Genomic DNA, 72,089 nt, shown 5'->3' with positions numbered 1-72,089 from the left:
GTCTTTTCTTTTCTATGACTGCTATGGCTTCATCTACTTGATGATCTTTGTCACTTCTAGTTCTTAGCTCCTCCTCTTTTTGCTTGAGCTTCTCCTCTTTTCTAGATAGATAGATCACATGGCCCAGATAAAATAATGTAGGGGTGCTAACAAACAGAAACTGAAGCACCCAGAATCGTACATGGGAGATTGGAAAGGCTTTGTCGTAGCAGACATTTGGACACCCAGGTTGGTCTGTATTGCAGACAAAATCTGATTGTTCGTCTCCCCAAACCGATTCCCCTGCAAGACCGAGAATCAAGATGCGGAAGATAAACAGTAATATTAGCCAGACTTTTCCAAAGCTAGTGGAGTGTTCTTGCACCTGGTCCAGCAACTTTTCAAGAAATTCCCAGTCTCCCATTGTGCATGAGCCCTTTTCCTGTAGAATAGACGGAATTATTAGTGTTTTCTAATTTATGATTCATACTTGTATGTAAAGTGGCCTAAAGCAATATTTTATCATTGACAAATACTATGATTGAATCCAGTACAGACAAGATTACATATTTCTGATTATCAGGCATTGATAACTTAAACTGAGTTTATACAGCCTGATGATCGGGCTAATTGAATGTGCTGCCCATCTAAGGCTACTTTCACACTTGCGGCAGAGAGATCCGGCAAAACGTATGCCAACTGATGGCATTTGTAAGACTGGTCAGAATCCTGATCAGTCTAAAAAATGCCTGATCAGTCAGAAAAATGCATTGAAATGCCGGATCCGTCTTTCCGTGTGTCATCCAGAAAAATTCCAGACTCACCTTTTTTTCGGTCGGATCCGGCACTAATACATTCCTATGGAAAAAAACGGCATTCAGGCAAGTCTTCAGTTTTTTTGGCCGGAGATAAAACCGTAGCATGCTGCAGTTTTATCTTTTGCCTGATCAGTCAAAAAGACTGAACTGAAGACATCCTGATGCATCCTGAACGGATTGCTCTCCATTCAGAATGCACGGGGATAAAACTGATCAGTTCTTTTCCGGTATAAAGCCCCTAGGACAGAACTCTATGCCGGATAAGGGCTCTTTCACATCTGCGTTCTTTTCTTCCGGCATAGAGTTCCGTCGTCCGGGCTCTATGCCGGAAGAATCCTGATCAGTTTTATCCTAATGCATTCTGAATGGAGTGAAATCCGTTCAGGATGCATCAGGATGTCTTCAGTTCCGGACCGGAACGTTTTTTGGCCGGAGAAAATACCGCAGCATGCTGCGCTTTTTGCTCCGGCCAAAAATCCTGAAGACTTGCCGCAAGGCCGGATCCGGAATGAATGCCCATTGAAAGGCATTGATCCGGATCCGGCTTTAAGCTAAACGTCGTTTTGGCGCATTGCCGGATCCAACGTTTAGCTTTTTTAGAGTGGTTACCATGGCTGCCGGGACGCGAAAGTCCTGGCAGCCATGGTAAAGTGTAGTGGGGAGCGGGGGAGCAGCATACTTACCGTCCGTGCAGCTCCCGGGGCGCTCCAGAGTGATGTCAGGGCGCCCCAGGCGCATGGATGACGTGATCGCATGGCACGTCATCCATGTGCATGGGGCGCTCTGACGTAATTCTGGAGCGCCCCGGGAGCCGCACGGACTGTAAGTATACCGCTCCCCCGCTCCCCGCTCCTACTATGGCAACCAGGACTTTAATAGCGTCCTGGCTGCCATAGTAACACTGAAAGCATTTTGAAGACGGATCCGTCTTCAAATGCTTTCAGTACACTTGCGTTTTTCCGGATCCGGCGTGTAATTCCGGTAAGTGGAGTACACATCGGATCCGGACAACGCAAGTGTGAAAGAGGCCTAAAACACAAGTGTGAAAGTACCCTAAAGGTGCCGCAGATCACCCAAGAAATGAGCGAAATGCTTGTTTATCGGGCGAAATGATTGGAGGTGCAGACACCTCAATTATTGTTCCCAGGCAGAAGATCATACTGTCTAAACAGCACTGTGCTGCCCAGGAACAATGATTTTGTATGGAGACAGCCATCGCTTGTCCTCATACCGTGGAGGAGCTTTCTGCATGTAAATGCGGGGCTTCACCTCCACTTAATGAGCAGCTGATTGTTGGGAAGGAATGCTTCCTTCCCGACAATTGGCTGCTCCTCGCAGCATCCAAATGTGCCTTAGGCTACTTTCACACTTGCGTTTCCAGTTTCCAGTATTGAGATTACTAATGGGGACAAAATGGGGACATTTGGTTGCGTTCCCATACCGGAGAGTAAACTGCAGCAAGCTGCGGTTTTCTTTCCTTCATGGGATGCAGAGCAAAATGGATCCGGCATGACCCACAATGTAAGTGAATGGGGACGGATTCGTTTTCTCTGACACAATCTGACGGATCCGTCCCTCATTGATGTTTAATTGAGTTCATGACGGATCCGTCTTGGGTATGTTAAAGATAATACAACCGGATCCATTCATAATGGATGCAAATGGTTGTATTATCAGTAACAGAAGTGTTTTTGCTGATCCCTGCCAGATCAGGCAAAAACGCTTGTTAAAAAGTGGTTGCACAAGATTATAAAATCATGCCTATCTGTAGGATATGTCATTAACGTTTGATAGATGCAGGTCATACCACTCGGACCTGTTTCTGTAGCCCCAACCACCTGAAGCTCCTACATCCAGCCAACCAGAGTTTGGAGGTGAAACCAGTTCTAGATATAAGCGCTGTTCACAGAAGTGGGAACTCCGTATTTATCAGACATTTATGGCTGATCTCGTGGCTATGCCATAAATGTTTGTGATAACAATACCCCTTTAAAGGGGTTGGTCATTTTCTGGTTACTGTCGGTCAGTGTGTTTGTAAGAATACTATATGGCAGTTACTAACATAAAAGTCTTTGTTGATGCTCTGCTTCCTTTTATGTAATGAAATGAATGGAGGGTGGGTGTGCATTTGCAGTGCGCCCTCCACAACTTTCAGGGATCCCTTCTCGATATACAGTACAGACCAAAAGTTTGGACACACCTTCTTATTCAAAGAGTTTTCCTTATTTTCATGACTATGAAAATTGTAGATTCACACTGAAGGCATCAAAACTATGAATTAACACATGTGGAATTATATACATAACAAAAAAGTGTGAAACAACTGAAAATATGTCATATTCTAGGTTCTTCAAAGTAGCCACCTTTTGCTTTGATTACTGCTTTGCACACTCTTGGTGAGCTTCAAGAGGTAGTCACCTGAAATGGTCTTCCAACAGTCTTGAAGGAGTTCCCAGAGATGCTTAGCACTTGTTGGCCCTTTTGCCTTCACTCTGAGGTCCAGCTCACCCCAAACCATCTCGATTGGGTTCAGGTCCGGTGACTGTGGAGGCCAGGTCATCTGGCGCAGCACCCCATCACTCTCCTTCATGGTCAAATAGCCCTTACACAGCCTGGAGGTGTGTTTGGGGTCATTGTCCTGTTGAAAAATAAATGATGGTCCAACTAAACGCAAATGGAATAGCATGCCGCTGCAAGATGCTGTGGTAGCCATGCTGGTTCAGTATGCCTTCAATTTTGAATAAATCCCCAACAGTGTCGCCAGCTAAGCACCCCCACACAATCACACCTCCTCCTCCATGCTTCACGGTGGGAACCAGGCATGTAGAGTCCAACCATTCACCTTTTCTGCATCGCACAAAGACACGGTGGTTGGAACCAAAGATCTAAAATTTGGACTCATCAGACCAAAGCACAGATTTCCACTGGTCTAATGTCCATTCCTTGTGTTCTTTAGCCCAAACAAGTCTCTTCTGCTTGTTGCCTGTCCTTAGCAGTGATTTCCTAGCAGATATTCTACCATGAAGGCCTGATTCACACAGTTTCCTCTTAACAGTTGTTCTAGAGATGTGTCTGCTGCTAGAACTCTGTGTGGCATTGACCTGGTCTCTAATCTGAGCTGCTGTTAACCTGCGATTTCTGAGGCTGGTGACTCGGATGAACTTATCCTCCGCAGCAGAGGTGACTCTTGGTCTTCCTTTCCTGGGGCGGTCCGCATGTGAGCCAGTTTCTTTGTAGTGCTTGATGGTTTTTGTGACTGCACTTGGGGACACTTTCAAAGTTTGCCCAATTTTTCGGACTGACTGACCTTCATTTATTAAAGTAATGATGGCCACTCGTTTTTCTTTACTTAGCTGCTTTTTTCTTGCCATAATACAAATTCTAACAGTCTATTCAGTAGGACTATCAGCTGTGTGTCCACCTGACTTCTCCACAACGCAACTGATGGTCCCAACCCCATTTATAAGGCAATAAATCACACTTATTAAACCTGACAGGGCACACCTGTGAAGTGAAAACCATTTTAGGTGACTACCTCTTGAAGCTCATCAAGAGAATGCCAAGAGTGTGCAAAGCAGTATTCAAAGCAAAAGGTGGCTACTTTGAAGAACCTAGAATATGACATATTTTCAGTTGTTTCCCACTTTTTTGTTATGTATATAATTCCACATGTGTTAATTCATAGTTTTGATGCCTTCAGTGTGAATCTACAATTTCCATAGTCATGAAAATAAAGAAAACTCTTTGAATGAGAAGGTGTGTCCAAACTTTTGGTCTGTACTGTAGGTGTGGGTTCCAGAGGTGGGAACTGCACCTATCAGACAAGGGGGGCATATCCTAACGATATGCCCCCATTGTCTCAGATGGGAATAAACCTTTAATGGCCGTGTACATGGGTCCTTAACCTGCAATCTCGGTGTTAAGTGCCCAAAAATCTTCCAATGGGAGCTAATTCCTTTAAACTTGTGTTTACATGAATATTTTGCATTTTGTGAAACTCATCACCGCATTCCTGAAAATAATAATTATTTCCACATTTTAGCAATCATCATGTGAAACCTCTGTTCCTGTCCTGCCTTGGGTTTGATTGTACCTAACACTTTCAGAAGGTTAGAGCCCACTATAGATATGCTAACATAGAACAAATATATTTTTGTAAGGAATATAGTAATATTATCCAGGGCAATTTATCTAAGACTTACATATATGGCTAATCTCAGAACAGAAATATTTCGAGATAGGACCATCAAAAGGAAATGTGCAGCAAGCTGATTAATTGAGTCATAGCCTGTGTTCTTTTATTTCCCCATATTTTTCTGCCTCATAGCAGCAGAGTGGTAGATATGCTACTCTTCACTTGGGCAAACGTTCAGGTAACTGCTGTAACCATGTACCTAGATACCCTGCCCAAGTGTAGCATTCTCACTTATACCCAGCACCAGGGGCATATGACCTTCCACCCTACAGGTACACAACTGCATAGCGGACCATTTCCCCAACAATACTATGTGGATATCTGCTGTACATATCACACATGTCTATGTTTATATAAAAATGGAACAACAGATGACATCAAAGGGGGAAGGTATTACGGATGTTTCTTGTTTAGTTTAAAAAATTGGTAAAATTAATAACGCCTCTATACGTCTAATTTTTTTCAGTGAAAACAGAACAGGGACATATAACGGGCATGCAATAAGCAACCTAGTTTCAATGAGTACCTCAGTAGACAGTCCAATTGCAGAAACATCTGGTTGTTGGAATGTGTAGCTATTGTTATCCTAAAAAAAGGGAATCAAATTTTTTACCCCCAGGAACATCCTTATTGAGTTCTCACCTGTTTGAATATGGAGGCATATGGGTTGGTGTTACATATAGCTGTGTATTTGTTGAACAATCACGTGAACATACAGTTCTACATAAAATGTTGCTTTATTTGGAAAATATTATTATTAATGATAATAAAAATAATAATCATGAGTGGAGTGAAAACCTGGCCCTGATAATGCGATGTTCAGAAGATGTTCCACAGATTATACAATAACATTGCATTTTTGTGAGGTAATTTGTAATAAAAGAAAGATACAAAACACAAATTTTAACTTACATGTAGAGTTTTAATACTCAAATGGTCAAATCTGAAACATAAACTCCTTTTTGAACTGTCCTCTTAAGATACTCCACACTAAGCTTCTTCTCTACATAAATGTATATAGATTTCTCTACCATGCTGTGTCTAAAACCAAATTCATCTGTTTCATATACTGTAAGTTAATATACAACCTACCTTATAGTCAGAGTAGGACCTCTACCTATGAGATGCTAAGTAGTTCAGCACATTCTCTTGCCAAGGAAAGTCCCTGTGTCCAGCAGTAGGGCAAGTCTTTCCTGATAGAGCCATATGAGGTTTGCAGTACCAGAGCCGGTGTGATAAGAGAGCTAGACAGACGATGCCCTTAAAAAAATGAAAAGATTCCACAGGGAAAAGAGGAAACCATGGGATGGACTAGAGGAGGTGCAGGATATTAGGGGTGTACTCAGATGAGAGCTTGTTATTTTGTGTGGAAGATTGTTTTTAACATGTTATAGGCAAGAATACAACTCATAGTCTGTAGGCAGAGATGATAGATACATAGACGTTAGATAGATACTGTAGATAGATAGACACTGTAGATAGATATGGGATAGATACTGTAGATAGATACTGTAGATAGATACTGTATCTAGATAGATAGATACTGTATAGATATGAGATATATACTGTAGATAGATACTGTAGCTAGATAGATAGATACTGTAGATAGATAGATATGGAATAGATATATACTGTAGATAGATACTGTAGATAGATATATACTGTAAATAGATAGATATGAGAGATAGATAGATACTGTAGATAGATAGATACTGTAGATAAATAGATATAAGATATATATATATATATATATATACTGTAGATAGATAGATATATACTGTAGATAGATACTGTAGATAGATAGAGATACTGTAAATAGATAGATATGAGATAGATACGATAGATACTGTAGATAGATAGATACTGTAGATAGATATATACTGTAGATAGATACTGTAGATAGATATATACTGTAAATAGATAGATATGAGAGATAGATACCATAGATAGATACTGTAGATAGATAGATACTGTAGATAAATAGATATAAGATATATATACTGTAGATAGATAGATATATACTGTAGATAGATAGAGATACTGTAAATAGATAGATATGAGATAGATACGATAGATACTGTAGATAGATAGATACTGTAGATAGATAGATAGATACTGTAGATAGATAGATATGAGATAGATAGATCATTTGTCAAGCTGTGATAACATGTGCCATACAGGATATATAAATACTAGTGTCAATCACATGTAACATAATTGCATGAATTTCGAAAAAATTTCAAATAAAACATGATTACAGTTCAAATTTCCAAAAGATGCATGATTATACAGCAGTGATGCTCAACCTGCAGCCCTCCAGCTGTTGCAAAACTACAATTCCCAGCATGCTCAGACAGCCTTCAGCTATCAGTCTACAGCAGGGCATAGTGGGAGTTGTAGTTTTACAACAGCTGGAGGGCCGCAGGTTGAGCATCCCTGTTATACAGTGTCTCTTCAATTTGTGGCATGATTGCAAAAAGTCATCATTTGTTTTAAAAACTATCTGGTGCATAAAGTCCATAAAGTGGCATGATCCCCATCAGTGAATTAATTAGGTGTACAAAATAAATAAATTGTGCATAATAAAAAACATTAACAATCTCTTTGTAGTTCATAGGCAAGTCTCACCAGGAGCTGGATAGCCACGGGATCTAGTTTGGTGTCTGGAAACATGGTGCCGCATGCGCCACCCATGCGCACTCGCGCGAGATATGGGATCACAGAAAAAAAGAACTCAGAAACCACAGTAAAGATGGCCTGCCATCTATTAGGTATTCAGAGTGCATGCGTCTGCCCATAGAATTACGCAGCCAGCATGGGCCATATCAACATATTGGTCACCTAGGTGACCATAAACAAACCATGTTCCATGGATACCATATAGCGATCAAATACTACTATTGGGGGAGGTTCATGTTGGTAGCGGGGAGGTGTACACAGAAGGTTAGAGTGGTGATCTTAATTAAAACGTAACTTTTAATTGATACAAATAGAAAAAAGGTCCTTAAATTTAACACATATTATCAATCTAGTGCACAATGACACATTGAATTATTGGTACACGGCGGCACCTGGAATATAACTGGTTGTCCTACCGTAACCCAGGTGTCTTCCGGTCTTTACAGATGTTCAGTAGATGTTGATCTTGCTGAAAAAAATAGCAGGAACCAGACGGGAGTGATGGCAGACTCTAAGTCCCTATATCACCCTAGGATAGGGGTGCTGACGTGACCTTGACGTCCTAACCACAGAGCACCCGTCCTGAGAAGAATGATCCCATCCGGAACCTTGCCCTTACACTACTTGGCCCTGTTGTGCCCTAGTGCAGCTGATCCCTACATGCATGTTTCATGTAACACTCATCAGGGGAGTATTGTGCAATCGAGCGGGGCATAAATCACATAGAGTGTTAATCTAGATGATTCAATAATTAACACTGAGGATATTCAATGTGAAAGCAAAAGACACTTACATCAAATACAAATGGTAGCCCATAGTGTGGGCTCCATTGGGTATCAGGGCTAACGCAAGCCTAAAGATATAAAGCAGTATAGGGTGCAGGGAGGTCTGTTGATATGCGGCTCCCCCAGACCAGCGTGCCGCGATGCGTCCTGAGGCTGTGATGTAGGTGGGAGGTGTTCTGAAAAGGGCATCAGTCACCGGCCTACCTAGAATAAACAGATCACCTTGGCCAGCACTAATAGGGTGTCGTATGCTGACATTACTGTCATTTATCCAACATTGGAAACCACCATAGATAAACCCAAGGGGCTAGGAGACCGCCCGGGTACCTCCCCCAAAGCAGCCCCCTACCCTATTAGGGATAGATGTCCCAATGTCACATTTATGTGACTCAGAGCCTCGTCCCAATTCAAGGGAGTGGTTCTATACACAATCTATGGTTCCATATACTAATCTAAAACAAAAGAGATAAGTAGCTATAAAGGGTCCCACCATCCACCGTCCCAAAAGGGGCAGAGGAAGGAAGAAGCCAGGATAAGAAGGCAGACACCCTCCCCACACTTACTGGTTTCAAGTGACATTCAAAAAATAACACAAAAATATATACAATGCAGCCTTGATGATCTTGGGGTCCAGCATCCGGTGTGACTGTCCTGTTCACAGTCATATATAATGATATTGCCTAGAGTAAAAGAAAATAAAGTATAAGTAAATCTGAAGCACATGTCTTTCCATAAACTACGTAAGGTCAGCGTGGACACTATAGAACTGCGAATGTCTAACGTATAGATTTCCCCTACCTTATATCACCTTAACTTCCACATTCAGTCCCCTCGGTTTGAGGGTCTGAAGTGTATAAATCCAATAGAGCTCCCTTTTCTTTAATACAGCTGTCCTATCTCCACTAAACTCAAAACAGGTATCTGTTCCAAAATCTTGAATCGGAAATCTCTTTCAGAATGTTAGGGCTTCTATGAAGTGCTTGGACACAGGTAAATCCAACCTTTTCTTCCTAATAGAATATCGATGCTGGTTAAATCGGCTTTCTAAGTCCCAGGTTGTTTCTCCCACATATATAGTAGGTGGTAGGGACATTGTAGCAAATACACCACATAGGTGGAATCACAGGTCAAAAACTGCTGGATTTTAATCATCGTTCCAGAGGAGGGGTTCAAAAAAGTATCTCCCCGCAATATTAATGGACAATTTACACAATTATAACAGGGGTAGCATCCCTGGCGGGTAGACCCAAAATATGTACTGCCTTTTACTCTTGTCGATCCAACATCAGACCTAACTAGTCTGTCACCCAAGTTACGATTTCTGCGATATGAGCAGAGAGGTGGAGCACAGAATTCCTTAATCTCCCCAAACTTACTCTTCAGAATGCTCCAATGTTTCCTGAGAATAGATGAAATATGTACACTATCCACACTATAATCTGAAACAAATGGAATCTGCAATGCTTTTTGCTTAATCGCAGTGGATCTCTTAATAATATCCTGTCTGTCAAGGGTCTTAGGTCTATTTAGGCAGTCAGACTAGCTTGCTGGGGTAACCCCTTGAAATGAATTTATTTCCTATCTCTCGTAACCTAGACTCAACCTGTATTGGGTCTTGGACTATCTTTTTTTACTTGAAGCATCTGACTATATGGAAAAGACCGAATCATCGGTTTAGGATAATAACTTTCACATCTTAATAAGGTATTTTTGTCAGTTGCCTTAACATATAAATGAGTGCTGAGGGTCTGGCCTTGTATGCTGACCTTAGTATCCAAAAATTGGACCATCTCTGTCGAATAGGTCAACGTAAACTTAACCCCCGGATCAATCGAATTAAGAAAATAATGGAAACCTATGAGGCCCCTGACAGACAGAATATTATTAAGAGATCCACTGCGATTCGATTAAGCAACAAGCATTGCGGATTCCATTTGTTTCAGATTATAGTGTGGATAGTGTACGCAGTTCATCTATTCTCTGGAAACATTGGAGCATTCTGAAGAGTAGGTTTGGGGAGATTAAGGAATTCTGTGCTCCACCTCTCTGCTCATATCGCAGAAATCGTAACTTGGGTGACAGACTAGTTAGGTCTGATGTTGGATCGGCAAGAGTAAAATGCAGTACATATTTTGGGTCTACCCGCCAGGAATGCTACCCCTGTTATAATTGTCTAAATTGTCCATTAATATTGCGGGGAGATACTTTTTTGAACCCCTCCTCTGGTACGATGATTAAAATCCAGCAGTTTTGACCTGTGATTCCACCTATGTGGTGTATTTGCTACAATGTCCCTGCCACCTACTATATGTGGGTGACGCGACCTGGGACTTAGAAACCCGATTGTATTTATACACTTCAGACCCTCAAACCGAGGGGAATGAATGTGGAAGTTAAGGTGATATAAGGTAGGGGAGATCTATACGTTAGACATTTGCAGTCCTATAGTGTCCACGCTGACCTTACGTAGTTTATGGAAAGACATGTGCTTCTGATTTACTTATACTTACTTTTCTTTTACTCTAGGCAATATCATTACATATGAATGTGAACAGGACAGTCACACCGGATGCTCTACCCCAAGATCATCAAGGCTGTATTTTATATTTTTTTGTGTTATTTTTTGAATGTCATTTGAAACCAGTAAGTGTGGGGAGGGTGTCTGCCTTCATATCCTGGCTTCTTCCTTCCTCTGCCCCTTTTGGGACGGTGGATGGTGGGACCCTTGATAGCTACTTATCTCTTTTGTTTTAGATTAGTATATGGAACCATAGATTGTGTATAGAACCACTCCCTTGAATTGAGATGAAGCCCTGAGTCACATAAATGTGACATTGGGACCTCTATCCCTAATAGGGTAGGGGGCTGCTTTGCGGGAGGTACCCAGGCGGTCTCCTAGCCCCTTGGGTTTATCTATGGTGGTTTCCAATGTTGGATGAATGACAGTAATGTCGGTGTACGACACCCTATTAGTGCTGGCCAAGGTGATCTGTTTATTCTAGGTGGACCGGTGACTGATGCCCTTTTCAGAACACCTCCCCCCTACCAACATGGACCTCCTCCAATAGTGGTATTTGATCACTATATGGTATCCATGGAACATGGTTTGTTTATGGTCACCTAGGTGACCAATATGTTGATACGGCCCATGCTGGCTGCTTAATTCTATGGGCAGATGCATGCGCTCTGAATACCTAATAGACGGCGGTCATCTTTACTGTGGTTTCTAAGTTCTTTTTTCTGTAATCTTGTATCTCACGTGAGTACTAGTGATGAGTGGCAGGGGAAATATTTGAATTTGCAATATTTCACAAATATTTTGTAGAATATTCATCATATATTCGCGAATTCACAATCTTTTTCTTCATTGAGAAAATCGCCAATGTAATATTCGCATAATGTGCGCGTAATACAGTCGTGGGTCACTTTTGCTACATTTTCCAAGCTGCTAGAAGTTTCCTGAGACTGGAGAAAATGGTTGGCACGGCAGAACATTACAATAGCTTTATATGCAGATAGAGTGCTCCAATATATTCGTAATTGCGCTAATTGGCAATTAATGATGTGCATATTTTGGCGCAATACGTGAAAATTCACATTTTATCAGGTCTGACTACATATTACTGATTAGTGCACTAAGTATTGTTGTGACATCACAGCACTATGTCTGTAGCATGTATGTATGGACAGCAGAACCTATCAGCTACACTATATCAGGATATAACCCACACTGACTATCTCCCACTAACTATCTGTATTATATATATTTAAGCTAACTAACTATCTAATGTAATAGGATAAGGAATAGGATCCAGATGAAAGCACAGAGCACAGCAATAACACTGCTCTCTCTCTCTCAGATCTACAAAAATAAAAATACAGAAAATGGCTGCTGGGGATTTTCTTATATAGTAAAGGGGTAGGCAACTTTCCTATTGGTTGCTAGGGATGTTACTAAGCTCTGACAAAGACATTGCAGCCTTCTCATTGGCCCACACTGACTATCTCCCACTAACTATCTGTATCATATATATATATATATATATATATATATATATATACTAGGAAAAATGAGCGGCACTCCAGAAGTAAAAGTGGTGAACCCTTTATTCACACCAGTGGTGCAACGTTTCGGCTCAGATCGCGAGCCTTCCTCAAGCCTATATATATATAATAAAGGTAGAAAGGTGTGGGCAGCACAGCTGTCTGGACAGTACGGTCGGAGTGCCAGCGGCTGAGGAGGCGATCCACCTCCAGGGATATAAAAGAGAAAAATCCACAGCACATCCAAGTTGTAAAAAGTAAAAGACGGCTTTATTCACCAGACACGCGACGTTTCGATCCGCTCAATGGGATCTTTTTCAAGCAGTGACAAAAGTGGGCAGTGCATAGTGCATATTTATGCAGTTTAAACATCATTAGATAATTGATAAATCAAATACATTTAGTACATATAATATAATAAAAAACAGCAATACAAATAATAATTTCACAATCAAAGTCTGTGCCTCATTTGAGTGTATCACAATGGCAATATTCAATCTTATACAATGCAGTATATACATCAAAAATATGACATAATGTATTAATTGTGGTGATAGTGAGAGCAGGTGCAAATCATTTCTAATACCCCAATAATCTAAAGTGCACAGGTGTACCTTTAGTTGAGGATGACATGAATCGTGGGAGCATGGAGTCAAGACACATGGATCTCGGCGTATCCGACAATGCAGTGCGCATGTCCAAGGACCTTTCTAAACAGCTCAGTCACGTGATCGCACGTAAGCCGGTCTCGTAGTGCGCATGTCCAAGGACCTTGAAGCATGTGATCGCACCACGTGATCACGTACCCGATCACGTGACTAGATACATCACGTCACAGGAAAAAAGGAATTCCGAGTACTTCGTACCCTACGTGACTTAGGAACAACTGGTCATAGATCTGATCTTGTGTTCCAATATGTAATCACCCCCTCTTGAAAAACGTACACATATAGATTATTTAGTTAAATAACATGATTTTCATAGTGTCTGCAAATAGGTACATGTACAGAGCCATTGTCCGTATCAGCATATCATGATCGCCGGCCACGTCTCAGTGTTGGCCGCAAATTACCGGCTCTGATGAAAAGAGGCATATGCATATGGGTCCGTGGTTCATCAAGGAGATTCGCAGGCAACTATTGGACGGAAGTACCGTTATTGTAAAGAGAAGTAAAAGAAGGTGTACAGTGTGCGGTAGTACCGCCAGATACCAAATCGAGTTGTTAACTCAAAAATGGTCATTCTAGTGCCTCCCAGTCATATCGAGGAACACAACCACTGTGGTCCGGTTGTCCCCGCATAACCACAGGTTGGGATAATCCCCTGTTCACAGGAATCCCATTTATGGGAATCCAATGTGACCGCCCGGGATCATCCTCTAGGCTGGGGGGCAATCATACATAACACCCATTAGAAAAATCCTGTGTCGCCTATCTCTCTGATACCACTGACTCCAAATGCACCACCGCATGATCGGTCGGAAGATGCAGGCCATCCTCTGGACATCGCCGGTCTATCACGACAGTGCCGCATATGGGACTGTCAATGTGTCAAGTGCAGAACAAATTAATCATATAATATAATATCCAAAGAGATAATACTGTGTACGAAAAAAAGGGGAAAAAAAGGGAGGGGAAAGAGGGGGTGAAGAAAAACTGATCCAGGTCCCATGTTGATCCAATTGGTTGATTTTACACCATTCTCCCCTGGCCTAAACCAGATCAATTGTCACCATCTCCTAAAGATAATAAAAACAATATATAGAATTACCCTGTTATTTCAACAAGGAGCACTACCACAAATAATTCAAGACAGGAGCAGGCGAGCAGAATCCCAACATGATCACTCAAGACAATAACCAGGGTCTATAATCCACATTTAACCCTTGGGGTCTCAAAGTGTTTAGTCTAGCAATCCATCGGATCTCACACTTCTTAAGTAAAGTGTGTCTATTGCCACCTCTACGGGGAGTAGGAATGTGGTCTATTAACATAAATTTGAGGTCCCTTTCTTTGTGGCCCATGTCAGTAAAGTGTTTTGGAACTGGAAGATCCATCCGTTTTTTACGGATAGTGTACCGATGTTGATTAATTCGACTTTTAAAATCCAATGAGGTTTCTCCCACGTATAATAACTGACATGGGCACCAAAGAATGTATACAACGAATGAAGATTCGCATGTTAAATAATATTTGATTTGATATTTTTTCTGTGTCGATGGATGCAGAAAGAAACTACCCTTCTGCATATAGCGACAGTTGATACAATTTAAACAGGGGAAACTACCCAATTTTGGGCAACGTAGAAAGGTCTGACCAGATTCTTTTTGTGGACCTATGTCAGTATGTATTATTTTATCTTTAAGGTTTTTAGCTCTCTTGTATGACATGAGGGGAGGAAGAAAAAATTCTTCAATTTCCCCATGTCCACTCCTCAATATCGACCAGTGTTTTGATATAATTTGTCTAACCTGTGTACTATCTTCAGTGTAGGTAGTGACTAAAGGAATTCTCTTAATTTGTTTATTATTATTCCCATCCTTCTTTTTGAGGAGATCAACACGTGATTTCCCTTGTGTCGTAATGAGATGTTCCTTAAGTAAAGATAGGGGATAATTCCTGTCAACAAAGGCCTGTGTCATACGTTTGAGGGTATCTGGTAATTCATCATTATTGCTCACAATGCGTTTTGCACGGTAGAACTGACTTAGAGGAAGAGACTTCACCATAGCTCTTGGGTGTGCACTGTTGTAACTCAACAAGGTGTTGCGATCAGTCGGTTTGGAGTACAGACTCGTTGACAATACACCCTCCTTGATGGTCACAACAGTGTCCAGAAAGTGGATCTGTTCCCTTGAGTGTTCCAATGTAAATTTAATGTCTATGTCAATAGTATTTAAAAAATGAAAAAACTCAATGAGTGCATCCTCTGGTCCAGTCCAAATCAAGAAAATGTCATCTATGTATCGCCACCACCTCAGGACATGCCGGAAGTGGGGCGATACATAGATGTACATTTCTTCGAGGAAGGAGACCGCCATGTTGGCATAAGTAGGGGCCACATTGGACCCCATGGCGGTCCCCTTCCTCTGGAGATAGAAATAATCTCCAAACAAAAAATAATTGCATGTCAGCACCAGATGTAACAATTGTAAAATAAAATCCTGGCATTCAGCTGAAAAAGTCGACTGGGCCAGGGCCCTGGTGACTACCTCAATCCCAAAGTTGTGTCGGATTGAGGTATATAGACTGGTAATGTCCAACGATGCCAATATTGCATTCGGTGGAAAGATGGTCACTGTCAGTTTATTCAGAAAATCAGAAGTATCCTGAATATAGGACTGAGCCGATATTGCATATTGTCGCAATATTCTATCTAAAAAGATAGAAATATTGGACAAAATGGAACCTCGGCCCGAGACGATGGGTCTCCCTGGTGGAATTTTAAGATTTTTGTGAATCTTAGGCAACAGGTATAGAAACGGTGTCATTGGATGTGAAATTGTTAAAAAATCTCTAAGTTTGTCATCAATAATGCCAGCATTGCTAGCCCCCTGTATCACACTCTGTATCCTACGTTCAATGTCCCACCTCGGGTCAGTATTCAATTTCTGATAAACTTCACAGTCATCCAACTGTCTATTGGCCTCTGCAATGTACTGATGAGTGTCCATGACCACAATCGCACCGCCTTTGTCAGCAGGCTTAATGGTGAGACTGTGGTCATGGACCAACTCATCAATAGCACGCCACTCCAGTACTGTCATATTAGGGTGTACAAATTTTTTTTGAGCATTCAATTTTAGTGTATTTACATCTTTCATCACCGCATCAATGAATAACTCAATTGCTGGAGAGGACACAGGTGGAACAAAATCACTCTTATTGAATAGATTGTAATCACTCAATTTCAATTCAGTGTGGGTACTGGGTTTATCTGTAACTGAATGTGTTGAAAACCAGGTTCTGAGTTTGAGCCTGCGGAAGAATTGATATAGGTCCGCTTCAAGTTGTAACCAATCTGTGTTACTGTTAGGGCAAAAACTCAGACCTCTGGCCAACAAACTCAATTGTGTATCTGACAAAACATGTGATGAAATATTTACCACAATATCGGCATCTTTCAATTGCGTTTTTTGACAAATGGCCTCTTGCTCCTTGTTTTTGTGTTGGTAGCGGTGGTGTTTTCGTCCTCCACGTCGCGTTCGTTTCTTCCTGATGGATTCACTGTGTGCTCTAAAAAAGGCTCAGTAATCAAGTTGTTTTGTTGTATTTGAGTTAAGTCCCTGATAGGAGATTTCTTTCCAGCTTTTTGAGTGCGTTGTTGTGGCTGGTGATTCATTGTCCAGTTATAGACATTCCCTGTGTTGTAATCTGATGTATCGCGCTGCCATTTGCTGCGCTTGGTGTCCTGTATTTCAATCCTCAATTTATCCAGGAATGGTTGAAACTTCGATAAGTATTCCTGATATTCATCTGTGGATAACAGGGAACATAATGTGGCTTGTAAAGCTTCCTGTTTTTCAGTGGTATCAACCAAATCTTTTTGAAGAAACTCCATATTGAGTAAAATAAGGTCCAGTGCAAACTTGTTAGCAATGGATTCATATTTAATGCGAAAATCGTTGTCATGCATGTACATGGTAGGCTGTGAATGTGTCCTCAATCCACGAGGTATTCTGTTGGTTTTAAAATATTCTCCCAAGGTGGTAAGGTGCAAATCAAGACTTACCAATTTTTTTGTAATGCACTCAAAGTCCCGTTTGGTATCCAAGATGTTAGGAGTGGATAAAAACTCGGCATTTCCTTTGTGAGCACCCAGGATTCTGCTCGCCTGCTCCTGAGAATATGAAAAGACGCCTGGTGTAGACTGGTCCCCAGTGGGAAAGGTAGTATCGGAAGTCATCTTGTATAAATCGGCGTGCTCCGCTCCACTTGATGCAATAATAATAAAGGTAGAAAGGTGTGGGCAGCACAGCTGTCTGGACAGTACGGTCGGAGTGCCAGCGGCTGAGGAGGCGATCCACCTCCAGGGATATAAAAGAGAAAAATCCACAGCACATCCAAGTTGTAAAAAGTAAAAGACGGCTTTATTCACCAGACACGCGACGTTTCGATCCGCTCAATGGGATCTTTTTCAAGCAGTGACAAAAGTGGGCAGTGCATAGTGCATATTTATGCAGTTTAAACATCATTAGATAATTGATAAATCAAATACATTTAGTACATATAATATAATAAAAAACAGCAATACAAATAATAATTTCACAATCAAAGTCTGTGCCTCATTTGAGTGTATCACAATGGCAATATTCAATCTTATACAATGCAGTATATACATCAAAAATATGACATAATGTATTAATTGTGGTGATAGTGAGAGCAGGTGCAAATCATTTCTAATACCCTAATAATCTAAAGTGCACAGGTGTACCTTTAGTTGAGGATGACATGAATCGTGGGAGCATGGAGTCAAGACACATGGATCTCGGCGTATCCGACAATGCAGTGCGCATGTCCAAGGACCTTTCTAAACAGCTCAGTCACGTGATCGCACGTAAGCCGGTCTCGTAGTGCGCATGTCCAAGGACCTTGAAGCATGTGATCGCACCACGTGATCACGTACCCGATCACGTGACTAGATACATCACGTCACAGGAAAAAAGGAATTCCGAGTACTTCGTACCCTACGTGACTTAGGAACAACTGGTCATAGATCTGATCTTGTGTTCCAATATGTAATCACCCCCTCTTGAAAAACGTACACATATAGATTATTTAGTTAAATAACACACTTTACTTAAGAAGTGTGAGATCCGATGGATTGCTAGACTAAACACTTTGAGACCCCAAGGGTTAAATGTGGATTATAGACCCTGGTTATTGTCTTGAGTGATCATGTTGGGATTCTGCTCGCCTGCTCCTGTCTTGAATTATCTGTGGTAGTGCTCCTTGTTGAAATAACAGGGTAATTCTATATATTGTTTTTATTATCTTTAGGAGATGGTGACAATTGATCTGGTTTAGGCCAGGGGAGAATGGTGTAAAATCAACCAATTGGATCAACATGGGACCTGGATCAGTTTTTCTTCACCCCCTCTTTCCCCTCCCTTTTTTTCCCCTTTTTTTCGTACACAGTATTATCTCTTTGGATATTATATTATATGATTAATTTGTTCTGCACTTGACACATTGACAGTCCCATATGCGGCACTGTCGTGATAGACCGGCGATGTCCAGAGGATGGCCTGCATCTTCCGACCGATCATGCGGTGGTGCATTTGGAGTCAGTGGTATCAGAGAGATAGGCGACACAGGATTTTTCTAATGGGTGTTATGTATGATTGCCCCCCAGCCTAGAGGATGATCCCGGGCGGTCACATTGGATTCCCATAAATGGGTTCCTGTGAACAGGGGATTATCCCAACCTGTGGTTATGCGGGGACAACCGGACCACAGTGGTTGTGTTCCTCGATATGACTGGGAGGCACTAGAATGACCATTTTTTGAGTTAACAACTCGATTTGGTATCTGGCGGTACTACCGCACACTGTACACCTTCTTTTACTTCTCTTTACAATAACGGTACTTCCGTCCAATAGTTGCCTGCGAATCTCCTTGATGAACCACGGACCCATATGCATATGCCTCTTTTCATCAGAGCCGGTAATTTGCGGCCAACACTGAGACGTGGCCGGCGATCATGATATGCTGATACGGACAATGGCTCTGTACATGTACCTATTTGCAGACACTATGAAAATCATGTTATTTAACTAAATAATCTATATGTGTACGTTTTTCAAGAGGGGGTGATTACATATTGGAACACAAGATCAGATCTATGACCAGTTGTTCCTAAGTCACGTAGGGTACGAAGTACTCGGAATTCCTTTTTTCCTGTGACGTGATGTATCTAGTCACGTGATCGGGTACGTGATCACGTGGTGCGATCACATGCTTCAAGGTCCTTGGACATGCGCACTACGAGACCGGCTTACGTGCGATCACGTGACTGAGCTGTTTAGAAAGGTCCTTGGACATGCGCACTGCATTGTCGGATACGCCGAGATCCATGTGTCTTGACTCCATGCTCCCACGATTCATGTCATCCTCAACTAAAGGTACACCTGTGCACTTTAGATTATTGGGGTATTAGAAATGATTTGCACCTGCTCTCACTATCACCACAATTAATACATTATGTCATATTTTTGATGTATATACTGCATTGTATAAGATTGAATATTGCCATTGTGATACACTCAAATGAGGCACAGACTTTGATTGTGAAATTATTATTTGTATTGCTGTTTTTTATTATATTATATGTACTAAATGTATTTGATTTATCAATTATCTAATGATGTTTAAACTGCATAAATATGCACTATGCACTGCCCACTTTTGTCACTGCTTGAAAAAGATCCCATTGAGCGGATCGAAACGTCGCGTGTCTGGTGAATAAAGCCGTCTTTTACTTTTTACAACTTGGATGTGCTGTGGATTTTTCTCTTATATATATATATATATATATATATATATATATGATAACTAACTAATGTAATGACACAGGAAAGCAGAGAGCACAGCAATGACACTGCTGTCTCTCTCAGATCTGCAAGAAACTGCAGAAAATGGCTGCTGGGGAGGTTCTTATATAGTAAGTGGTAGGCAACTTTCCTATTGGTTGCTAGGGATGTTACTAAGCTCTGACAAAGACATTGCAGCCTTCTCATTAGCCCACACTGACTATCTCCCACTAACTATCTGTATCATATATATATGATAACTAACTAATGTAATGACACAGTAAAGCACAGAGCACAGCAATGACACTGTTCTCTCTCTCTCAGAACTGCAAGAAACTGCAGAAAATGGCTGCTGGGGAGGTTCTTATATAGTAAGGTGTAGGCAACTTTCCTATTGGTTGCTAGGGATGTTGCTAAGCTCAGACAAAGACATTGCAGCCTTCTCATTGGCCCAAAAGCAAGAAGCAGGGAAGGATCATGGATTCAGATAAGAAGAAAATCTAGAATATTCGAAAATACGAATATACATCAATATATTATAATTATTCACGATTTCTCTAAGTGCCGATATTTGCGATTAACATTCGCTATTCGAATATTCGCGCCCAACATTAGTGAGTACGCATGGGTGGCGCATGAGCGCACCATGTTTCCTGACGTCGAACTAGATCTCGTGGTTATTCAGCTCCTGGTGAGACTTGCAAAGAAATTTTTTATTGTTTTTATTATGCACAATTGATTTATTTTGTACACCTGAATTATTCACTAATGGGGATCATGCCACTTTATGGACTTTATGCACCAGATAATTTTTTAAAACAAAGGATGACTGTTTGCAATCATGCCACAAATTGAAGAGATACTGTATAATCATGCATCTTTTGGAATTTTGAACTGTAATGTTTTATTAGATTTTTTTTCGATAATCATGCAATTATGTTACACGTGATTGATACTAGTGTTTATATATCCTTTATGGCACATGTTATCACAGCTTGACAAAGGCTCCATTGAGTAGAGCTGAAACGTTGCTGCTAGATGGGTTAATAAACCATCCACCTTTTTCACGTTATGCTGGAGTGCTGCCATTTTTTCTACCACTATTGAGTGGACCTTGGTCTCTGGTCTATTTGAAGGATTTGCACCCTCACTACTGTGTGCTGCTATTTATTTTAGTTTTTTTAGATAGATAGATAGATAGATATGAGATAGATAGATAGAAAGATACATGGTTAATAAAACTATAACCACAGTTGCAGGAAAACAAATGTGCAATAATGGTGCAGACAGTATGATAAGTCTTTACTATTTTTCAACATAATCAAGAATTATCTATACTAAAAAGGTAGAATCAAGTAAAGAACCTTTTACATTGACCAATGTTTTAGGCAGTTATCGGGAACAAACCAAATGTTCCTGATAATTGCCTGATTGTCAGCAGATATGAAGCTGCATTTGGATACAACAATCGCCTCTACTTTATTTGGACAAGCAGTGTCTACTGCGATCGCTTATTCCCATAGAGAATCATTGTTTCCAAGTTGCAGATGTTTATATAGGATGATCTGCTGCCTAGAAGCAATTATTTTTGGTGCTTGCTGAAAGACACGATTACCCAATGAACAAGAGCTTGCTTATTCATTGAGTGATCTCTCTTTAAATGAAACAGTTATCGAGAACTAGCACTTCTACAAATATCCCCAATAATTGGCCCAATGATCGGCCTGTGTAAAAGAACCCTGCAACCTATGTTTTTATGTCCTCCAGAAAAGCCCTCAGTGAGAACGTTCACATCACTATAAGGCACTGTTTACATCACAGTTTTGTCTTATGTATACGTCAATGGATACTTTATTTGTACAATTGAACCCTGTGGAGACAGATGCTTCTTTGTACTATAAAACAGGGTGTAAAGAGTCTTCTTAGCAAAGCTGTAACTATGTTGCTAAGGAGAATCCTTCATCAGCATTCTACTGAGCGCTGAAGACGCTTGTGTGACTACCACAGTCTCTGAGCATGTAAATGTGCCCTATCACTACCCATTTTACTGTCTGACTTGCTGCCAGCACTAACCACTGGCAGCTCTGCTAGATAAAGGGTTTGTCCCATGGAAAATATTCTTCAGTTTTCAAACCAGCATCTGTATCTGAATACCTTTGTAACTGCAGGTAATAAAAAATGTTGTATAGCCACTGATTTATTCACTAAAATGTATCTGTATAGCGCCACCTGCTGTTTGTTCTTTTTCGTATTTCTTTGTCCTGCTCACTGAGAAGGCAGCACACGCTCCATTTCATCTACACCTGCCTCCTGAGCTGTGATAGGGAGAGATGAGACACGCCTCCTGAGCCGTGATAGGGAGAACTGAGACACGCCTCCTGAGCTGTGATAGGAAGAGCTGAGACACGCCTCCTGAGCTGTGATCGGGAGAGCGGAGACACGCCCCCTTAGCTGCAGCAGAAAAGACACTCCCCCAGAGCTGCCAGCTTGATAGAAATTTAGCAGAGCAATGAATGGGGAGATCTCTAGTTCCATGTGAGGTACAGGGCTGGTTCTAGCTTTGTTAGAAAGAGATTATCATGTACTATATGATGTGATATCCCCTTTAAGCTTTTTCCCCTGCTCTTCTCTCTTGGCCAGTAATTGTAGGGAATAGAGTGGTGATTGGGACTGCCGGTGCTTATTGCTGAGAACTGTACAGTGATATAGCACCATTGGTGTCAGCACAGAATGCTGCAGCCCCTATATATCCTTCCAGTGTGTCTCTAAGCGCTGGGAAGATACACTATAGAGAGACGCGGGAATGTAGTAAGTACTGTGCTAAGTGTCGGAAGCCCTGATCCCTGCCTTCTTCCCTGTGCTTAATGCCTAAGGGAAAAGTGCAGGGAATAGATGGGTAGTGATAGGACAGATGTACATAGGGACTGGGGCAGTGACAAAAGGCAGTCTGGAAGCCTCTATATGTTACACACAGGTGTCTTCACAGCCCTAGTAGAGCGCGGCCCCGATCTTCCGGTCTGCAGCGCCGGAAATAAATAGAGCATGGCCTATTCTTGTTCGCAATTGCGGACAAGAATAGGCATTTCTATGGGGGTGACGGCTAGGCTTATTGCGGATTCGCAATGCAGTATGGACGTCTGAATGGAGCCTAAGTGTAGTGGAGCCTAAGTGAGTGTGAGCTGCAGGGAGAAAGTCACCCTCCCTCCCACCCCTGCAGCTGACAGAAGTTGATTTTTAACTTCATTTTTTCAATGGCCTAACCGGATCAGGGGCTTGGCTTAGTGGGACCTGGGGGTGGGGTTTTAAGTCTTTTGAGGGTGGACACATTGTGGCAGGGGGCGTGTCTGGGCTCCTTCCTGCAAGAGTGACGCCCCTCTGGGTACCTTACTGGCTCATTTGCATATCAAATAAACTGGATTTTCAGAGGATAAAAACATCTATTACTGGAACAAAGGCACATCTTGAAATAAGGTACTAAGTGCTATTAGGCCATGGCTTTACTTTAATAGCGATTATCCTGGTGACAGATTTCCTTTAAAGCTCACCTACAGCAGTGAAGAAAAATGGCTTGGTTGTTATGGAAACCTGAATAAAACTGTATGTGAGGCTGAAGGACCTGAGAGCTTCTATTGGCTGATAAGGGTCATGTGACCAAGCTTCTATTAACTAATGCATTTTTTGGGAATATCTCGGGAACGGTACGTCCTAGAGAGCTGAGACCCGGACACCTGATGTACCTATGTGACAAATTTTGTGATTGTAAATGCGACGGTGCGGATTCCTTTAGCGGACATACACACACACACACACACACACACTCAGCTTTATATATTAGATAAACTGAAACAACAGTTGCACTTTAACTCTTTGAGGACATGGTGATTTTCAGTTTTTGCATTTTCATTTTTTACTCCCTGCCTTCCTAGAGTCATAATTTTTTATATTTTTCTGTTTACATAGAAAAAATGCAATTGTGCCATAATTTTAAGGGTTATATTTTTTTACAATTTTCCCTGTAAAACTGACGTGTTCCCTTTATTCTCTGGGTCGGAACGATTACAGCGATAGCACATTTATATAGTTTTTCTTGTGTTTTAATACAGAAAAACTGACCTCCATAACTTTTTTTCATATTTACATCTACCAAGCTGTGTGAAAACGTAATTTTTGCAGGGCAATCTGTAGTTTTTATTGATACCAGTTTGGGATGTGGATACATTTTTTCATCACTTTTTGTTCAATTTTTTGGGGGAAGGTGAAGTTCACCATATGGGATAAATCATTTTTTTTTATTATTGCGCATTTATTTTTATTTTTATTATAGGGGAAGTAGGTGATTAGTATTTTTATATTTATTTTTCTTCTATTTTTAAAAAACTTTTTTTATAAACTTTTTTAGCCCCCCCTAAGGGACCTGAACATGCAATCATTAGATTGCTTTTCCCACACAATAATGTAATTTAATATATTATTATGTGGGAAATTCTGTATATTCCAATGCAGTACTTCTACATGCAGGCCAACCTTGGAATATACCTGTGATAGGCCTGGTAGGCTCATAAAGGCTCAAGCCTATCACCAGAAAAAACTGGCTTCCCCCGATCTCAGCGCATGGAAGCTGTTTAGGCCTCGGGAACACAACGCTGCAGGAGAAAGTCACCCCAGATTCCATGGTCACAATTAGGGATGAGAGAATCGATTTCGGATGAAACATCTGAAGTCGATTTGCATAAAACTTATTTTCAATACTGTACGGAGCGAGCGCTCCGTACAGTATTAGGCTACTTTCACACTAGCGTTCGGCTGTCCGCTTGTGAGCTCCATTTGAAGGGGCTCACAAGCGGACCCGAACGCATCCGCACTGCCCTAATGCATTCTGAGTGGATGCGGATCCGCTCAGAATGCATCAGTCTGGCAGCGTTCAGCCTCCGCTCCACTCAGCAGGCGGACACCTGAACGCTGCTTGCAGCGTTCGGGTGTCCGCCTGGCTGTGCGGATCCGTCCAGACTTACAATGTAAGTCAATAGGGACGGATCCGTTTGAAGATGACACACTATGGCTCAATCTTCAAACGGATCCTTCCCCCATTGACTTTACATTGAAAGTCTGGACGGATCCGTCTGAGGCTACTTTGACACTTAGAAATTTTTTAACATTATAATGCAGACGGATCCGTACTGAACGGAGCCACCGTCTGCATTATATGAGCGGATCCGTCTCAGACGGATCCGCTCTGAACGCAAGTGTGAAAGTAGCCTTAGGATGTATTGGCTCCTATGAGCCAAAGTTATAACTTTGCGAAGTCTTGCGAGACTTCGGGTAATAACTTCATGAATTTCTACTGTAAAAAAACATTTCCCGAACTCGGGAACCGAACCGAAGTCCGTGAAATGGTTTATAGGGTTCATAGGAGCCAATACATTCTAATACTGTATTGAGCGATCGCTTATCCCTAGTCACAATAGACCACAGCACCTAAGGGTTTAAATGTCTGAAAACAGCATTATCACTGATTGTAGACATTAGCCCTGGGCATCTGCTGGGCAGGCACCTGGCAGCTATGGTGCTTGCTCTGCTCAGGAATGAGCACCATCCTTAGGCCGAATGCACACGGCCGTTGGTATGATCTATACCAGTGGATTACTGTACTGTGGCGGCAGCAGGGAGCGCACGGCGTCATAGCAACCAATGACGCCGTGCTCTCCTGCTCTCAGCAGGAATCCAGGCCGCGGTTCCACGGACCGCTCACGGCCGTGAACAACGGCTGTGTGCATTCGGCCTTAAAGAGATGACATCCACCATACATGTACAGCAGATGTTGTCACTTGGTTAAAGGAGATCTATTTATTCTTTTGACACATCAAATACTTGTATTTCTTGTGAAAAAAACAATTCTGGAGCTTTTCTCATAATTCTGTGTTGTGCCATTCCTCAATGATTCCTCCTAAAAACTTATGAATTAATTAACTTCTGGGTCAAAAATAAATGTAAAAAAAAAATATCCCCTTGTCAAAAATATATGTTCCTACACATTCCTATACAGACTGGCACTTTTAACAATGGGACACCCTAACTGGTAATGTCCAAATATAAATTTAACTATACATTTCTAGGATGATGTCACAATGCAGATGCTCCAGAATTGTTATTTGTGAGAAATACAAGGATTTACTAAAACAGCCATGTCAGAAGAAGTAACTGTTCTTTTCAAACCCCTTCCTGACATTTGACAGACATGTATACATGAACACGAAGGAGTACTTGCAAAATGCTGTGTGTTTAAGTCATGTCGATTGGGTGGTACAGGAGTGGACTTCCATGCATGAAGCTTGCTGTTATGTACCTCGGCCCCCTGCAACGTAATTGTGGGGTGCTGATGATTGCTAGGGCAACCAGAGTGCTGTAAATATGAGTAGATGAGTAGATGAGCTGAACTGCTTGTATTACTATTTGTCACTGGTGTGATCATGTGTTATCCACCTGCAGCCTGTTCACCAGTTACTGCCTGCAACCTCACTTTACTCTTTCCACTTACTCCCTCCTCTCTTTATTGTACTCCTGTAGCCACATGCCAGTCACACAGCCCAGAAACTGCCAACTTCAATCAGTGCTGCTGCTGCTGTAATCACAGGACCTTATTAGCTCCCAAGTTCCCTTTACAAAGATAAGTCTTCTTTCACATATGCGTTTCTCTTTTCCGGTATTGAGATCCAGCAGAGACTAAAACGCTTCCATTTTGTCCCCATTCATTGTCAATTAGGACAAAACTGAACTGAACAGAACGGAATTCCCCAAAATGCATTCCGTTCTGCTTGGTTGCGTTCCCATACTGGACAGAAAAAAGCTGCAGTTTTCTGTTAGGCATGGGATACCGAGCAAGAAGGATCCAGCACTTTTGACTTGCATTGTGTGTCATGCTGAATCCGCCTTCTTGGACACAATAGAAAACATAATCGCTATTTTAAAGATAATAAAACCGGGTCCACTCATAACGGATGTAGCCGGTTGAGTTATCACAAATGGAAGCGTTTTTGCTGATCCCTGCCGGATCAGGCAAAATGCAAGTGTGAAAGTAGACCCAAAAAACACTCCAGACATGCGCATGAAAGAAAGTTGCTTCCCAGATCACGCTGTGCTCTTCAGGCACAATGCCGATGAAGGTGTATTGATCAGATGTACCAATCCTGATCACTGAAGCAGCACAGTCCTATTGCAGGAATCCCAGGTCAGGTCCCATATTGTAGATCAATAGCAGGAGTGAAAAACAGGTAGAGCAGAGCGCTACAGCTACACAGGAAAGATTTACTGTATTTAAATCTACTTCTGTGCCTGAAGAAGTTGGCGGAGCACTCGCAAAATGTGTCGCACTGCCTTTATTTTATATTTTTAACCTGTACAGTCTGTATAGTTTTAAATATAATAAATCTACCTTGTGTAGCTGTAGTATACATTCTACCTATTTATTCACTCCTGTCATTAAAAAACCCTTTGCAAACACCTTGACATTTTATCTATCTATCTAAATATCTATATCTGTTTATCTCTGTTTTCTACTGCAGATGCCATCAAAATATAGGAAGTAAGGTGCAAAAACACATACACACACACACATATATATATATATTTATATATATACAGTTGCAAGAAAAAGTATGTGAACCCTTTGGAATTATATGGATTTCTGCACAAATTGGTCATAAAATGTGATCTGATCTTCATCTAAGTCACAACAATAGACAATCACAGTCTGCTTAAACTAATAACACAGAAATAATTAAATGTTACCATGTTTTTATTGAACACACCATGTAAACATTCACAGTGCAGGTGGAAAAAGTATGTGAACCCCTAGACTAATGACATCTCCAAGTGCTAATTGGAGTGAGGTTTCAGCCAACTAGAGTCCAATCAATGAGATGAGATTGGAGGTGTTGGTTACTGCTGCCCTGCCCTATAAAAAACACACACCAGTTCTGGGTTGCTTTTCACAAGAAGCTTTGCCTGATGTGAATTATACCTCACACAAAAGAGCTCTCAGAAGACCTACGATTAAGAATTGTTGACTTGCATAAAGCTGGAAAGGGTTACAAAAATATCTCCAAAAGCCTTGCTGTTCATCAGTCCACGGTAAGACAAATTGTCTATAAATGGAGAACGTTCAGCACTGCTGCTACTCTCCCTAGGAGTGGCCATCCTGTAAAGACGACTGCAAGAGCACAGCGCAGACTGCTCAATGAGGTGAAGAAGAATCCTAGAGTGTCAGCTATAGACTTACAAAAGTCTCTGGCATATGCTAACATCCCTGTTAGCGAATCTATGATACATAAAACACTCAACAAGAATGGATTTCGTGGGAGGATACCACAGAGGAAGCCACTGCTGTCCAAAAAAAACATTGCTGCACATTTACAGTTTGCACAAGAGCACCTGGATGTTCCACAGCAGTACTGGCAAAATATTCTGTGGACAGATGAAGCCAAAGTTGAGTTGTTTGGAAGAAACACACAACACTATGTGTGGAGAAAAAGAGGCACAGCACACCAACATCAAAACCTCATCCCAACTGTGAAGTATGGTGGTGGGAGCATCATGGTTGGGGCTGCTTTGCTGCGTCAGGACCTGGACGGATTGCTATCATCGAAGGAAAAATGAATTCCCAAGTTTATCAAGACGTTTTGCAGGAGAACTTAAGGCCATCTGTCCACCAGCTGAAGCTCAACAGAAGATGGGTGTTGCAACAGGACAACGACCCAAAGCATAGAAGTACATCAACAACAGAATGGCTTAAACAGAAGAAAATACGCCTTCTGGAGTGTCCCAGTCAGAGTCCTGACCTCAACCCGATGGAGAAGCTGTGGCATGACCTCAAGAAAGCGATTCACACCAGACATCCCAAGAATATTGCTGAACTGAAACAGTTCTGTAAAGAGGAATGGTCAACATTTACTCCTGACCGTTGTGCGCGTCTGATCTGCAACTACAGGAAACGTTTGGTTGAAGTTATTGCTGCCAAAGGAGGTTCAACCAGTTATTAAATCCAAAGGTTCACATAATTTTTCCACCTACACTGTGGATGTTTAAATGGTGTGTTCAATAAAAACATGGTAACATTTAATTATTTGTGTGTTATTAGTTTAAGCAGACTGTGATTGTCTATTGTTGTGACTTAGATAAATATCAGATCACATTTTATGACCAATTTGTGCAGAAATTCATATCATTCCAAAGGGTTCACATACTTTTTCCTGCGACTGTATATATATATATATATATATATATATATATATATATATATACACACATTTAAAGAAAGAATAAAGGGATAGAAGTTGAAGCATCTAAGAACTAAACTCATTAGAGTTAAATGATTTCAAATGTCCCATGCTTCTCTTGTTTCTCCACCTGGCTGCTCACGGCATCTTGGCGTACATTATAAACTAATGAGCTCAAAGTCCAGGTGTGTACTGGCTATAGGGGACCCTGACCCTACAGGGGATTTTCACGGTGGTCCAATGCCAGGAGGGCCGTCTGAGCTCTACTCCAGGCCATTGGCTGGGTATAAAATGGTCTTATGCTTTCAACATTAATTAATGTAGGATCATCAGGTATTTATGCACCTGACCAATGGCCCACAGGTGACCTTCTGAATTCTACTGTATCGCCATCATCAGGACAGTGATGCAGTTGAATACTGTGTCCAGGGCGACAGTATTTTGTGCTGTACTGTGGTCTCGCTGGCCCTATCTGCTTGTGTTGACGCACCTTTTGTCAATTTGGACCTGCCTACAACACGGTGCCACATTTTGCTGTTTTTCCAGGGCCAGTCCACCTTGTCAAAGTCTTTCAAGTGTTTGTTCATTGTTTTATCTGAACACCCTATGTTGTCATAAAGATATATTTCATACAAGTTCTGTACATACCTTGTTTCTAGAAACAGATATCCAAACTTGAGCTTTTATTTTTTTCAGGATCAATAATAACTTAAAAAACATAATAATAAAAGTAGGAAGCATCAAGAAAAATAACCTATTTTCAACATATTGCAGTTTTAGAGTCAAGATGGTACATTTACACGTATTGTTTTTTCCAGACAGAACTATTTGATCGGTTGGTAGCATCACAGTAAGAGTTACATTCCATGCTTGTGTGTAATCCAACGTTTAATCCCAACTCCTTTTCAGTATTGTAGTTAGCCCAGTTCTCCTCATTGGATATTTTGTAGGCAGGATGCTTATCCTTGTCAACAGTAAAAAACAAGCAAGATTTATCCAGCACCGGTGCACTAGGTGAGCTGTAGGCCTTTTCATGGAATATCTCTTGTGTATCACCTGTATATTTGGCAGACATAAGGCGTTTTACCTTCCGGCAAATACTTTGAAAAACTAGAATAGTCAGCTCTAGTAAGTTGAGGAATAACGAGATGAGGGAGACAACAAGCATGAAAAGGATGAATATGGTTTTCTCCATGGGTCGAGACACAAAGCAGTCTACCTTGTGAGGACATGGAAGTCTTTCACACACGTAGTTTGGAGCCATCACAAAGCCATACAGATACCACTGACCAAGTAGAAATCCAGCCTCAAATATGCTCTTAAAAATGATACTAGTTATGTATGTGCACATCAGAGCTCCCCTAATCCTGACTCTTCCATCTTCCTGAATTAAGAATTTCCTAGGTTTCTTTTCATCATGGTTTACTTGATGGACTTTTTCATCCATGACTTTATACTCATTTTCTTTATTTCTTAACTTTGCTTCCTTCCTTGATATGTAAAGTACATGACCCAGATAAAATAGGGTAGGAGTGCTGACAAATAGGAACTGGAGCACCCAATAGCGAATATGGGAAATAGGAAATGCCTTATCATAACAAACATTAGGACATCCAGGTTCTTTAGTGTTGCAGATGAAGTCTGCTTGCTCATCCCCCCAAACAGACTCTCCGGCTAAGCTCAGAATTAGGAGACGGAACACAAACAAGACCACAAGCCAGATTTTTCCAACCGCTGTAGAATGCTCCTGTACTTGGTCCAGCAATTTTTCAAGAAAACTCCAGTCACCCATTTTGCTTGCTTATGGTATCTGAAATTAAAAACTGAAAATAAATTCATGAAGAACAGCTAACTAAAATGCTTTCTTTGTTTGCGGAGGTAAGTACAAATCTGGATGTTGGTCATACACTGTATCTAGATTTTACCAAAGCATTTGATACTGTACCAACCACATCAGCAAAGCTATGGATGCAGGGGCTAGGGGAAAATATATGCACATGGGTAAAGAATTGGGTAAAGAAGCACCCCCACAAAAATCTTTATCCTCTTACCTGTTAGGCATATGACGTAAACTGTAATGAAGGTAATTTTCTTACCAGTGTCTGTATTTGCTAGTTATAACCTCCCTTCTGATCCTTAGCTGTGTCATGTAACCACCACTCTGACTGTCCAAATAACACAGCGTCTTATGTGTGGACAGGAAGCCAGTTTTTCTATGTATTCTTATTGAGCCTCAGTCAGTCTCATAGGAATGAATAGAGAAGTACCTGGCTTTCTGTCCTGTGTCAGTTAGAAATCAAAATGCTGGTCACATGACACAGCTGAGGGTCAGAAAGGAGGTCATAACTCACAAATATAGTCACTGGAAGATTACCTTTAAGGCTCATGTACACGACTGTACGTATTTTGGGGTCCGCAAAAAAACAGATTGGCAAAAAATACGGACGACGTCCGTGTGCATTCCGTATTTTGCAGAACAGCTGGTCCCTAATAGAACAGTACTATCCTTGTCCGTAATGCGGACAATAATAGGACATGTTTAATGCTTTTGCGGAACAGAAACACGGACATACGGAAACAGAATGCACACAGAGTAACTTCCATTTTTTTGCGGACCCATTCAAACGAATGGTTTCGCATACGGTCCGCAAAAAAAACCGGAACGGACATGGGAAGAAAATACGCTCGTGTGCATGAGCCCTTACTGCAATTTACTTCATTTACCTTTCTAACAGGTCAGAGAATACATTTTTTATGTGGGGATGCTACTTTAATGGCAGAAAATAGAGTCTATGTAAATAGTACTCAGAATGGGCTACAGTCAGCACTGGGGTATGATGAAGATCTGGTCCTATTTTTGGGTAAATCTCTTAAATCTTGTAAAGTGTACATTTTTACTGATGATATTAAAATTTGTTGGATACTTAAAACTCAGCTTGGTTGTCAAATATTACTGAAAGACCTAGCTGGCAGCAAGGGCAAGAATTTGGCAGATGAATTTTAATGTTGATAAATTAAAGTATCATGGAGCTTTCAAAAAGCTTTTGATATGTCATATGGACATATTAACATTGTTTGTAATGCTGAAAAAGGACATACAGCTATACAGTTCAGCCTGTTACCCAGTTGATACATGAAGGCAAAAAACCCCATGAGGCGGCCTCCTCAGATCGCTCATCTCTCCTATCTGAGGAGGCCACCAGATATATTATCAGCATTGTCTGTTTTAGCCTATTGTATCTAAGGTCCCCTGAAGAACCAGGTTATTATAGGCACTGGAGAAACGTGTTGGGACGCAGTATTATTGAAGGTCTGGCATCAGAATAGGGCCATTGCCGGGACTCCGAAGGTTTAGCCAACGAGAAGTGGGGTCGCCCCTTTTAGGGCGGGTGCTCTGCTTGTAGGTACGGGTAGTTAAGGGAGAAATCAGGGACAGCTGAACTGACTCCAGTGATAATCTAACAACTTGGACCCCACATTTTTCAGGTGGAATCAGGAAGAATATTTGGATCTTGGACAAAAATGAATAAATGAACCCTATGTAATCTGTGGGTACCCATCCATCTCAGACTGCTACCGATCTGGAAATTCTGAACAAGGTAGAACTGTGAGTAAAGATGGGCTGGATATGAGATCTATATTTGCCCCTTCTTAGTCCCTGATGTCAATAGAGCCTTGTATGGTACCAGACCCAATATGTTTCTATGACTATATATAATATTGAGAACAGTGTAAGGTTTTATTTGGTGATATTTTAATAGTGTTTTTTTCTATCAATTTAGTGATATTTATATAAAGACCCTGAAAATCTGGAGATTACTTTACAAATGCCACTGCAAGAAATGGAATTTCAGAGCACCACGTGAATAATTCCTAAAGAATAGAAATGCAAATGTGTACATAACAACCTATTTCTATCTATATATAAATATCTATACCTATGTATAAATATATGCATACACTACTTTGAGGGACGTTTATCAAACTAGATACGTCATGTTTTCAGTGTAAAAATGTTGCATGATGTGTCAATTGCAACTTTTTTGCAACATTTTGGAGACACCACTTTTCAAAGTTGCCTATGTTTAACCACTTCAGCCCCGCTAGGTGAAACCCCCTTCATGACCAGAGCACTTTTTACACTTCGGCACTACACTCCTTTCACCGTTTATCGCTCGGTCATGCAACTTACCACCCAAATGAATTTTACCTCCTTTTCTTCTCACTAATAGAGCTTTCATTTGGTGGTATTTTATTGCTGCTGACATTTTTACTTTTTTTGTTATTAATCAAAATGTAACGATTTTTTTGCAAAAAAATGACATTTTTCACTTTCAGCTGTAAAATTTTGCAAAAAAAACGACATCCATATATACATTTTTCGCCAAATTTATTGTTCTACATGTCTTTGATAAAAAAAAAATGTTTGGGCAAAAAAAAAAATGGTTTGGGTAAAAGTTATAGCATTTACAAACTATGGTACAAAAATGTGAATTTCCGCTTTTTGAAACAGCTCTGACTTTCTGAGCACCTGTCATGATTCCTGAGGTTCTACAATGCCCAAACAGTAGAAAACCCCCACAAATGACCCCATTTCGGAAAGTAGACACCCTAAGGTATTCGCTGATGGGCATAGTGAGTTCATAGAACTTTTTATTTTTTGTCACAAGTTAGCGGAAAATGATAATGATTTTATTTTTTTATTTTTTCTTACAAAGTCTCATATTCCACTAACTTGCGACAAAAAATAAAAAATTCTAAAAACTTGCCATGCCCCTCACGGAATACCTTGGGGTGTCTTCTTTCCAAAATGGGGTCACTTGTGGGGTAGTTATACTGCCCTGGCAATTTAGGGGCCCAAATGTGTGAGAAGAACTTTGCAATCAAAATGTGTAAAAAATGACCGGTGAAATCCAAAAGGTGCACTTTGGAATATGTGCCCCTTTGCCCACCTTGGCAGCAAAAAAGTGTGACACATCTGGTATCGCCGTACTCAGGAGAAGTTGGGGAATGTGTTTTGGGGTGTCATTTTACATATACCCATGCTGGGTGAGAAAAATATCTTGGTCAAATGCCAACTTTGTATAAAAAAATGGGAAAAGTTGTCTTTTGCCAAGATATTTCTCTCACCCAGCATGGGTATATGTAAAATGACACCCCAAAACACATTCCCCAACTTCTCCTGAGTACGGCGATACCAGATGTGTCACACTTTTTTGCTGCCAAGGTGGGCAAAGGGGCACATATTCCAAAGTGCACCTTTCGGATTTTGCAGGCCATTTTTTACACATTTTGATTGCAAGGTACTTCTCACACATTTGGGCCCCTAAATTGCCAGGGCAGTATAACTACGCCACAAGTGACCCCATTTTGGAAAGAAGACACCCCAAGGTATTCCGTGAGGGGCATGGCGAGTTCCTAGAATTTTTATTTTTTGTCGCAAGTTAGTGGAATATGAGACTTTGTAAGGAAAAAAGAAAATAAAAGAAAAATCATCATTTTCCGCTAACTTGTGACAAAAAATAAAAAATTCTAGGAACTCGCCGTGCCCCTCACGGAATACCTTGGGGTGTCTTCTTTCCAAAATGGGGTCACTTGTGGCGTAGTTATACTGCCCTGGCAATTTAGGGGCCCAAATGTGTAAGAAGTACCTTGCAATCAAAATGTGTAAAAAATGGCCTGCGAAATCCGAAAGGTGCACTTTGGAATATGTGCCCCTTTGCCCACCTTGGCTGCAAAATAGTGTCACACATGTGGTATCGCCGTACTCAGGAGAAGTTGGGCAATGTGTTTTGGGGTGTCATTTTACATATACCCATGCTGGATGAGAGAAATATCTTGGCAAAAGACAACTTTTCACATTTTTTTATACAAAGTTGGCATTTGACCAAGATATTTTTCTCACCCAGCATGGGTATATGTAAAATGACACCCCAAAACACATTCCCCAACTTCTCCTGAGTACGGCGATACCAGATGTGTGACACTTTTTTGCAGCCTAGATGCGCAAAGGGGCCCAAATTCCTTTTAGGAGGGCATTTTTAGACATTTGGATCCCAGACTTCTTCTCACACTTTCGGGCCCCTAAAAAGCCAGGGCAGTATAAATACCCCACATGTGACCCCACTTTGGAAAGAAGACACCCCAAGGTATTCAATGAGGGGCATGGCGAGTTCCTAGAATATTTTTTTTTTTGCATAAGTTAGCGGAAATTGATTTTTTTTGTTTTTTTCTCACAAAGTCTCACTTTCCGCTAACTTAGGACAAAAATTTCAATCTTTCATGGACTCAATATGCCCCTCACGGAATACCTTGGGGTGTCTTCTTTCCGAAATGGGGTCACATGTGGGGTATTTATACTGCCCTGGCTTTTTAGGGGCCCTAAAGCGTGAGAAGAAGTCTGGAATATAAATGTCTAAAAATGTTTACGCATTTGGATTCCGTGAGGGGTATGGTGCGTCCATGTGAGATTTTATTTTTTGACACAAGTTAGTGGAATATGAGACAAAAACAAAAACAAACAAAAAATTTCCGCTAACTTGTGCCAAAAAAAATGTCTGAATGGAGCCTTACCGGGGGGGGGGGGGGGGGGGGGGGGGGTGATCAATGACAGGGGGGTGATCAATGACAGGGGGGTGATCACCCATATAGACTCCCTGATCACCCCCCTGTCATTGATCACCCCCCCTGTAAGGCTCCATTCAGACATCCGCATGATTTTTTACGGATCCATGGATACATGGATCGGATCCACAAAACGCATGCGGACGTCTGAATGGAGCCTTACAGGGGGGTTATCAATGACAGGGGGTGATCAGGGTAATCAGGGTGATCACCCCCCTGTCACTGATCACCCCCCCTGTAAGGCTCCATTCAGACATCCGCATGATTTTTTACGGATCCATGGATACATGGATCGGATCCACAAAACGCATGCGGACGTCTGAATGGAGCCTTACAGGGGGGTTATCAATGACAGGGGGTGATCAGGGTAATCAGGGTGATCACCCCCCTGTCACTGATCACCACCCCTGTAAGGCCCCATTCAGACATCCGCATGATTTTTTACGGATCCATGGATACATGTATCGGATCCACAGAACGCATGCGGATGTCTGAATGGAGCCTTACAGGGGGGTTATCAATGACAGGGGGTGATCAGGGTAATCAGGGTGATCACCCCCCTGTCACTGATCACCCCCCCTGTAAGGCTCCATTCAGACATCCGCATGATTTTTTACGGATCCATGGATACATGTATCGGATCCACAGAACGCATGCGGACGTCTGAATGGAGCCTTACAGGGGGGTTATCAATGACAGGGGGTGATCAGGGTAATCAGGGTGATCACCCCCCTGTCACTGATCACCCCCCCTGTAAGGCTCCATTCAGACATCCGCATGATTTTTTACGGATCCATGGATACATGTATCGGATCCACAGAACGCATGCGGACGTCTGAATGGAGCCTTACAGGGGGGTTATCAATGACAGGGGGTGATCAGGGTAATCAGGGTGATCACCCCCCTGTCACTGATCACCCCCCCCTGTAAGGCTCCATTCAGACATCCGCATGATTTTTTACGGATCCATGGATACATGTATCGGATCCACAGAACGCATGCGGACGTCTGAATGGAGCCTTACAGGGGGGTTATCAATGACAGGGGGTGATCAGGGTAATCAGGGTGATCACCCCCCTGTCACTGATCACCCCCCCTGTAAGGCTCCATTCAGACATCCGCATGATTTTTTACGGATCCATGGATACATGGATCGGATCCACAAAACGCATGCGGACGTCTGAATGGAGCCTTACAGGGGGGTTATCAATGACAGGGGGGTGATCAGGGAGTGTATATGGGTGATCACCCGCCTGTCATTGATCACCCCCTGTAAGGCTCCATTCAGACGTCCGCATGTGTTTTGCGGATCCGATCCATGTATCCATGGATCCGTAAAAATCATGCGGACGTCTGAATGGAGCCTGACAGGGGAGTGATCAATGACAGGGGGGTGATCAATGACAGGGGGTGATCAGGGAGTGTATATGGGTGATCACCCGCCTGTCATTGATCACCCCCCTGTCATTGATCACCCCCCTGTAAGGCTCCATTCAGACGTCCGTATGCTTTTTGCGGATCCGATCCATGTATCCGTGGATCCGTAAAAATCATACGGACGTCTGAACGGAGCCTGACAGGGGGGTGATCAATGACAGGGCGGTGATCAATGACAGGGGGGTGATCAGGGAGTTTATATGGGGTGATCATGGGTGATCAGGGGTTTATAAGGGGTTAATAAGTGACGGGGGGGGGGGGGTGTAGTGTAGTGTGGTGTTTGGTGCGACTGTACTGACCTACCTGAGTCCTCTGGTGGTCGATCCTAACAAAAGGGACCACCAGAGGACCAGGTAGGAGGTATATTAGACGCTGTTATGAAAACAGCGTCTAATATACCTGTTAGGGGTTAAAAAATTCGGATCTCCAGCCTGCCAGCGAACGATCGCCGCTGGCATGCTGGAGATCCACTCGCTTACCTTCCGATCCTGTGAGCGCGCGCGCCTGTGTGCGCGCGTTCACAGGAAATCTCGCGTCTCGCGAGATGACGCATATATGCGTGACTGTGCGCCAGCCTGCCACCTCCGGAACGCACATGTGCGTTAGGCGGTCCGGAGGTGGTTAAAGGGCATCTGTCAGCAGATTTGTACCTATGGCTGACTTGTTACATGTGCACTTGGCAGCTTAAAGACATCTGTGTTGTTCCATGTTCATATGTGCTCACATTGCTGAGAAAAATTATGTTTTAATGTACAGTATGCTTATGTAGGAGCAACAGGGGCGTTGCTGTTACTGCTAGAGGCTCTGCTTTCTCTGCAATAAGCGGCCCTCTCCACTTTGATTGACAGAGCCACGCATGATGATGTTTTCCCTGTGTGGCCCTGTCAAAGTGCAGAGGGTGAGGCAGTTGCAGAGAGAGCTGAGCCTCTAGGGGTAACAGCAATGCCTCCATTGCTTCGAGAGACTCATTTTTGCATATATTAAAACCTAATTTTTCTCAGCAATACGGGCAGATACAGCATGGTTCATAATGTAAATGCAATGTAATATCATGCAATACACTTTGTACACCAGCAGAAGGGGTATGCTTGGCAGTGTTTTGCAACAGAAATGGAACTTACCATTCCATTCCCCCTCTCTAGGTAGTAGTGGACTGGTCCAACTTCTTGCCAAGGTTGCGGCTAAGCTAGTTTAGAGTAGAATGTGATAAGTGATGGAGCGTACGCTTCATCCCCCGCTTCACCAGATCGTGTGGACCATGGAGGCGGCTCATCTAGGAGCATGTACAGTAGATATAAAAAGTCTACACACCCCTGTTAAAATGTCAGGTTTCTGTGATGTAAAAAAAATGAGACAAAGATAAATCATTTCAGAACTTTTACCACCTTTAATGTAGCCTATGAACTGTACAACTCAATTGAAAAACAAACTGAAATCTTTTAGGTAGAGGGAAGAAAACCCAAAAAACTAAAATAATGTGGTTGCATAAGTGTGCACACCCTCTTATAACTGGGGATGTAGCTGTATTCAGAATTAAGCAATCACATTCAAAATCATGTTAAATAGGAGTCAGCATACACCTGCCATCATTTAAAGTCCCTCTGATTAACCCCAAATAAAGTTCTGCTTCTCTAGTTGGTCTTTCCTGAAATTTTATTAGTTACATCCCACAGCAAAAGCCATGGCCCACAGAGAGCTTCTAAAGCATCAGAGGGATCTCATTGTTAAAAGGTATCAGTCAGGAGAAGGGTACAAAATAATTTCCAAGGCATTAGATATACCATGGAACACAGTGAAGGCAGTCATCATCAAGTGGAGAAAATATGGCACAACAGTGACATTACCAAGAACTGGACGTCCCTCCAAAATTTATGAAACAACAAGAAAAAAGCTGGTCTGGGAGGCTACCAAGAGGCCTACACCAACATTAAAGTAGCTGCAGGAATATCTGGCAAGTACTGGTTGTGTGGTACATGTGACAACAATCTCCCATATTCTTCATATGTCTGGGCTATGGGGTAGAGTGGCAAGATGAAAGCCTTTTCTTACGAAGAAAAACATCCAAGCCAGGCTACATTTTGCAAAAACACATCTGAAGTCTCCCAAAAGCATGTGGGAAAAGGTGTTATGGTCTGATGAAACCAAGGTTGAACTTTTTAGCCATAATTCCAAAAGATATGTTTGGTGCAAAAACAACACTGCACATCACCAAAAGAACACCATACCCACAGTGAAGCATGGTGGTGGCAGCATCATGCTATGGGGCTGTTTTTCTTCAGCTGGAACTGAGGCCTTTGTTAAGCTAGAAGGAATTATGAACAGTTCCAAATACCAGTCAATATTGGAACAAAACCTTCAGGCTTCTGCTAGAAAGCTGAACATGAAGAGAAACGTCATCTTTCAGCATGACAACAACCCAAAGCATACATCCAAATAAACCAAGGAATGTCTTCACCAGAAGAAGATTACAATTTTGGAATGGCCCAGCCAGAGCCCAGACCTGAATTAGATTGAAAATCTGTGGGGTGATCTGAAGAGGGCTGTGCACAGGAGATGCCCTCGCAATCTGAGAGATTTGGAATGTTTTTGCAAAGAAGAGTGGGCAAATCTTGCCAAGTCAAAATGTGCCATGCTGTTAGATTCATACCCAAAAAGACTGAGTGCTGTAATAAAATCAAAAGCCTTCAATTGAGTTGTACAGTTTATTTGTCACATTAAAGGTGGAAAAAGTTCTGAAATCATTTATCTTTGTCTTATTTTAACAGGGGTGTGTAGACTTTTTATATCCACTGTGTATAAGTATAAAAAAGTTATGGGGGTCAGAATATGGCAAAGCCAATAAATAATTTTTTTCCCAAAGTGTTTTTTTTTAAAGTATTAAAACACAAGAAACACTATATATTTGTAGAATCTTTGTAATTGTACTGGCACAGAGAATGAAGGTACAAATAAAACCCATAAAACTATTTTGGAATTGCATTTTTTTCCCAATTCTGTCCATTTTCCCACTACATCATATGCAATATAAAAGGTGCCATTAGAAAGTGCAATTTGTCTTGCAGAAAACAAGCCCTCGTACATCTATGTGAACAGAAGAATAAAAATTTTATGGCTCTGGAAAGGCAGGGAATAAAATTAAAATGGAAAAATGGAAAATTGCAGTGTCTTGAAAGGAGAAGGTGGGGTCATCACAATTAGATGGAGTCAGAATAACATAGAGCAGCACTGAATACTGCCCCAGCAGAGCCAAATACCCCAGGCCAACACAATATAATGCACCAGCAGAACCAAATACCACAGTGCAGAAAAATATACTGCCCTAGCAAAGCCAAATACCACAGGGCAACACAATATACTTCTCCAGCAGAACCAAATACTACAGGGCAACACAATATACTGCTCCAGCAGAACCAAATACCACAGTGTAGCATAACATACACCTCTACAGAAGTTGTGTTGGTAAGTGACAGCTGATATGTTCTGTCCTCCTTCTTGTGTTGTCTCTAGTTAAGATACGTAGGAAGGGGCTGAGGAGGTTAGATGCACTGACCCAGCCATACCTTTAGCATGATGCTTGGTCTTTCAGAGCTACCAAACACACAGGAGGGTACAGCTCTATATACATATTACATCCAGTGGTATCGCCTCTGATTTAGGCATTCTTTTTCCTCATTGTCAGTCCAGATCCCCATGACAACTTCTTTCAGCCACATCTCGTCTCTGCAGAGATTGCCACACAGGCATTTTACTGTTTATTCATAATTTTTCCATCATCCTCTCTACCTTGGTGTCCCAACAGTGTCATGCTGCTGCCACCCTCAATACTGTGCCTGCTGTGCTCTTCAATGTCCCAAATGCTATACTCCAGAATAAATAGCACACCCAGTAATAATAATGTCACAGTAATGCCCCATAGGGCCTCAGTATTAAAAGTGCCCCAATATTCCCCCTAGTAATGCTCCTATAGTGCCCCCAGTATTAAAAGTGCCCCCATAACTCCCCTGTATTGGCCCCAGTAATGCACCTATTGTGACTTGTATGCTCCACAAATGGCCATTCCACTTTGCCTCTGCGGTAAAGGCCACAGACCTCTTCTGGTGTATGGACTGAATTTCCTGCATTCCAGTGCAGCTGGTCTCGATGGCATCATCATGCTCCCTGAGATAACCAACCACTAGACTAGTACAGACCACTGCCACCCTACTCTGGGTCTGTACTCTACCATGCTTGTGGTTATGAAGTTTATTGTATATGCTATCTATTGTTTGTGTATGGTGTAGCACTTCAGATGGAGTCTTATTGCATGTACAATTAATGGCCCCACGATGTGTTTGAATTGCTCCTATCAATTTATTATGTACATTATTAATCGCCCACCTGGAATCAAGTTATAGATGGTAAGTATACGATATATATATATATATATTTTTAACATTTATCTTTATTTCGATTTTTATAAAAACATATACATTTATACCCAAAACACTTCAATTCAACAATATAAAAATCCATATTACAGATTGGTAAATATTATAATGACCTTTTTCTTTTTCCTTTCCCCTTCCGTTCTATTTTATCCCAAATACCCACCAACCACCCTTAGGGAGCGGGGCGATAAGAAAAAAAAACAACAAAAAAAACACATTTCCAGCCCTAATATACCCATTTTTTTTCCATATTTCATCAAGTTTCTCAGATTTTTTGATATAGCACTCAGTCACCCGTTCCATTTTAATCAAATTGACGACGGCTTCTCGCCACTGTCCCACTGTCGGAGGATCTTCCTTTATCCATTTCCTGAGTATAAGAAGCCTAGCTTGAAAAAGTTCAGATGTTCCATTGCCCCTAATATACAGACTACTGGATCTTCAGATATTTGAACCTTCAAAAGTACTAATACTGTCTCTGCTATTTCTGTCCAATATCTAAACAGTCTGGGGCATCTCCAAAAACAATGCATTAAATCAGCTTTCTCTCCCCTGCACTTATCTGTAGCTCTTACACCCATTCTCTTTAACATCCAAGGGGATCGATGTAATCTGTGCACTATAAAAAACTGTGATATCTTATGTGAACCCCTATCAGAAACCATAGCATAGCTTCTAAGAGCGTCTTTCCATTTCTCTTTCAAAAAAGACTGTAGTTCCTTTTCCCATTTTTTTCCGGCAAGTATTGTAATCCGTTTTTTCTTCCCCTCCATCAAAATCCTATATCTTTTTGCAGTTGTTCCTCTTTTTTATACGATATATTTACTTGTGGTCTGGAGCAGATTATAACCATTGTGGGGTACCATTATATCATATGATTGATAGAGCTATGTGTGGAGGGCTGGACCGGCAGCGTAGGTGGGAGGGTTGACTATATTGTGAGTCCATACTGCATATTTTGTAAATGGTTTTATCTCTATTGTGTGTTTTCTATGAAGTAATAAAGAATGTATTTATACTTTATGTGTGGTTTTACATTTTTGGCACGTCATGCTCCCTGAGATGTAGCACAGTTTCACTGCCTTGCAACCACCTGCACAATTCTACTGTCTCATAAACTACTGGTCTAGTGACCAGTGGCCTCTGAGGGTAAATGGCAGGGCAGTGCCCCATTGGCTCCTGTTCCCCACTGCAATATTTAACTGTATTGGATTTTTGAGGATGTTGAATTCAGAAGGGCACATGTTGACAGTAAGTATAATAGATAATACATAAGTACCTGATGCTCCCACTGTCTGCAGCCTGAAACACCTGCATCCCAATGCAGATGGTCTCAATCAGGGCATGATTTACCATTAGGCATCACTAGGTACGTGCCAAGGGTGCCAGGAAGTTGGGGTGTGTCTTCTTACTGAATTCAACTGTATTACTGACCTCAGCATTTTTAATACTGGGACACTATAGGGGGCATCACTAGAGGCACTAGGGACATTTCAATACTGGAGCACTATAGGGGGCATTACGAGGGGCATTTCTTAATAAGGAAGGCACTATAGGACGCATTACTGGAGGCACTGGGGGGGGGGGGCATTTTAATGCTGGGGCACTATAGGGGAATTTTTTGTACTGGGACATTAGGGTACATTATTAATACAGGGGTCACTATATGGGCATTTTTACTGTGGCACAATGGGAGTTATTGCTGGAGGCACTGTAGTGGCATTTATAATACATGGGGCATTTTAGGGGACATTATTACTAGGGGCACTATACGGGTATTATTAATGAGAGCACACTATTATTATTATTACTGGGGGTATTCGATTACTGGGGGGCATTATTATTGGTGGAGGCAATTTAGTAGCATTATTACTACTGGGGCGTAATTTTTCAACAGAATAGTATTTGGGGCCCTTTGGGGAGCACAGCACGCACAGTTTCTGGGGTAGCAGCAGGATGATACTGTTTTCAGATAGCATCTAAGGCCAGTCTACTCCTGAACCCAAGTAATCATGGAGCAGGAAGTAGAACGGGTCGTTTTATTATGTGTAGTGGCCAGATGTTAAGGCAGCCTGGGAGTAGGTGGGACATGCCATGTTTTTGTAAGTAGGCAGACTTATGCATCAGATACTATAATGTGAGAGAACATGTACATCAAAGGAGCTGATGCAGCAGCTGTCTGGTACATGTCTGGTACATCTGATGGTGTATCTGCAGACTTTTCCCCACCACCTGTGTCTCTTGCCTTTTCCCCAGCTATTTCCCTATCTTTACTAAGAGGAGAAATCCACAGGAGACACTGTTTATTGCAGCTTGTATTCTATACAATTTAGGTGATAAATGTTTGATCGCTGGAACCCCTGTATGGACCTCACATGAACATAGTGTAGCTCTCAGGGGTTTCTATAACATCACCTGTGGCACAATTGGCATTATTACTGTGAAAGGGGCACAATGGGCATTATTACTATGAAGGGGGCATAATGGGGATTATTACTATAAAGGGGGCACAATGGGGATTATTACTATGAAAGGGGCACAATCGGGATTATTACTATGAAGGGGGCACAATGGGGATTATTACTGTGAAGGGGGCACAAAGAGGGCATTGCAACTGTGAAAGGGGCACAGAGAGGGCATAACTACTGTGAGGGGGCACAATGTGGGCATAACTACTTTGAGAGGGCACAATGTGGGCATAACTACTGTGACGGCGCACACATCTGTACAAAACTACTGTGAAGGTTGTACAATGATGGCAATACTACTGTGAGGGGGTACAATTTTATTAAAGTATGGGGGGGTGCCACAAAAAAGACCCGCCCTGGGTGCCAAACATCCTGCATTTCCCGCTGTAAAATGCATGCTGTAAAAAAAGCCTATTGTTCGCAATGCAAAAAAGAATAGGACAGAATCTATAATTTGCAGCCAGACCACTGATGATATAATGCCAGTTATGACACCTAGCCTAAAACCATTATCACTGAAAGTGCCATAAAACATAACCTATATTTGATTAAAAAAAAATTTTTTTTGTACAGACACAATTAGGGGCCCCAGATAATTCAACCAAAAACATGTAATGTAAAGAATTAATAAAACAAACAATACCTTGGGTAGGGGTTAGTGTAGATGCTAGAGAAGTGAAAGCAATCATATTCCCCACTCCCCTGCCCGACATTGTTTGTTTTATTTATTTCCCAAATTTTATAAATATGGGAAAACACAAGCTGAGCTCGCTCTATACATTGGAGGTGCTCAATATAGAATTCAACAGGCACTTGCTGGCAGGGACTACTATTGGTGATTACACGAATCATGGTTATTTAACTCCTCAGCTGCTGCTGTCAATAGCGACTGTGTCATCTGTGGGGTTAGACAGAGAAAGGAGTTTCTTCACCCTTCTAATTGGAGCCCCTGCAGAGAAAACACAGGGCTTCGATTGGTTGCCATGCTAGTTGCCTCAAGAGCTATGCCCAAGGCACAGCTTTTCACGAGCCTCTCAGAATCCCATGGACTCTAATAGTATTCTATTGCAGAATATGGAACAAGTGATCAGAAGACTGCATGTTCAAGTCCTCTATGAGTATTAAAAATGACAGTAAAAAAATGAATAAAAAAAAAAAAAAGTAAAAACATAAGAAATTTAAATCATCCCCCTTTCCCAAGTTTACATATAAAAATAAACAATAAAAAAATTAAACATAACAGGTACTATCGTGTCTGAAAACGTCTGAACTATTAAAATATCAAAATATTTTTCCTAGGTGGTGAAGGCCACAACAATTTTTTTTTTATAAAAGTCCACGATTGTCTCCTCCATAAAATAAAAAAGTTATCTAAAATTGTACATTTCCTAAAATGATATCAATAAAAAGGACAGTTTACCCTGCAAAAAAAACAAGCCTTCATGAAGCTTTGTATATGGAAATATAAAAAAGTTCTGGCTGTCAGAAAATGTTGTTACAAAATATATTTTTTTCAAAGGTATTTAATTAAAATAAGTTAAATATATTAAATGAATATAGATATTGAATATTAAAAACTATAAAAATCTGGTGTCTCTGTATTCTCACTGACCTGAAAAATAAGGATATCATGTCATTTTTAGCACACAATGAATGCTGTAATATCAAAACCCCCAAAAACTTTTTGTAATTGTGTTGTTTCTTTTTTTACATTCACCCCACAAAGAATTTTCTCCCACTTTCCATTAGATATGGTAAATTAAATTATGTCATAAAAAATACACCTTGCCTCACAAAAAATAAGCCCTCAAATGTAAACAAAAAATGTAAAAAAAAACAATTTTTTAGGATTTGAGGGGCCTATGTACTGTATTTTTTCAGACTATAAGACACACTTTCCCCCCTAAAAGCGAGGGAAAAAGTACTGCACAGTACTCACCCCTCCCTTGTCTTCTTCTGAGCCCCACTCTGCACGTCATACAGCGTCAGGCGTGCACTATGTTTAGTCACACATAAGGTATAGCACAAAACGCAAGTCACTTTGCAGTCTTGATAAGTTCATAAAGCAAGAAAGTCACCTTATCTCCTGGGTGTTAGTTCACACCCTGCTGTCAGTTCTGCCTCGCCAAGTCCATAAGTAGGCTTTAGGAGGCCTGTTTTCTCTACACCTGGGTCTCAGTCCTCCAACTTGGCACAAGCCTCAGATCCCAACACAGAGATCCCCTCTGCTGATCCCAGCTGTCTTTTAAGGGCAGCTAGGTGTTGCCAAAACCCTGGACCGGCACCTGAAATCTAGTCCGGTGTTTTGACCCCACCTGGTGACGAATCAGTCCAGCAGCACACACTGGGAGGAAAATACCTGTTTTCCCAGACAATACCCTTCACTGTGTCAGTGTATTTTCATGACCCCGACACACCATGGTAGTATGCAGTGGAGATGGAGGCAGGGAGACAATCCGAGTCCCTTGCAAAAAATGGCCAGATTCATGCTAAGTTGCTTGCGTATTGACAGCCGTATTATCACCATTTGGCAGAGGGATGACTACTGAATCTCCACCATGTTAGACCCTCGCTACCGGTCCAAAATAGGGGCCTTTTTTCCACCTGCTGAGAGGGAGGAAAAACTGAACTACTATTGAGACATCCTATGTAGTCAGTTGGCTGCTGCGTATGTGCGCTATTGCCCATCTTCACAAATGTCTGACTGGGGGGAGGGGTCCTCTGCACTCACGCTCCACTGCCAGGACTGCTGGAGTGGGGAGGGGGGCAGGAGCAGCAGCAGCTCCATTAGCAGCAACTTAAGTCTGGAGTCTCTAACTAGCACTTTTCTTCACCTGCCTACTGAAGAAACCACCCAGCAGCAGCAGGACATGGAGCAGAACCTGAAACAGCATGTGGTAGCATACCTGGGCTGCCAGATCCCCTGGACTAATGGCAGCTAAACTTGATTTGTGGCCGCAACTGGACGAGTTTGTCCTGGACAAGCTTTCCTGCCTGGCCAGTAGTGTGGCATCAGAGCGGGTGTTTAGTGCAGCGGGGGCCATAGTTACCCCAAAGAGAACTCGCCTTTCAACACAAAATGTTAAGAGACTGACCTTTGTAAAGATAAATCAGATATGGATCAGCCAGGATTTCCATAAGCCAGTGTAGTGATGCATCAGACTAGATTATTCTGGGTTCCACAGCAAAACATTGTGAAAAATGAACTGTTACTTCTGTCCACGTGCTTCAGCCACTATTCTAATGCCGCGACCCACCTGATGCCACACACCTGCTCCTCTGCTGCCATCTTCTCCTACTGCCACTATCTTGTTCTGTTACTGCCACAGCAGTTTCCCCCCGCCTCCCCAGTCTGTGGCTGGGCCACTATGTTGACTTCTCTTGCTGTTGCCACCCTCCCCACTATGTGAAAGGACCACTATGTTGGCTTTTCATGTTGTTGCCATCCTCCCCACTCTGTGACTGAGGCCATTATGTTGACTCCTCATGCAGTTGCCAGGCTCCCCATTCTGTAATGGGGGCACTATGTTGACTCCTCTCACTGTTTCCACCCTCACCACTCTGTGACGGGGCCACTAGTGTCCCTGTTTGGTCACAAGTAGCCAGAAAGGGGCCAACCAACAAAATATGGCTACTTTTTTTTTTAAAGACAAGTGCCACACTTGTCCATAGGCTGCAGTTTAACTCCATTGAAGTAAATGTGGCTGACCTGCCACCAGACGCAACCTGTGGACAAGTGTAGACCTATTTTGGGAAAACAGCAGCCATGTTTTACTTGGACAACCATTTTGAATAAAAATGCATTGCCCTTTAAACAAAATACTGACATTGCATTGACAGGATATATTTAGTATTTCTAGGGTATTCCAAGACAATTCAGGTTTTAGCCCCAGTGAACAATGTATTTTTTTTAGGCCACATACACCTGCTACATACTGCAAATAGATGTTTTGTGCAAATTGTCAGTGCAGATTTTTACCCTTTGCAATCCACCAAAAAATCTGCATGTAACACGTGGATTTTGGTGTGGATTTGGTGCGGAAAATCAGCGTAAACTACACCACCATGTGCATATAGTAGATTTTCCTTTTAATGAACCCTGCTGGGAAAAATGTTTTGGGAACGGCATAAAAGAGGCACGTTTCGTGGTACTGCTAAGTGTCAGTTCCTCCCTATTATTTATGGAGCTTTTGTTTTTAACGAGTCAGCTCTGAAACTGTATAAATACATCATATCCTTCCTGAATGAGAACTTTGTGAGCACAGAAAGGAAAGACAAATCTCAGTTTTTATCGTGTTCTGCTAAATTACAAGTTTTGTTACATGCTATCAGAACAAGCATTACAATCAAAGCCAAAAGATATAGTCCACAGTACATTAAATCTGATGATACACTAGTGGCATCTACAAAGCATAAGTCATACTCTGCATTATACTTCTACATTGCATACAGTACAGACCAAAAGTTTGGACACACCTTCTCATTCAAAGAGTATTCTTTATTTTCATGACTATGAAAATTGTAGATTCACACTGAAGGCATCAAAACTATGAATTAACACATGTGGAATTATATACATAACAAAAAAGTGTGAAACAACTGAAAATATGTCATATTCTAGGTTCTTCAAAGTAGCCACCTTTTGCTTTGATTACTGCTTTGCACACTCTTGGCATTCTCTTGATGAGCTTCAAGAGGTAGTCACCTGAAATGGTTTTCACTTCACAGGTGTGCCCTGTCAGGTTTAATTAGTGGGATTTCTTGCCTTATAAATGGGGTTGGGACCATCAGTTGCGTTGTGGAGAAGTCAGGTGGACACACAGCTGATAGTCCTACTGAATAGACTGTTAGAATTTGTATTATGGCAAGAAAAAAGCAGCTAAGTAAAGAAAAACGAGTGGCCATCATTACTTTAATAAATGAAGGTCAGTCAGTCCGAAAAATTGGGCAAACTTTGAAAGTGTCCCCAAGTGCAGTCACAAAAACCATCAAGCGCTACAAAGAAACTGGCTCACATGCGGACCGCCCCAGGAAAGGAAGGCCAAGAGTCACCTCTGATGCGGAGGATAAGTTCATCCGAGTCACCAGCCTCGGAAATTGCAGGTTAACAGCAGCTCAGATTAGAGACCAGGTCAATGCCACACAGAGTTCTAGCAGCAGACACATCTATAGAACAACTGTTAAGAGGAGACTGTGTAAATCAGGCCTTCATGGTAGAATATCTGCTAGGAAACCACTGCTAAGGACAGGCAACAAGCAGAAGAGACTTGTTTGGGCTAAAGAACACAAGGAATGGAGATTAGACCAGTGGAAATCTGTGCTTTGGTCTGATGAGTCCAAATTTGAGATCTTTGGTTCCAACCACCGTGTCTTTGTGCGACGCAGAAAAGGTGAATGGATGGACTCTACATGCCTGGTTCCCACCGTGAAGCATGGAGGAGGTGTGATGGTGTGGGGGTGCTTTGCTTGTGACACTGTTGGGGATTTATTCAAAATTGAAGGCATACTGAACCAGCATGGCTACCACAGCATCTTGCAGCGGCATGCCATTCCATCCGGTTTGCGTTTAGTTGTACCATCATTTATTTTTCAATAGGACAATGACCCCAAACACACCTGCAGGCTGTGTAAGGGCTACTTGACCATGAAGGAGAGTGATGGGGTGCTGTGCCAGACTACCTGGCCTCCACAGTCACCGGACCTGAACCCAATCAAGATGGTTTGGGGTGAGCTGGACCGCAGAGTGAAGGCAAAAGGGCCAACAAGTGCTAAGCATCTCTGGGAACTCCTTCAAGACTGTTGGAAGACCATTTCAGGTGACTACCTCTTGAAGCTCATCAAGAGAATGCCAAGAGTGTGCAAAGCAGTAATCAAAGCAAAAGGTGGCTACTTTGAAGAACCTAGAATATGACATATTTTCAGTTGTTTCACACTTTTTTGTTATGTATATAATTCCACATGTGTTAATTCATAGTTTTGATGCCTTCAGTGTGAATCTACAATTTTCATAGTCATGAAAATAAAGAAAACTCTTTGAATGAGAAGGTGTGTCCAAACTTTTGGTCTGTACTGTACATGCAGCATACATTATGCGAGAAAAAATATGTACTGGCAGAAAATAGGGATAGTTCTTTGCAATGTCAGGTTTTTGAGCCAGTAAAAGGCAGTATACACAGTCAAAACATCCTGGTCATGTTCGGTCTGGGAAATGCGCCATCAGCCGGACCAAGCACGCTCATGTGAAACTGGTCTAAGCCACAACGGGTTGAATTACATTTACTTGATTGAAATGTGGTTTAGCTCATTAAATAAGGGTAGTGTAGGTAGGTAGGTAGTGTTTAAAATGTGTGGGGTACATCCACAAATCCCATAAAATGTAGCTCAGATACGAGGTGACCGGGATAGGAGCTACTGCTTGTGTGCCTATGTGCACTCCCACAGTCCTGACCACCAGTGAGGCTGGAACTTTTTCCTATAATGTGCACGCACGGCCACCACTGCTGGATTAGAGGGTGGTCGTAACTAGAGATGAGCGAATTTATGAAAAGCTCGATTCGGCTGATTTGCCGAATTTTACTAAACAATTCGCTTTGTGACGAATTACTTTGTCATAAAGCGCATTTTTTTTGTAAGTAGTGGGTGCAATGACTGTGAGCTGCCATAGCGCAGCCCCCCGTCATTGTACCCCTCAGATGCCATGTTCATACATGATCGCGGTATCTGAGTGTAAAAACTGTGTGAAATTAACATAAACAAATTAATAAATCAATAAATCGACGGGCCGACTACCGCCATCTTGTTTGAAGATCTGGAGTGAAATCTGGAGGAGGCAAGTATGAATTTTTTTGTTTTTTACACTATTTCAGGTTAAATCGATTCGCTAACACGAAGCACAAGGAAATTCTGCTTAGAGGCGAATTGAATTTATCTGGAAATTCAGATAGAATTCCACTAAGTGGGATTCGATTCGCTCATCTCTAGTCGCAACCCCTGTATACAAGCAGTGTATAATGTGATGGAAACATTTATCACAGTGGCATATCCACAGTGTTTATGCTGTGTGTAAATGTATCTTGAAGAGATTTTTTTAGGATGAAATTATGCCTGTCCTAAGGATATTAATTTCAGATTGGTGGGGTTCCAAACCTTGGCACCCCCATGACCAGCTGTTTTACGGAGTTAAAGTGCTTGAGTGAGCGCTGCAAATTCCTCATTGTGTGCATTGCTCCATACACCTTCATGCGGAACATTTAGTAGTGGCTGCTGGGTATTGCATCTTTGACCCCTTCAATTTAATGAGACAAAACTGCAGTACAAGGTGATGTCAAAAGAAGGGCTTTAGGAGCAATGTCAACAATGAAGAGGCTACAGCACTAGCATGAGTGCCGCAGCACCTTTAAACAGCTGATAGGCTTTTACTTTTAACTTATGAATGTGCACTGAACAAAAATATAAACGCAACACTTTCGGTTTGCATGAGCTGAACTCAAAGATCTGAAACATTTTCTACATACAGTCAGGTACAGACACAATTCTAACATTTTTGGCTTTATATACAACCACAATGAATTTGAAATAAAACAAAAAAGATGCACTTTAACTGAAGACTGTCAGTTTTAATTTGAGGGTATTTACATCCAAATCAGGTGAACGGTGTAGGAATTACAACAGTTTGCATATGTGCCTCCCACTTGTTAAGGGACCAAAAATAATGGAACAATTGGCTTCTCAGCTGTTCCATGGCTGGCCAGGTGTGTGTTATTCCCTTATTATCCCGAATACATTGAGCAGATAAAAGGTCCAGAGTACATTTCAAGTGTGCTATTTGCATTTGGAATCTGTTGCTGTCAACTCTCAGGATGAGATCCAAAGCGCTGTCACTATCAGTGAAGCAAGCCATCATTAGGCTGAAAAAACAAAAAACAAACCCATCAGAGAGATAGCAAAAACATTAGGCATGGCCAAAACAACTGTTTGGAACATTCCTAAAAAGAAGGAACGCACCGGTGAGCTTAGCAACACCAAAAGATCCAGAAGTCCATGGAAAACAACTGTGGTAGATGACCGAAGAATTCTTTACCTGGTGAAGAAAACACCCTTCACAACAGTTGGCCAGATCAGGAACACTCTCCAGGAGGTAGCTGTATGTGTGTCAAAGTCAACAATCAAGAGAAGACTTCACCAGAGTGAATACAGAGGGTTTACCACAAGATGTAAACCATTGGTGAGCCTAAAAAACCAGAAGGCCAGTTTTGCGTTTACCAAACGACATCTTAAAAGCCTTCACAGTTCTGGAACAACATCCTATGGACAGATGAGACCAAGATCAACTTGTACCAGAGTGATGGGAAGAGAAGAATATGGAGAAGGAAAGGAACTGCTCGTGATCCTAAGCATACCACCTCATCAGTGAAGCATAGTGGTGGTAGTGTCATGGCGTGGGCATGTATGGCTGCCAATCGAACTGGTTCTCTTGTATTTCTTGATGATGTGACTGCTGACAAAAGCAGCAGGATGAATTCTGAAGTGTTTCGGGCAATATTATCTGCTCATATTCAGCCAAATGCTTCAGAACTCATTGGATGGCGCTTCACAGTGCAGATGGACTCGGACCCAAAGCATACTGCAAAAGCAACCAAAGAGTTTTTTAAGGGAAAGAAGTGGAATGTTATGCAATGGCCAAGTCAATCACCTGACCTGAATCCGATTGATCATGCATTTCACTTGCTGAAGATAAAGCTGAAGGGAAAATGCCCCAAGAACAAGCAGGAACTGAAGACAGTTGCAGTAGAGGCCTGGCAGATCATCACCAGGGATGAAACCCAGCGTCTGGTGATGTCTATGGGTTCCAGACTTCAGGCTGTAATTGACTGCAAAGGATTTGCAACCAAGTATTAAAAAGTGAACATTTTACTTTATGATTATTATTCTGTCCCATTACTTTTGGTCCCTTAACAAGTGGGAGGCACATATGCAAACTGTTGTAATTCCTACACCGTTCACCTGATTTAGATGTAAATACCCTCAAATTAAAGCTGACAGTCTGCAATTAAAGCACATCTTGTTCGTTTCATTTCAAATCCATTGTGGTGGTGTATAGAACCAAAAAATGCTAGAATTGTGTCGATGTCCTACTATTTATGGACCTGACAGTACAGTTTCTACATACACAAAAGACCCATTACCCACTACCCAAGACCCATCTATGTTTCTCTGACCTTAACATGTATAGCTTGGAAGAAAGACGAGACAGAGGGGATATGATAGAAACTTTTAAATACATAAAGGGAATCAAGGTAAAAGAGGAGAGAATATTTAAAAGAAGAAAAACTGCTACAAGAGGACATAGTTCTAAATCAGAGGGGAAAAGGTTTAAAAGTAATATCAGGAAGTATTACTTTACTGAGAGAGTAGTGGATGCATGGAATAGCCTTCCTGCAGATGTGGTAGCTGCAAATACAGTGAAGGAGTTTAAGCATGCATGGGATAGGCATAAGGCCATCCTTTATATAAGATAGGGCCAAGGGCTATTCATAGTAATCAGTATATTGGGCAGACTAGATGGGCCAAATGGTTCTTATCTGCCGACACATTCTATGTTTCTATGTATTACTCTCAAATATTGTTCACAAATCTGTCTAAATCTGTGTTAGTGAGCACTTCTTCTTTGCCGAGATAATCCATCCCAGCTCGCAGGTGTGTCATATCAAGGTGCTGATTAGACAGCTTGAATATTGCACAGGTGTGCCTTAGACTGCCCACAATAAAAGTCCACTCTGAAATGTGCACAGTTTTGCCTTACTGGGTGGGGGTCAGAAAACCAGTCAGTATCTGGTGTGGCCACCATTTGCCTCATGCAATGCAATACATCTCCGTCGCATAGAGATAATCAGGTTGTTGATTGTGGCCCGTGGAATGTTAGTCCACTCCTCTTTAATAGCTGTGCGAAGTTGCAGAATATTGGCAGGAACTGGAACACGCTTTCGTATATGCCGATCCAGAGCATCCCAAACATGCTCAATGGGTGACGTCCGTTGAGTATGCTAGCCATACAAGAACTGGGATGTTTTCAGCTGCCAGGAATTGTATACAGATCCTTGCAATATGGAGCCGTGCATTATCATGCTGCAACATGAGGTGATGGTTGTGGATGAATGGCACAACAATTATCTCGTCACGGTATCTCTGTGCATTCAAAATGCCATCAATAAAATGCACCTGTGTTCGTTGTCCATAACATACGCCTGCCCATACCATAACCACACCGCCACCATGGGCCACTCGATCCACAACGTTGACGTCAGCAAACCGCTCACCCGCTCGATGCCACACATGCTGTCTGCCATCTGCCCTTAACAGTGAAAACTGGGACTCATCCGTGAACAGAACGCCTCTCCAAAATGTCAGACGCCATCGAATGTGAGCATTTGCCCACTCAAGACGGTTACGACGACGAACTGCAGTCAGGTCCAGACCCCGATGAGGATGACGAGCATGCAGATGAGCTTTCCTGAGACGATTTCTGACAGTTTGTGCAGAAATTCTTTGGTTGTGAAAACTGATTGCTGCTGCAGCTGTCCGGGTGGCTGGTCTCAGACGATCATGGAGGTGAACATGCTGGGTCCTGGGCTGGTGTGGTTACACGTGGTCTGCGGTTGTGAGGCCGGTTGGATGTACTGCCAAATTCTCTGAAATGCCTTTAGAGACGGCTTATGGTAGAGAAATGAACAGTCATTGCACGGGCAACAGCTCTAGTAGACATTCCTGCAGTCAGAAACGTTGCGACATCTGTGACATTGTGCTGTGTGATCAAACTGCACATTTCAGAGTGTCCTATTATTGTGGGCAGTCTAAGGCACACCTGTGCAATATTCATGCTGTCTAATCAGCACCTTGATATGACACACCTGTGAGGTGGGATGGATTATCTTGGCAAAGGAGAAGTGCTCACTAACAGATTTAGACACATTTGGGAACAATATTTGAGAGTAATGGGTCTTTTGTGTATGTAGAAAATGTTTCAGATCTTTGAGTTCAGCTCATGCAAAATGGGAGCGAAACCAAAAGTGTTGTGTTTATATTTTTGTTCAGTGTACATTCAAAAGGAAAAAGTAAAAACTTTTGTTCAGTGGATATTTTCACATGTGTTTTCATATATGTGTTCACATCTGCGTTTGGGGTCTTTGTCCTGCATTCCCTCATATTTTACAAGAGGAATAGCACTGCATGCATCACTTTTTTCCTGTCAAAAGTGCTGATAGACATGATAGACTCTAAGTCACTTGGGGTAGTTGGGCATCGGTGATGGAGCTAGTACTTAACTGTGGTTTTATAACTGAAAGCACAACATCAATGTCCAATTGTCAGGAGACAGAATGCTGTGATTGCCTCTGATGACTAGAAGAGTGGTCATAGACACTTGTCCGCTGGGCTTTAAAGGCCACATGGATTTTGATTAACTACGAAAACAATATCTGTCTTAAGAAAGCTCCTTTAAAGGGCATGTCCTACCGAAGACCCATTTTTGTGATCGTGGGAGGTCCTAGCAGTCAGACCTACACTGATCAGATACTTATAGTAACATAGTACATGGTGGGACAAATTGAGGTTATGGCCTATCCTCAGGAAAGGTCATCAATATCTGATTTGTGGGACTGTACCCCCACCTATCAGTTGTTCAAAGAGGCCACTGTGCCATCTTCCTAGCCCAATGATGTCATGTCCGTTGATCACATGGCCCAGGAGCAGCTTAGTTCCATTAAAGTGAATGCTGCCATACCAAACACAGCCACTATACAATGTACGGTGCTGTGCTTTGTAAGCTTGTCAGAAAACCACAACACTCACAGGAGCGCCATGGCCTCTTTAAACAGCGGACCGGCAGGTGTGTCAGGTGTCAGACCTCACCGATCAGATAATGATCTGGAAGATAGGACATCAATAGGAAGATCTTGAACAAGTCAAATGTCTAACCTTTCCTACACTTGTTAATCATTCTAACAATGTAGTACATGATTGTTAGCTCAGTGGAGGTCTATACTAGCAGACATACTGTGGCTCAATCCATATGGAGTGGACACTATGGCTGGCATTGTATGGGGCATCATGTTGTGGCTTGAAATTGGGGAGGCACAACAAGACCACTGTATGGTGGGAAAACTGAGCAGACAATGTATTAAGGGGCAATCACTGTGTGGAGGTGCACACTAGCAGTATGGCAGGAATACTTTGACTGGCACTTTTTGGGGAAATACACTAGATAACACTGTAATATGGAACACAACTGCTGCAGACCTTTACTTTGAAGAAGACTGACAGTGTTTGAAATGAATCCCTCTTCAAAGTATTAACTTTTGCTTTTCTAGTCATATATTGTCAAGGATTCCCAGTCAGTGAGTGACATTACCATTTAAAGAGCTTTTCAAACTGTTATGTGCTTGTACAGGGATACAATCGGCATCTTGGTAGACTTAGAGCATTTCCAAAGAACAATGCTTTTTTACGGCAAGATGCCATATTGATATAAGTGTATGGGAGACGGGAAGTGACAGACCCTTTGCTTATTTTATTTTTATAGCCTCAAGGGGTTTCCAATTGTTCACTCTTCAAACCCTCTCTATAATTATATTTCATATATATCTAACCGAGAACATAGTTCTTATCTACAAAACAAAGGAAGAAATATAATTTTCTCAAATTTATCAATGTAATTACTTTATTTTTGGGGCATATTAAAAATATGGTGTAAGCACCAAGCATGTGAAGCCCCTTTGCCAATTTTTTGACACATACAAATCCATTTATCTCATTAAAGATTCCGTTGTACATTATGGATTGTTATTATATAAAAACCATCATTTCACTTTTGGTGCACTGAACTTTCCCTCTTACCATGAGTATAGAAAGCTGGTGGCTAGTTGTCCGACATGTCTATATCAGGCTGTGTGTTTGTCAGTAGTCTTGCTGCCTTAACGGAGAAGACATTATCCAGAGATGCCCTGAAACAATGCAAGGAGACAGCCAAGACTTCAAGCAGCTTAACCTCACATTAACTGAACAAATCTGGTTGCTCAAAAATGTTCTTATTTACCAAATATTTGATGATGTATATTGACTTATAATATATAGATAAAATATTACTTAACTTTTTATGCATTTGTTCAAGGTATAGGCAAAAAGTATAGAAATTGATTCAATTAATATGGAAATTGTTTACTAGGCAAATTATTAATATCTTGTCCAATTAAATACAAGCTAAAGTCCATCACTTCATTTTTTCTTAGTTTCCGATTTCAGGATTACATTTCTGATTATATTCTCTGTACTGAATACAGTCGTATGTATATAACATAAGGATAAATAAAGGATAAATATTGACTATCGATAAGTCTCAAGGTTTTTGTTTTTACCTATACTTACATCAATTTTAAGGTTAAAACTCATAAATCAGTTCATAAACCATAAAGGTATACCATTTTCTAGTTCTATATCTACTTTGGATGTGTCATAGACAACTACGTTAAAAAAGTGCAGACTTCCTGGATTAGTATTACGTACTCTAAAAATGCTCCTCAGTAGGCAGAGCTATAAAACTATCAGCACGTGTAGTTAGCAGGTAGTAAGAAGGACTTACCTGAAGTAAGGTGGCGAACAGCATTGAAGAAAGACAGGTAGGTAACTGAAGGATTCTAATTTAGATAGTTCCGAGTGGTACATAGATTCAGTGATGGGATGGCAGAAGATTTTTGTGTGCAGGATGCTGAGAGGAGGAGCAGGCAGAAAAGGGCAGGACATGATTTAACTCATTGTCTGTAAGCTCTGTACAATCTAATATCAGTTATTCTGATTGAAATTGTATAAAACATACAAAAAATATATAAAAACAAAATAGAACGTTATACTGCTATCTAAAATATTCATCTACATACAGTTGCAAGAAAAAGTATGTGAACCCTTTGGAATGATATGGATTTCTGCACAAATTGGTCATAAAATGTGATCTGATCTTCATCTAAGTCACAACAATAGACAATCACAGTCTGCTTAAACTAATAACACACAAAGAATTAAATGTTACCATGTTTTTATTGACCACACCATGTAAACATTCACAGTGCAGGTGGAAAAAGTATGTGAACCCTTGGATTTAAAGGGCTTCTGTCACCCCACTAAACCTTTTTTTTTTTTTGCTTACTTATAATCCCTACACTGCGATTTATGGCTACATATTCTAATTAATCATTTTGGTCCTGTAGATTTTGTTAAAAACATGCTTTTAAAATATGCAAATTACCTTGCTACCAGCAAGTAGGGTGGCTACTTGCTGGTAGCAGCCGCATCCTCCGATCCTAAAGACGCCCCCTCTGCATTGTGATTGACAGGGCCAGGGAACGGAATCGTTCTCTGCTGGCCCTGCCTGTTTGCATTCAAAATATGGCGCCTGTGCCGCGGCCGTACCTGTCTTCAATCGGCGCAGGCGCACTGAGAGGCAGCCGCTCGCTCGGCCGCTCCATCCTCAATGCGCCTGCGCCGGGTGTAGATGTGACGTCATCGGCGCAGGCGCATTGAGGATGGAGCGGCCAAGCGAGCGGATGCCTCTCAGTGCGCCTGCGCCGATTGAAGACAGGTACGGCCGCGGCGCAGGCGCCAGATTTTGAATGCAAACAGGCAGGGCCAGCAGAGAACGATTCCGTTCCCTGGCCCTGTCAATCACAATGCGGAGGGGGCGTCTTTAGGATCGGAGGATGCGGCTGCTACCAGCAAGTAGCAAGGTAATTTGCATATTTATTGTGTACTTACCTGATCCTGTTCCCTGACGATCCTTTGCCTGCTCCTCCTTCCTGGTATATTGACCTCGGCTTCCACCTGACTATTCTTGCGGACTCCTTCGGTACTTCGACTCTCCTGGTATTTATGACCCTGGCTTCTCCTGACCTTTCTTTGCTTATCCCTCTGCACTGCATTGTTCTCTTGGTTTTGACCCGGTCCGTTCACTATCCGTTATTTGTCTTGTCTGTCCTTCCCACACGTATCCTAAGTTAGGGACTGCCGTCCAGTTGTCCCCTGTCATCAGGACTCGTGAGGCAAGTAGGCAGGGGTGAGGGTGGAGTGCAGTGGTCACTAGCCTCCACCCTGTGTGTGTGTGTGTGTGTGTGTACGTGACCATTACAGATTAACAGGCCCAATATCCACTGTATAATGAATCCTCTGGTGACCCTGACTGACCATGTCTCTAATCTGACGCAGATGGTGCAGGAGCTAGGGGAAAAACTCTGTTCTTTTGAGTTAGGGCAAGGTTCTTCCACTCCTCAGGCCTCCAGTCCGCATTTTGAGCCCCAGGTTAAGCTCCCAGAACCCTTTTCTGGAGACCGGAAGAAGTGCCTCTCTTTTAAGGAGAGTTGCAGACTTTACTTCCGTTTGCGCCCCGTGTCCTCTGGCCCCGAGAGTCAATGCGTGGGCATTATCATTTGCCTACTACAGGGTGATCCCCAGGACTGGGTGTTCTCTTTATCTTCTGGCGCCAGTTGTTTAACTTCTGTGGAGGGGTTCTTTCAGGCCCTGGGTACCCTCTATGATGAACCAGACAGGGCTCTAGTAGCCGAGACGGCTCTAAAGGCACTGGTTCAGGGCAATCTACCTGCAGAGGATTATTGCACCCAATTCAGAGGGTGGTGTGTCCCCTCCGGATGGAATGAACCAGCCCTGAAGAGTCAGTTCAGGTCAGGTCTGTCTGATAATTTAAAGGATCTTCTGGTCAGTTATCAACTTCCAGAGACCTTAGAGGAGATGATGACCCTTGTTGTCCGACTTGACCGACGGGTTAGAGAGAGATGACAGGAGCAACAGTTCTCTTCCCAGATGGTGGTCCAGCCAGAGGCCTATCCCAGAGACAATGCTGAGGTCTCCACCGAGGAACCCATGCAGGTTGGCATGACCCGAGGGAATCTTCGCCGTAGACGTGGAGAATGCTTTTACTGTGGAGATCCTGACCATTGGATCAACCAGTGTCCTAAGAAGGTCCTCTCTGTCAAGTCTTTTAAGGCAAGGCAACCTAAAGACCAGGTACACCCTGATTTTTCTAAATGTAAGCTTTTGGTACCCATTACGATTTCTCTGGGGGTAGATAAATGGCCGGGTAAGGCCTTTATTGATTCTGGTTCAGTGGCCAGCTTTATTGACTCTGAGTACGCTGTAAGATTGGGTATTCAATGTTTGCTTTACCAACTCCTATCCATGTCATGGCTATTGATGCTATTCCTCTTATTGGTGGTACGGTGAGCTCATGTACCTCAGAGATTTCTCTAACCGTGGGTGTGTGCCACTCAGAGAGATGTTCCCTTTTCGTCCTGGAGAACCTACCAGCTGAGGTGGTACTAGGGTTGCCTTGGCTCCGACTACATAACCCCACTATAGATTGGTCCAAGGGGGAGTTGGTGAGATGGGGGCCTAAGTGTGACTCGTGCTTGTCCGCGGTACAGGCTGGGGTCTCAGTAAAGTCTGATATTTTACCCACTGTTGTTAGGGAATATTCAGATGTATTCTCATCACCAACTCCGGAGGTTCTACCCCCCCATAGACCTTATGATTGTACTATAGAGCTAGTAGAGGGGGCCAAGTTTCCTAAGGGGCGAATTTATAATATTTCTAAGCCCGAATGCAAGGCCATGGAAGATTATATTAAGGAGAGCCTTGGTAAAGGGCATATTAGACCTTCTGTCTCTCCAATGGGGGTGGGGTTTTTCTTCGTTAAGAAAAAAAGATGGTGGTCTTAGGCCATGTATCGATTACCGGAGATTAAATAAATCACTGTCCAGAATAGATACTCCCTCCCATTGATTCCGGATTTATTTAACCAGGTTCTGGGGGCAACCTGGTTTTCCAAGATTGACCTGAAAGGGGCATACAATCTAATCCGAATCAAGGAGAGAGACAAATGGAAGACGGCGTTCAATACTCCGGCAGGACACTTTGAATATCAGATGATGCCTTTTGGACTCAGCAATGCCCCAGCTGTGTTCCAAAACTTCATGAATGACATTCTTAGGGAGTTCTTAGGTAAATTTGTTATTGTCTATCTTGACTGCATTTTGATATTCTCTCCTGGCTTCAAATCCCATGTGTCTCATGTTAAACAAGTATTAGAGGTGTTGAGGGAGAATCAGCTATCCGCTAAGCAAGAGAAATGTGTCTTTGGTGTACAGTCGTGGCCAAAAGTTTTGAGAATTACATAAATAGTGGAAATTGGAAAAGTTGCTGCTTAAGTTTTTTTATAATAGCAATTTGCATATATTCCAGATTGTTATGAAGAGTGATCAGATGAATTGCATAGTCCTTCTTTGCCATGAAAATTAACTTAATCCCAAAAAAAACCTTTCCACTGCATTTCATTGCTGTCATTAAACGACCTGCTGAGGTCATTTCTGTAATCCTCTTGTTAACTCAGGTGAGAATGTTGACGAGCACAAGGCTGGAGATCATTATGTCAAGCTAATTTGGTTAAAATGGCAGACTTGACCTGTTAAAAGGAGGGTGATGCTTGAAATCATTGTTCTTCCATTGTTAACCATGGTGACCTGCAAAGAAACGCGTGCAGCCATCATTACGTTGCATAAAAATGGCTTCACAGGCAAGGATATTGTGGCTACTAAGATTGCACCTCAATGAACAATTTATAGGATCATCAAGAACTTCAAGGAAAGAGGTTCAATTCTTGTGAAGAAGGCTTCAGGGCATCCAAGAAAGTCCACCAAGCGCCAGGATTGTCTCCTAAAGAGGATTCAGCTGCGGGATCCGAGTGCCACCAGTGCAGAGCTTGCTCAGGAATAGCAGCAGGCAGGTGTGAGCGCATCTGCACGCACAGTGAGGTGAAGACTTTTGGAAGATGGCCTGGTGTCAAGAAGGGCAGCAAAGAAGCCACTTCTCTCCCAAAAAAACATCAGGGACAGATTGATCTTCTGCAGAAAATATGGTGAATGGACTGCTGAAGACTGGGGCAAAGTCATATTCTTCGATGAAGCCTCTTTCCGATTGTTTGGGGCATCAGGAAAAAGGCTTGTCCGGAGAAGAAAAGGTGAGCGCTACCATCAGTCCTGTGTCATGCCAACAGTAAAGCATCCTGAGACCATTCATGTGTGGGGTTGCTTCTCATCCAAGGGAGTGGGCTCACTCACAATTTTGCCCAAAAACAGAGCCATGAATAAAGAATAGTACCAAAACACCATCCAACAGCAACTTCTTCTAACAATCCAACAACAGTTTGGTGAAGAACAATGCATTTTCCAGCACGATGGAGCACCGTGCCATTAGGCAAAAGTGATAACTAAGTGGCTCAGGGACCAAAACGTTGACATTTTGGGTCCATGGCCTGGAAACTCCCCAGATCTTAATCCCATTGAGAACTTGTGGTCAATCCTCAAGAGGCGGGTGGACAAACAAAAACCCACTAATTCTGACAAACTCCAAGTAGTGATTATGAAAGAATGAGTTGCTATCAGTCAGGAATTGGCCCAGAAGTTGATTGAGAGCATGCCCAGTCGAATTGCAGAGGTCCTGAAAAAGAAGGGCCAACACTGCAAATACTGACTCTGCATAAATGTAATGTAATTGTCGATAAAAGCCTTTGAAACGTATGTAGTGCGTGTAATTATATTTCACTACATCACAGAAACAACTGAAACAAAGATCTAAAAGCAGTTTAGCAGCAAACTTTGTGAAAACTAATATTTGTGTCATTCTCAAAACTTTTGGCCACAGCTGTACAGGAGATTCTGTTTCTAGGGCATGTTCTGACTCCTTAAGCCTTCAAGATGGATCCTGGTAAGGTACTAGCAATTAAGGAATGGGTAAGACCTTCATCCTTAAAGGCCTTACAACGGTTCATAGGTTTCGCCAATTTCTATCGTAATTTTATTATGAATTTTTCCGTAATTGCTAAACCGTTGACCGACCTTACTAAGAAAGGGGCGGATTTGGAGAATTGGTCTACTGAGGCCATTTCTTCATTTGAAAAATTTAAAAAGGCATTCAGTAGCGCTCCCATTCTGATCCAGCCTGATCAGGAGAGACCTTTTATTGTGGAGGTGGATGCATCCGAGGACGGCGCAGGAGCAGTCCTTTCACAAGGTCCTGCTAGCCTCACTAACCTGAGACCATGTGCCTTCTTCTCCAGGAAATTCTCTCCCACGGAGAGAAGCTACGACATAGGGAATAGGGAGCTGCTGGCCATTAAATGGGCATTTGAGGAGTGGAGGCATTTTCTGGAGGGGGCAAGGCATTGTGTAACTGTTGTCACTGACCATAAAAACCTTATGTTTCTCGAGTCTGCTAAGAAGTTGAATCCCCGTCAAGCCAGATGGGCTCTGTTTTTTACTCGTTTAGATTTTTCCATTATGTTCAGGCCGGGAAGTAAAAATGTGAAGGCGGACGCATGCTTTTCAACCTACTGAGGTACCACCTGAATCCATCCTACCAGCAAAAATCTTCATAGCAGCTCTAACCCAGGATATCTCGGTTCGCATTAGGTCTGAACAACATCTGGCACCGATATCCACCCCAACAAATAAGTTGTTTGCCCACTCTAACTAGGGAGGTCAAGTCCTACGTGTCAGCCTGTGAGGTTTGTGCCAGGTCCAAGACACCTAGGACTCGCTCTGCTGGTAACCTACGACCCCTACCCATTCCCAGTAGACCCTGGTCCCATATCTCGATGGACTTTATAACTGACCTACCGCCGGCAGAGGATAAGACTGTAGTTTGGGTAGTGGTCGATAGGTTTAGCAAGATGGTCCATTTCATTCCCCTGTCTAAACTCCCGAATGCCAAAACCCTGGCGTCTATTTTTGCAAAAGAAATTGTTCGATTGCATGGTATCCCGGAAAATATTGTTTCTGACAGGGGTGTGCAGTTTGTGTCCAAATTCTGGAGGGCCTTCTGTCAAAAATGTCAAATTTCATTGTCTTTTTCCTCTGCCTACCACCCTGAGAGTAATGGGCAGACTGAACGCCTTAATCAGTCGGTGGAACAATTCTTGAGGTTGTATGTTGCCGATGACCAGCAATTATGCGTGAAATTTCTTCCATTGGCTGAATTTGCTTTGAATAACCGTGTCAATTCTTCTGCTGGGGTTTCACCTTTCTTTTGTAACCATGGTTTCCATCCCCGTTTTCATTCTGGGTCATCCGTCTCCTCCTATAACCCTGAGGCGGATAGGCTCTCCTCTGAACTGTGCACATTTTGGGCCCGTGTTCAATCGAACTTAGAAAAGGCTCAAAGTTCTCAGAAACTCAAGGCCGATAGGAGACGTTCAAGGGGGGTGAATTTTCAGGTTGGGGATAAGGTATGGTTGTCCTCCAAGAATCTCTCTCTTAAGGTAGATTCTAAAAAGTTTTCTCCTCGTTTTATTGGACCATATAAAATCACGGAGGTGATTAAACCGGTATTATTTAGGTTGGAGCTGCCCGAGTCATTCCACATTCATAATGTGTTCCATAAATCTCTACTTAAAAAATATTTTGAACCGGTAGTACCATCGAAAGCCTCGCCTCTGCCGGTTCTTTTTAATGATGCTGTTGAGTATGTGGTGCCTAAAATAGTGGATGTCAGGAAGGTGCGTAATTCCTTGCACTACCTGATTCACTGGAAGGGGTATGGTCTCCCATCAGCCACAGACATACTGCTTAGCTTCAGGAGCGAGGATCTGTGTTTGACCTCATTCCCAGGGCAGCTTTGCTAGCTGGGAGGCTCCCTGCTCCTAGGTCTGCCTTGAGCGCCGAGCTGATCTGCCTTAAGTTCTCCTGCAAAATGTCTTGATAAACTTGGGAATTCATTTTTCCTTCGATTATAGCAATCCGTCCAGACCCAGACGCAGCAAAGCAGCCCCAAACCATGATGCCCCCACCACCATACTTCACAGTTGGGATGAGGTTTTGATGTTGGTGTGCTGTGCCTCCTTTTCTCCAAACAACTCAACTTTGGTTTCATCTGTCCACAGAATATTTTGCCAGTACTGCTGTGGAACATTCAGGTGCTCTTGTGCAAACTGTAAACATGCAGCAATGTTTTTTTTGGACAGCAGTGGCTTCCTCTGTGGTATCCTCCCATGAAATCTATTCTTGTTTAGTGTTTTACGTATAGTAGATTCACTAACAGGGATGTTAGCATATGCAGAGACTTTTGTAAGTCTTTAGCTGACACTCTAGGATTCTTCTTCACCTCATTGAGCAGTCTGCGCTGTGCTCTTGCAGTCATCTTTACAGGACGGCCACTCCTAGGGAGAGTAGCAGCAGTGCTGAACTTTCTCCATTTATAGACAATTTGTCTTACCGTGGACTGATGAACAGCAAAGCTTTTGGAGATACTTTTATAACCCTTTCCAGCTTTATGCAAGTCAACAATTCTTAATCGTAGCTCTTCTGAGAGCTCTTTTGTGCGAGGCATCATTCACATCAGGCAATGCTTCTTGTGAAAAGCAAACCCAGAACTGGTGTGTGTTTTTGATAGGGCAGGGCAGCTGTAACCAACACCTCCAATCTCATCTCATTGATTGGACTCCAGTTGGCTGAAACCTCATTCCAATTAGCTTTTGGAGATGTTATTAGTCTAGGGGTTCACATACTTTTTCCACCTGCACTGTGAATGTTTACATGGTGTGTTTAAAAAAAACATGGTAACATTTAATTATTTGTGTGTTATTAGTTTAAGCAGACTGTGATTGTCTATTGTTGTGACTTAAATGAAGATCAGATCACACTTTATGACCAATTTGTGCAGAAATACATATCATTTCAAAGGGTTCACATACTTTTTCTTGCAACTGTATGTATACGTATATAAAAATAAATCTCTATTTCACTGACAAAACTGCATTAACCACGTGCACATTATGTATATAGTATTTTGTCCTATATCAGATAGGTAATTTAACGCCTTCCCGCCATAAACATTTTTAGTCTTCTTCCTCCCCACTTTCCAACAGCCATAACTTTTTAAATGTTTCATTCACACAGTCATATGAAAGCTTGTTTTTTTGCGGGACAAGTAGTATTTTTTTAAATTTACAATATGGTACATAAAAAAATGGGAAAACAATTCATTGAGGGGTGAAAACTAATAGTCTTTTTGGGGCTTTGGTTTTATGGTGTTCACTGTGTGCTAAAACGGACCTGTTGCCTTTATTCTGTGGGCCAGTATGATTACAGTCATACCAAACTTTTTTCATTTTTCTAATGGTGCATGACTTAAAAAAAAAAAATGTAACTCTGGAAAACAAATTGCTTTATGTCACCATATTCCGACAGCCATGATTTTTTTTTTATATTTCCATCTAGAGAGCTTTGTGAGTGACAAACTTCAATTTCCTCTTGCAATAGTTGCAAATGGGTTACATGGAGACACGTGGAGTGATAGAAAGTCTCAGAAAATTTTGCGCAACCAAAAATAATTTCTGCGACTTGTTTGCAACTTGATGGCAGCCAACTTTTTTAGAGTTGTGATTTGGCAGAAAGAAACACACAACCAACTTGCATTGTGATCTGTGATGGCAAAATCGCAGGCAACCTACTACCACAAATCCACCAGTTTGGATTCCTTGAGACTATCATGTCGCAATGGTGGCATGTCACTTGGCGCATAGGGACCCCATTGACAGTCATTAGAGATGCAATGTCACAATGTGATATCACAATCTTCATGTCATGTGACACATCTTACCATGTAGCCCCAGCCTAAGACCTGTAATATGAAAAGCAATGGAGCGGGGCGCAGCCGTAGCGAAATGCGGCTTGACTTATGGGGCAGAAATAGGGATAGGGTTAATTATGATAAGAGTGTTCTGGTAAGAGAAAGGAAGGGGTGGAGCGGGTTATAGGATGGCAGTTTAGAGGATAGTGGGGTGGGGCTTATTCAGTCAGGGATAGCGTGGGTAGAAGTTGCCCACCCGCCCTTCCTTATGTGTTGCTTATTTGTCGCAGCGGCCAGTAAAGAAGGCGATCCTGGGAGGTAATATTTTAGTATAGGTGCATGGCTTTATCTTTACGGCGTGCATCGATGAGGTTTTGGTGGTAAATGGAAAACTGGGGACCCTGATGGGGCTAATAGCCTTGCAGGGGTATAAATCGTGGATTTGGGGCCCTTGGGTCGGAGAGTGCGGCCGAGGGTAAAAAAGTGATTTATAAACATGGACCGGATGCTCAGATTGCCTTCTAGGATCCCTCGGTGTCTTATGGTTATAATATATGTTAAAAAGTATAGTATTTTATTTATGGTTGTTGCTACGGCCTTTACACCAAGTACGGTTGTTGTGTTTTTATTGATCAGGGTGGGGGGTAAAAGGGTAGCGGGTAGGAGCCAGAATCTCTTCCATGCCATGAAGTCAACAGTAAGCATAGATTTTGTTTCTAGATCTTCTCAGATCCCTCTGCAGATAACATATTTTCAAGGAACAAAACCTAGAGCTGGTAACAGATGTATATAATTTTACAAAACTTCAGATTTTAGGGAATGATGTGGATTTGTATTCCTCAATATGCTCTACATGTGGAGTATGTATGCTGAATTATTGCGACAGAGTCACAGTGTCTGAACAATATACACATCCAATAACAAACTATAGGCACTCAGTATGGGTGTGGACACTACTGGAGCAGCAGATAATAAAGGTCACAATTTATCAACAGCTTAGTTAAATATCACCGCTCTGCTTTAGTATGCAAATATTAAAAAATAACAGTCCAAAAAAAAATCAATTTTTTCACACGCTTTAGAACAAGTCACAGGGGTAGATTTATCAAACTGGTGTAAAGTAGAATTGGCTTAGGTGCCAATAGCAACCAAACAACAAAGGAAAGATGGAATCTGATTGGTTGTTATGGGCAACTAAGCCAGTTCTACTTCACATCAAGGCATGATTGATCTACAAAATTGAGCTACTTGCATTTACCTCAAGTGAAGATACGTGACTTTCTCAATATTCAAGTGACTTGTTCTAAATTCTGTGAAAAACATAATTTTTTTAGACTGTTGTTTTTAATATTTGCACACTAGTGTATAGTGGTGATATTTAGGTAAGACGTCATTGTGTGCAGTTCACTGCGACTTTGGAGCAAATTCCTTTGTGGAACACTTCTGCATGTGTGAATTTGTTTCTTGTTGAGAAGCAATGATAAGAAACCAGCGTAAGGGCTCATGCACACGAACGCATTTTCTTTCCGTGTCCGCTCCGTTTTTTTTGCGGACCGTATGCAGAACCATTCACGTTAATGGGTCCGCAAAAAAAAACCAGAAGTTACTCCGTGCGCATTCCGTTTGCGTATGTCCGTATTTCCGTTCCACAAAAAAATTACGGACAAGGCTAGTACTGTTCTATGAAGGGCCAGCTGTTCCGTTCCGAAAAATACGGAATGCACACGGACATCATCCGTATTTTTTGCGGATCCGCAAAATACATACGGTCGCGTGCATGAGGCCGAAATGTTATAGTCTATGGATAAAACATTACTAACAGTAAACGTGCATGGCAGCAGTATTACTGGTTCTCCTTTTGGTACAAGAAGTATATCCTCTCTCCTTCAGGGATATTCTGGTAGAGCCCTCTTAAAGGGGTTCTCCGGGAATTAATTAAAATAGCAGCCAGAAACCTGTCCTAGAATGTGAGCCTGTCTACGATATGCCATCGTGACCGAGCAGTCTGACAGGAATGCTCAGCAATATGTAATATATGCAAGTACTAGAGTGTAGTGAGGCCCTGCCCTTCAGCCCCCTAGGCATCTCTGCAAGTGGAGTCAACCAGTCCTGTTCACATTCTAGGACAGGTTGCTGGCAGCTATTTTCAATCATTCTCAGAGAACCTTACTCTGGTCGGTGGCCTCTACTAAAGACACAGTGCCTGTAGATCTGGTTATAGTCTGGTAGTTCATCATGAAGTATTGCTAGTTATTGATCTTAGCCTATGCCCAATGCCTCATTTGGTGGGAAGGACAGCAGATTTCACAAACTCTTGACACAGGTCCACGTGAGTAAAGCAATGCATGAATGCCCTTGTGTCTTCATGCTGGCTGTGGAGCAATCCCTGTGTGGTTTCCCAGCATATGGTTACTGGACAGTGCACAGCCAAATATTATACACCAGAAAGCCACTTTCTTCATCACCTTCATAATGAGAGGAGCAATTACATTGCTGATACAACGCAAGCAACGAAAACAGCAGTACACTTTTCAGCTTAAGACCCTGCACAACTGTAACGTGTGACCAAAAGGTCCTGTGCATATGACATCACATTAGCCAATAGTACAATTGGTCACTAGATTGCAGCATACCACAATCATTATAAAGGATGGTCCCCGAAAAAATAGCCTGCCTCCAGCAATAGTATGACAAGATGAACGTGCAAATGGATAGTTTTTTATTACCCACAAGTCACAAAAGATGCTGAAAGTGGTCCCCGTTCACATCTATGTATCTTTGGGCTTGTCGGATTATGTTGGCTGATACTGCAGATAGTGTTTGTGATGTTCTCCTTGAGTTCATCCAGGGATGTGGATTGTTAGCAAACACTTTCTGGTTTAAATTTCCCCACAGATAAAAATCGCATGTGGACAAGTCAGTGGAACGTGGTGGCCATAACCCCTTTGCTCACAGTTCGCTCCTCCATAAACAGTTCATTAACCCGTGCCAGTGAAATCCTTCAGATGTGGCATGTTGCCCCAGCTTGTTGGAAAGACAGGACATTTTTTCTTCTGCAGAATCACTGTTGAAAAGCTACAAGTAGTATCAGTCAACATATGTGCCCAAAGATGCATAGACGTGAATGGGGACCATTTTCAGCATCTTTTGTGACCTGTGATTAATTTGAAAAAAAAAAAAAAAAAAATCCACTTGCTCGTTCATCTTCTCATACTATCGCTGGAGGCGGGCTACTTTTTCGTTGGCCACCATGTATATACAATTCAAATTTAACAATTTATACCTCAGACTGCCCATCCATTATATTATATTTTAATTCCTTGTATAACCTTCTATGGACCTCCCTTGGCAATAACATAATATGTTTTTGAAGTGGAGATATATAACCAGAAGTGAGTAGTGCTGATATAATAGTACTTATCTGGGAGGATTGAGCTCCTGTGACGAGGTCCTCAATCGGGTCCATCATGTGTGGGACTGAAGATTAGTGGATTAATCTGTGCATTTCCTGCTGCGAGGATACTTATGCTTGGCAAAAAATTGACCAGTCATCCTGTTGGTGTAGCGGTGATAGCTTGCTCAAGGAGATGTCGACTGGCAGCCAAGATTCAATCGATAGCTGAGTGACATCCAGAATGGACCAGGCCGCAGGCAGGTCAGAAGGGGTTCAGATTGTGCAGCGCTTCCCTCCTTTGCTAAATGTGATCCCAAAAGGGAATAGCCATCTGTAAGGTGTCTTCTGGCTATGGAGGTAGTCTGTGAGTGGCTTAAGGGCCTTCCTTTTAGATAAGGTTGAGGGGGCGCTAGGTCTTGGAAAAGGAGAATCTGGGCATCACCCATCGATGGCCTTTTTCTCTTTTGCAGCCTGCAAAATGGTGGCTGTGTCTCTAAAACTAAGGAGGCCACAAATAACGTCCCTTGGAGGCTTTCCTTGTTTGGGTGGAGGCCGGAGGGATCTGTCAATCCTTTCAAAGATAATAGAGTGGGCCCTGTCTGCCCCAATAGATATGAAAACAGTTCCATGGTGGTGGATTGCAGCTCAGGTTGTAGGATAGACTTTGGGATGCTTTTAAATCTGATATTTTTTCTCCTACTCCGGTTCTCCTGATCTTCAATAAGGAGGTAGGAGGTGTTGAGGGAGTTAATTTGAGCGCCCAAAACTTGCACCACCGCAGAGCTGTGAGCGGCGAAAAGATTCTGGTTGCCCTCTAGGGATTCCACCCTATGACCCAGAGCCCTCATATCTTGCCTGAGGTCTTTAGCTTCAGTAGCGGGGCTAATGCCTGAGACAGTGTGGATTTGAAGAAGGCTCTGGTGATCACTGCGCTGTCTTCGGTTTCATCTGTGACTGAAGCACTGCCGTTTCTTCCTCCTCATCGTCGTCTAAGCCCTGAGCGCATGCTAGCTGTGCCATCTTGTCTGAGCGCGATGGAGAGACCGCAAACTTCTTTCTGAGGAAGCAGTCCATTTCTGCTTGGCTCTTTCCTGTTTGGGAGTCCCAAGGGCGTCCTGTAATATGTCTCCAATAGTAAAATATTTATGTATGAAAAATATATCAACCTGAATCGGTAATCCTCTCCAAATCTATTGTATGCTTATTTGTAGTAGAGAACACCCGGAGGACTCATCACCAGGATTCAACAAGAGTTAAAAAAAATGAATAATGCGATTTATTTTCAGTCTTCATAAGAATTGATTACTTACAGAAATCGTTTAGGAAAAATCTTAATCTATTGTCCATGAGTCAATGTTGATAGTCCTTGAAGTATCATTGTTGAAGGTCAGGAATCCTCTTCTCAAGGCTCCATGTGTCTTCAACTCTAGCCAGCAAAGACAACCCCCAACAGACTTGAGAGTGAGTGTAAGAAGTCCACCCCTTGTCTGTCCCTGTCAGTCATTTATACCATAGATGCAGGCGTGTCTTAGTAATGTGTGGGCTTATACATTGTCATATATGGTAGACTTCAAATATAGTTCTTGACGTTCCCATACAGACCTCCCATTGCCAAGTGTATCACTATAAATTGTGTCACTGTGTAGTGTAATACATACTTTATATTAAATACCAATTAATATTATATCACATATTATTCAACACATCCCTGGGTCTTTCTCTCCCAATCTTGACCATTTTGAAGGCGATCCGACATATA

The 72,089-nt window shown here is 42.1% G+C and overlaps 2 protein-coding genes across 4 annotated transcripts in view; both read right to left on the bottom strand.

Annotated features, from left to right (window-relative positions):
- Positions 1-6,241, bottom strand: part of LOC122930943 (gap junction alpha-4 protein-like) — a 7,932-nt gene extending 1,691 nt beyond the window's left edge. The window contains exons 1-2 of the mRNA XM_044284691.1: positions 6,085-6,241; positions 1-421 (exon numbers count right to left, since the gene is read on the bottom strand). The exon at positions 1-421 is cut by the window's left edge and continues 1,691 nt beyond it. Of these exons, the coding sequence (XP_044140626.1) occupies positions 1-403 (403 nt within the window). The 5' untranslated portion in view covers positions 404-421; positions 6,085-6,241. The remainder of the gene's footprint in view (positions 422-6,084) is intronic.
- A 23,730-nt stretch (positions 6,242-29,971) lies between these two features.
- Positions 29,972-58,007, bottom strand: LOC122931256 (gap junction alpha-4 protein-like). Of its 3 annotated transcripts, XM_044285308.1 has the most exons (3): positions 57,893-58,007; positions 57,151-57,257; positions 29,972-31,113 (listed from the first exon to the last, which is right to left on the bottom strand). In XM_044285308.1, exon 3 carries the CDS (start codon positions 31,093-31,095, stop codon positions 30,100-30,102), a length of 996 nt encoding a protein of 331 aa, XP_044141243.1. In that variant the 5' UTR covers positions 31,096-31,113; positions 57,151-57,257; positions 57,893-58,007; the 3' UTR covers positions 29,972-30,099. The 3 variants fall into 3 exon arrangements, with proteins under 3 accessions (XP_044141243.1, XP_044141244.1, XP_044141245.1); XM_044285309.1 differs by lacking the exon at positions 57,151-57,257 and having other exon boundaries at positions 57,893-58,006; XM_044285310.1 differs by lacking the exon at positions 57,151-57,257 and having other exon boundaries at positions 29,972-31,126; positions 57,893-57,977.
- Positions 58,008-72,089: the final 14,082 nt, after the last annotated feature.

The sequence above is a fragment of the Bufo gargarizans genome, chromosome 3, assembly GCF_014858855.1.
Source record: "Bufo gargarizans isolate SCDJY-AF-19 chromosome 3, ASM1485885v1, whole genome shotgun sequence".
NCBI lineage: Eukaryota > Metazoa > Chordata > Amphibia > Anura > Bufonidae > Bufo > Bufo gargarizans.
The sequence above is the reverse complement of the archived record's forward strand: the minus strand, read 5'-3'. Positions and strand labels throughout refer to the sequence as shown.

Bases quoted from the DNA above. Each gene is read 5' to 3' on its own strand.
- LOC122931256 (XM_044285308.1), bottom strand. From the start codon at position 31,095: ATGGGTGACTGGAGTTTTCTTGAAAAATTGCTGGACCAAGTACAGGAG.